This window comes from Hydractinia symbiolongicarpus, chromosome 15, assembly GCF_029227915.1.
Source record: "Hydractinia symbiolongicarpus strain clone_291-10 chromosome 15, HSymV2.1, whole genome shotgun sequence".
Lineage (NCBI taxonomy): Eukaryota > Metazoa > Cnidaria > Hydrozoa > Anthoathecata > Hydractiniidae > Hydractinia > Hydractinia symbiolongicarpus.
In genome coordinates this window covers 4,137,951-4,198,027 of record NC_079889.1, presented here as the reverse complement: position 1 = coordinate 4,198,027, position 60,077 = coordinate 4,137,951, and the positions used below count along the sequence as shown (strand labels likewise).

The 60,077-nt window shown below is 32.7% G+C and overlaps 5 protein-coding genes across 7 annotated transcripts; 1 reads left to right on the top strand and 4 right to left on the bottom strand.

Annotated features, from left to right (window-relative positions):
• Window positions 1-7,981: 7,981 nt before the first annotated feature.
• Window positions 7,982-14,584, bottom strand: LOC130628640 (uncharacterized). Its single transcript, XM_057441622.1, has 4 exons — window positions 14,550-14,584; window positions 14,326-14,428; window positions 13,536-14,170; window positions 7,982-8,676 (listed from the first exon to the last, which is right to left on the bottom strand). Exons 1-4 carry the CDS (start codon window positions 14,582-14,584, stop codon window positions 8,448-8,450), a joined length of 1,002 nt encoding a protein of 333 aa, XP_057297605.1. The 3' UTR covers window positions 7,982-8,447.
• A 5,244-nt stretch (window positions 14,585-19,828) lies between these two features.
• On the bottom strand, window positions 19,829-22,456 carry LOC130628735 (neuropeptide Y receptor type 2-like). Its single transcript, XM_057441727.1, has 2 exons — window positions 21,807-22,456; window positions 19,829-20,993 (listed from the first exon to the last, which is right to left on the bottom strand). Exon 2 carries the CDS (start codon window positions 20,778-20,780, stop codon window positions 19,890-19,892), a length of 891 nt encoding a protein of 296 aa, XP_057297710.1. The 5' UTR covers window positions 20,781-20,993; window positions 21,807-22,456; the 3' UTR covers window positions 19,829-19,889.
• A 3,961-nt stretch (window positions 22,457-26,417) lies between these two features.
• On the bottom strand, window positions 26,418-33,249 carry LOC130628737 (uncharacterized). Of its 2 annotated transcripts, none has more exons than XM_057441730.1 (7): window positions 33,139-33,249; window positions 31,746-31,794; window positions 29,999-30,022; window positions 29,593-29,833; window positions 29,014-29,098; window positions 27,141-27,297; window positions 26,418-26,569 (listed from the first exon to the last, which is right to left on the bottom strand). In XM_057441730.1, the coding sequence occupies exons 2-7, from the start codon at window positions 31,792-31,794 to the stop codon at window positions 26,442-26,444; spliced, it is 684 nt and encodes a 227-aa protein (XP_057297713.1). In that variant the 5' UTR covers window positions 33,139-33,249; the 3' UTR covers window positions 26,418-26,441. The 2 variants fall into 2 exon arrangements, with proteins under 2 accessions (XP_057297713.1, XP_057297714.1); XM_057441731.1 differs by lacking the exon at window positions 33,139-33,249 and adding an exon at window positions 31,859-31,942.
• On the top strand, window positions 28,233-48,508 carry LOC130628736 (cysteine-rich secretory protein 2-like). 2 transcript variants are annotated; one of them, XM_057441729.1, is made up of 7 exons: window positions 28,233-28,289; window positions 45,188-45,242; window positions 45,423-45,452; window positions 46,098-46,350; window positions 47,186-47,273; window positions 47,518-47,668; window positions 48,238-48,508. In XM_057441729.1, exons 2-7 carry the CDS (start codon window positions 45,188-45,190, stop codon window positions 48,375-48,377), a joined length of 717 nt encoding a protein of 238 aa, XP_057297712.1. In that variant the 5' UTR covers window positions 28,233-28,289; the 3' UTR covers window positions 48,378-48,508. The 2 variants fall into 2 exon arrangements, with proteins under 2 accessions (XP_057297712.1, XP_057297711.1); XM_057441728.1 differs by lacking the exon at window positions 28,233-28,289 and adding an exon at window positions 42,352-42,450.
• A 464-nt stretch (window positions 48,509-48,972) lies between these two features.
• Window positions 48,973-58,768, bottom strand: LOC130628639 (uncharacterized). The gene is made up of 9 exons (XM_057441621.1): window positions 58,722-58,768; window positions 58,402-58,547; window positions 58,318-58,370; window positions 57,965-58,016; window positions 57,463-57,492; window positions 52,364-52,619; window positions 51,723-51,807; window positions 51,041-51,194; window positions 48,973-49,943 (listed from the first exon to the last, which is right to left on the bottom strand). The coding sequence occupies exons 1-9, from the start codon at window positions 58,766-58,768 to the stop codon at window positions 49,834-49,836; spliced, it is 933 nt and encodes a 310-aa protein (XP_057297604.1). The 3' UTR covers window positions 48,973-49,833.
• Window positions 58,769-60,077: the final 1,309 nt, after the last annotated feature.

The following is a 60,077-nucleotide window of genomic DNA, read 5'->3' as shown; positions in this document are numbered from 1 at the left end:
TTAGAATAAAAGCATGTTTATGTAACTGTCATTGGCCTTCCCGAAAATAAATTCTCGTAAAATTGATTGACACTATCCATTCGCGAAATTAAACCTTCCCTAAATATAAAAAAAATTAGCATCTTGATTTGCGAAATAAAATTCTCGAGAAAATTTACTCCATTAAAGGCATCTCTTTTATTATATTTCTTTGATTAAGGTCCCCAGCGAACAAGAAAAAAGCGGGAAATGTGTGCATCATTCGCACATTTTTTCACAGTTTATAAAGTGCAGCTGCCTTATTATTGCCCTATGCAATAACAAAATGCATTGTGGTTTAAAAAAAGTTTTAAGTACATACTTGGATGTGTCAATATACGTCGAGTGTCAATAGAGTCATGACTTCTTCACCTCCGGGATTAATATTGTGTCTACGAAAAAAAATAAAAAAATTCACTGATAATTTTGTATTCCTATTTTCAAAAGCTTCGCGACAGCTTCATCGTCAGGACTCTTTTTCTTACAAACATCAAAAATATTGTACTTCTTTATAAAAAGCCCTAGAAATGAGATTGAAGGCTGTCTACACACTCGTCTGCGCACAATGTTTAAATGGTTCCGGTGGTAATAAAGTTTCCCACCTTAAGAACTTTCGTGTACGTCACTAAAATAATTAGCGGTTCTCATCTAATAAAAAGTTGGCTGAAATATCACTTTGGAGGATTCAGTACGAAGTATAATTTTAAGTGTGTTTACCTAAATCGAAATATTTCGTAACGCATCAAGTTCTCTTTTATCCTTATAAAGTCATAAAGTTTAAGGGTTAGAGGAGAATGACACAGCTAAATTCCCAAGCAGCAACAAAGCCAAATTTGGTTAAAATTATCATCGGAATGTATACTGAGTGGAGAAAAATTAAATACCATTTGATGAAACTTTACTCTTTCTAAAAAAACGCTTTTTTGTTTGTATTTAAATTTCGATTTGGACAAATTTAGTAAAGCAAAAACGAAGTTTAACTACGTTGATACGATTGCGTATTTCCCTTTTCCAAACAAACCTCAGTATCTTGACGGAACCTCAATGTTGAACAAAATTCAATGAAACAACCTGAAAAATATTGATATCTTGTCATTAATAGGCCAGCGATTTACAGGGTGCAAACTTTGCCAGATTTTTGTACTTAAAATGTCAGAAAATTGTGCTAGCCCAAAATACCTAAAACGAAAAATAAGGAAAGTGTCAGGAATTTTAGTCAAAAAATGTCGGGATTTTTTTAAGTCTGTGAAGTTGCCGACTAATCTGATATTTCTCTTTCTAAAAATCTTGGATAGTGAGGCCTGGTAACGAGACTTATCTTACCTCTTAAACTTAGTTACATTTCACCAAAAATACCTTTAGGGCGAAAGTCCATTTTAGTCGCAAAACAAGACTATGCGGTCATGCTCAAAAGAATTTCAAAAAGATTTTGACTTTTAAAACAATCTGCGTAGGAATAACCGAACTGAAGTGTTAATATAGAACAAGGCTTACCAACATTGTCTCTTCTTTATACTTTCTAAATTGGATGAAACACCACTGCCACAGTACTATATATTTTGGACCCCTAATAACAATACAGTGGACCCCCTTTAACTCGTACCCCTATAATGTCTCTTTAACTCAAACGATTTCGCTGGCACGGTCGAAATTTCCTAATAAACCCTTATAAAAAACTCTACTACTCAAACCCCTATAACTAGAATCGCTGCTTAACTCGAACGTTTTTTTGTTTTTGTTTTGAACATTCTGTATTTGCTGGTATTTACTTACTATCATTGACGCAAGCTAGCACTACGTTTATTGATTGTTACGCACTGCATTTGTACCTACTTTGTATCACATATTGTATGACATATGTATCTCTTCTCTCAGTAAACATTCTGACCCACCTGTTCAATAAACCCCTTACTGCTTATTGGTTCTCACAAAAATACCGACTCACCCCAGCTATAAGACCCCTCCTTGTATTAAGCACCTGAGAGTAAACGTAAATAGAGTTTTAAATGATTCGAATGTTTCATATCTACATGTGTGAGGGGTCTTAAATGATTCTTATGTCTTTCGAACAAAACGTAAACACGATTCCTTGGCATTAAAGTAAAGCAGAAAACAAGACGTATGATATACGTAAACAACCTCGCGAATAAACTTTACAAAAAGCTATCTATTAAATTGTGATTTCTGTTACAAAGTTAGACACGACATATTTTGCTATTCAGATGGGCAATAACATTTCTTGTGGACTACGCAGTTATTTTTCGAAATTGATTTGTGAGATCTTCTTGAACGGAAAATTCCTCGAAATTTCAATTTTCGTTGGGTCAGTCTGGGGTAAACTGACTGACAGAAAGAAGAAAGCGAGAACGAGAAATTATTTTCGCTACAAAAAGAATTTCGTTCTCGTAATTATTTATATATGGTGGAGCGTCTTCGTTTTTCTCTTACGTATTGTTGTGGAAATTTTATTTTTCGCACACTACTTTCCAGGCATTTGGGGGGAGACCTTAATTCTGCCTATATTCACTTTTGAAAACTTTGGTGGAAACACCTTTACTTTACCAGTTAGTTAAATAAAGCTTGTGAACACTAATCTTATCTTTTTAAAAAATAAACAATATGCAGGCGCTGCATAAACTATCTCGCTATTAAAAATGCACAACTATGAAACATCCACAATGCACCCAATTTTACAATTTCTGCTAACAAAAAATACAGCCTATCATTCATGGTTGAAAGTCGCGCGATTGAAACGTTTATGAGCTTAAACTCCATTTAGGTGACAAAAATCAACATTATGGTGTCACTATTATGTTCAGCATACTTTTTTTGTTAACTGTGCCAAGTTTTGTTGAAAACAAATACCAAATTTGGCCTGAAACATCATTTAGATGACTTCCAAGTACTTAGAGAGTTTAGGTACGAAATTTAAATCTGTGACGTTGCAATTGATTATTTCGGACATGGTTAGTTACGAGTTAGTAAAAAGAAAAAAAAAAGTAAAAATAGTTACCAAGATAAGATTCGAACACACGACTACTCCCGTGTCGGTGCTCAGAGAGGCAAAAATTTCCATTCTTGTAGGACACATTTGCGTTTTAATACAAGCTCACGAGCTTGTAATAAGTCCTTTTATTTTTTCAGTCCTTTAATATATTTCAGATATTTAACTCTCTATTACCCGAACCTCTTTATAACTCGAACGGTTTCCGTTTCCTTGTGGCTGTTCGAGTTATAGAGAGTCCACTGTAATAGAAAGCAGATCAGTAAGATGATGTGAAGCTCCTATTTTTTTACCTTTTCAGGAAAAAGAATATAACCTATAACGAAAAAAGTCAAAAGTCTCTTTCTAACGCGAACAAGTCAGCTAGGAGAGAGTCGTCAAAAACAACACAGAATGTGCAACACCGCGAAAACGTCGGTAAATATTGTGCCTCACCTTTATTGTGTTTCTCTTTGCCTTCGTATTTTCCTTTGGTGCCCAACCATTTCAAAGGGACGGTGCAGAATAAAGTTGGTTCTAGTTGAGATCGGCCCGTTTTAAAAAAGGTTATAGAATTCATTTTTTCAAATAATCTCTTGATAAAATACGAAATAATTATTAAAGAAGAAATATGTACGCTATTACGTACCGAATACAAATTTAAGTTAAAGAAGTGACTTCAGCGGAAAAGCAAACAAAAAGACATAAGTGAAAACTACTTGACGTCATAAAAAGGTGTATCAAAAATTCTTCCTGTAATGTGTTCTAAAAAATGTGTGAAGAATGCAACACAGCTTTTATTTTATTCTTGTCCTTGTTTTGTCCTTGGATCTGATCAATTAAATGGAAAGAATAAGGACGTGTTAAGATACACTAGAATTACCGAACAGGTGTCGCTTCACATAAGATAGCAACACATCATTTCATGAAGCAAAACGAATTGCTCACAGTAAAGGAATGCATAACAACAATTTCTTTGAAATGAAGGTGATAGACAACTTTAAAAGCGACCATATGTTTGTATTTTATCAGCGATTCTTCCTACTTATGGAAAATGAAATTAATCAGAGAAATCATAGATTTGCAGAAACAGTGGGTTTAAGCTACCGAAGTTTACTTCAAACAACAGTCAGTTTAAGCAGAAAACAGCAAGAAACATGACCTCTGGATAGGAAGAAAATATTTGCAGACAGAGCACTTAGCGTGTACTAAATCGAGAATGACATTCTTAGATTTCGTATTACACTTCAAGATATATATTATTAAAAATAAGAGGCATGCATGCTATTTCCTATCAGCTCCAAACCCGCTTAAACTATCCGCTCAGTTCTTGCTTCAAGGTAGAAAAAATTGTGCAGAATTTGTGTAAAAAATGGCATTATGAGACGATTAGGGTGCTGAAATGCTTAAAAAGGTATGATATTAATGGGGGATAGTTTCAATCCCAACATATTAGTTAACTGTGCGACAGTCGCCGTTGAAGTTGGTAGCATGCCATGGGAAGAACTATCAATAGTCGAACGCCAATGTTATATAACGAAGCACTAGTAACGAATCTAAACGATTTTACATGCTTGTAGCGGATCGAATGCAAAACATTTAAGACAACAATGCCATAAACCCAATGGAAGCATGTACCATCGATTCTAAATCTTGCAGAAGATGCCTCCAAGGATATAAGTATAAAAAACATTGATAAAGGTTTAGTGGACCACAATTCTTGCGGAAGAATAAAGTGATCTTAATTTCTTAACAAGATCAAACTAAGTGAAAAAAAACTTTAAGTACCATACACGCTTGTTAAAGAATGCTTGAAAAATGTATATGAGTCACAGCTCTTATCATTCGCTAAATATTTGAAACCACGGCGTCGAAATCTTGGACAAAAAAATTATCAGAAAGAGTCCGAAAACAGAGTTTTCACAGTTGGTGGTGGAAGATTTAAAACAAGCTGAAGACATAGATTAAATAAGCACGCAAAATCCGTTCTGTATAAGTAAACACTCTTCAATCAATTAATTGGGCAAAAAGTAAATGAAAGCGTACAGTACATGCCATTCTAAATGAAGAACAACTCTTCAAGAGGATAATTCATGATAACTTAGAAGTGAAATGTCAAATTCTTCGATGGAAAACACGTCAACCAGTGATAGCCAATTTTCTGTGAGAAAAATTGAAAGAAACGCTCACCATTTGCACCTGTTGGCCTTTTCTTGCCTTTAATAGTTTAACCATTCAGAAAATCAATGAAGTAAATGGTGGGCAAATACATCTGTCCATATTGAATTATCAACTCATTAGACACAGATTGGGGCTATGCAGTTTCTTAGTCATGGGAGAAAAAGTGATGACAGGACAAACTTCGTTGGCGGAAAAAGCTAATTTTCTAGTGCACCAAGAAAAGGGATGGTTAATGGAAATGTCAAATCCGATCCTTTGCGCTGTTCTTACGCTGACACTTCTGACACTTTCAGTCATCATGATCAAAGTTTGAACGATGAATCTTTTTACACTATTTTTACGGATGCTGAAAGTATCATCAGTATCACCACCTTTTGTGGAAACATCAGTGATTATTGCAAGAAGACAGTGAAACAAAGTCTGGAACAATTTGACGGTCAAAATACTTCAACACCGTACATAGTCGACAGAAGTGGAAAGTTAGTTAGACTTAAGATCAGATCAGAGATAACGTCCTTGTCAAGGGACGAAGAAAGCGACAAATGCAGGTAAACAAAGAAAATATGGAAAAGTTTAAAGTTGTTTGACGCAAATAAAAATTCGCAATAAAACAATAACTAACAACAGAACCATAACGTAACTAGTGCTGTAACTAGATAGTAAAATACCTGACAAGAAGGCTTAAACCAAAATGTTGTCAAATATTATAACTTTCATACCTTTCAAAAATTCTCGATTTATTTTAAAATTTCATATTTTTTTTTAACAATCGTACGCAATTCTATTTCACGTTTTTCTCTGCTGGGTGATGCCATGTTAAATTAAAGAATTAACACTCTTAGGAAATAGTGTAAATTTATGTCAGAATGTCCGAGTTACGTTAGGTTTTTCGGTAAAGGGACCGAGGGAAATGGTGAGTGAATGTCCAAGCTATCCGGGGTACGACTTAAGCGGGGCATTTTGGCTTCATTGAGGTCGTCAATCCAAGGAGGATAAGAAATCCGTACTACTGAGCGAATGTCCAACTTAATCAGGGTACGACTAAACAGAATTCTACTGTAGTTGTATGTAGTGCTTCTGTCCATGCAATATGGTTTTATTATCGTAGACCGTAATTTATGTCTTGTTCAGTGTTGCATGTCGCGTTTCATATCTTAAGGGGAGAAATACTGACCAGGGAACACGATTCGCGAAAATATATTCCGCGAAAATTTCTTTCCTTAAGGTATGTTAATCGTGCATAACCGTCTACGTATATATTCACTGTACTAGTGTTTTGAAAGATTTGTGTCTGTTTTTTAATATGTTGTATTACAATGAAAAACGGACAAGAATGAGTTTTAGCCACATCCATATTAATAACTGCAAGACTGCATAAACTATGCAAAACCACACTTTCGCCCAGAAATGTCAGAAATTTGTACAATCCTTTTGGACGCACTTTTAGAAACTTGTTTTATAAAAAATCTAGATACATTTTGTGAAAGAAATCGCTACTTAATTACGGCAGGACACGGTTTTCGGCGAAAAATTTCTAAACAGAAAGTAAATTCTTAAAAAAACACTCAACACACGTACCTTAACACCTGAACTAAACACCATTTTTCTTTTAAACGACTTAACCATTTCAGAACGTGGATTCCATCATTGAATCTCTCCCCCTTTGACGATAATTGGATTTTATTACAAGGCTACACGGCAAAGTTATAACAACCGACATGGAGAGTTATGAAATTAACTTCAATTTTCCACTTGGCGCGAATTTTTGTACGACTTTTTAAAAAATTGGTGATACGGGGTTTGTTTATTGCAAAGAAGAAATAACACGATACAGATGATTTTAACGTAAAAAAAGTAAGTTTTTTCTTTATAAAAGGCCTGTAGAATTTTATTTTTCTGAGAATTTTCATAAGAACGAATAACAATTAATACAGAATTTTTTTTAAACGACAATTTCTGCGACTAATATATGGGCACATTCGATTTGGAAAGTACTTGATACTGTCAGCTAGAATACCTTTTCTTGAGAAGAAAAACAAACAAACAAAAAACAAACAAAAAACAAGATGCCTTTCACATTGAGTTTTGTTAGTCCAGTCATAAAACAGTCTAGCTGTACGTTTTAATTTTAATAGAACAAATTTATAGAATCGCGAGTCAGAGTTTTTAAACAAAAAAAAAAAAAAAAAAAAAAATAAGAACAGCCTCATTTTATTAGTTTAAAAACTAAGAAGCTGCGTCTTAATTTTTTGATAAAATAAGAACAATAATTCAAGATATAAATTTTCTTATAATTCTATTCTCTCTCAAGCTACTGATAATTCTTTTGCTTTTTTCTCATCTGCAACCACTGTGTATTAGTATCACTGTTGGCGCAATTACTTGTGAACAGAATTTCGAGAGCAGCATCAGCAACAAAAACACAGAAATTTCAGAAGATTCTTAAATTGTTAATTGAAATAAATAGTATTGGCTTCAAATAAGCTCCTTGAGCGCGCCATTTATTTATCTCTTTAGTAATAGCCGCATTTTTTTTCTGTCGCTGAGTTAGAAAATCGTGCTTTTCCACGGGCAACGACTAGTCTCTATAATAATAGCCGTCGTCTGTCTGTTCGTGCGTCAAAAGTGACTTGTCTATATTATAACACCCGTATACGTCTGTCTGTCTGTCACGAAAAATGGTAGCTTATCTGCGCAAGTAGCGAGACACACGCAATGCGGTATAAAAAGGACGGGCGAACCTGTGGATTTTTCGGCGGGCTAACGACTAGTTAGAAATAAATGTTGAATGTGAAGGCGTACGTAACAACTTCTTTTTAGATCTTTGAAGAAGACGATTATATATGGACGAGCAACGAGCATTAGTAATAATGGAAAAAGAAGGTAAAGACACTACATACAGTATTATTGGTTTTGGTTTAAGTCTCTAAGTAGTTAAAGCAGGATTACACGCTGAGCAGATTATTATTGCGTACGCGCAAAAATATTTTTAGCCTGCGAAAACTCTTTTCTATTTTAAAGTTGTAGAAGATCCCGAGATTAAGGTTGAGTATTAAACTACGATACTCGATACGATATAAAATTTAATTTAGGTACCTAAGGTAACGAATAAATCTACTCCAAAAAATCTTAACTTTTTGTTGTATTTAAAAAAGAATATCAATTCAAACAAGCACATTTATAATAGATAGTGTTAATTCTTTTACATGTCTGCTTTTCTTGTGCATACCATTTGCTTAAAAAAAATAAAAAAATCCACAATTGTTTAGTTCACCCAGCGTCTAAATAAATGTGAGTTTGGAAGGACTTGACATGAACAGGATGTACGAACTCTTTGTTGAATTTTGATCCATTCGCCCAATCTTGCAAAGCCAACTTCTTTTGTATCTTTTCGAAACTCCACAAAAATATAATTTTGCAAACATCGCCCTTCGCCTCGTAGACATCTTGATTTCCGGGGGTCGCAAATAACTTCGTTAAGATATCGCGGAAATCTAAAATAAATTATTCAATAAATTAAGAAGGTAAAGATGGTAGCAGTGACAGTAAATTATTACTTCTTTCTTAGCAAATATAACGCACACTTAACAACAACAAAAAAACGTATGAGGTTCATATTTACCGCAAATTTTTTCGCGGCTCCACGAAAATAAGGTTCTTGCAGGAAAAAACTTTTGCGAATTCTCTAAAACACTTTCTATCCTCAAAGTATGTGAACAATAAATAATGCTTAAGAGAAAAGGAACTTGGTAAATTAACTAATCATCTTACGGAGCGAAATGCATTGGGCATGCATTGAATCCCAAACTTTAAAACCTCAAATTGGCGTCAAGAAAAAAATCAATGGTCGCCTGTACAGCTCACAAATAATAAAGTCATTCGTTTTATCAATCGCGAGTTGTAACTTTTCATTCGCCCTCCGCCCTCCGCCCTCCAGCATGAATTTGACGTGCAATGTATCCCTCTCTAATTTCTGAGTTAAGCCTATTTTAAATGCGTTAGCTTCTATATTGTTTAACTAGTGATGTACGTGATTAATCTATCCGTTGGTTTCTGTTCTAAGCACCCGCGTCACACATCTATTGCATTTCAGTAATGTAATTGCAAAAATTACAATTTGAAAAGAATGCCGAGATTATATTTTTAATAGTCAATTAGCATTTCAAATTCTGATTATAAAAATATACTGGCAGGTATCGATTAAATTTTGTTAATGTCGTTACAGTTTTGTTGTTGGACATTGTTTTAGTGTTTTGAAGTAGAGGTCGGTGGGGTTTCTTGCTAGTTAGCGGCGTTATTATTTTTTCGCGGGAATAAAATGCGTATAGAAAAATCTTATGAATGATTTTAAATATAAATTCATACTTGTGACAATTTTTTTTTACTAATTCTCATCCAATTTTATTAATAAAATAGAAATAAGCCAATGTTTTAGCAGTTTGTGTAAGTTTGCCTTAAGCAAACCCAAAAATCAATCCCTCAAAATATTTACTATTTCTACCACTGAAGTTTGGCAATAGTGAAGTTTTTTTTTAGTTCACTTAAGTTATGTATGCCAAAGGAAGTTTTAAACTGATTGCATAGAAGATTATTTATATTTAGCGTTTCTAAAAAAGTAAAAAAATGGTCAGCATGAAGGGGTCATTCTTGAGTTTTATGACGCACTTTTGAAAACATTGTTAGTAGCTCTCGATTGAAGAGGACAGAAAAATGGTTAATGTAAGAAAATTATGTAACATTTCTTGTGACTGACTAGGTTAAAACAAATTTAAAATAGCTTTGATTTTAACAAATCAATTTCAAAACGCAATGTAAGCCACACAGCGCGAGAGCTGATCATTTATATTTCTTAGTGGTAAATTAATTTATGACAGTACTGTGCGCATGCTCAGATTATCTTCTGAGCTCGTGGAAATTTCAGCATGAGGAGCCATAACGTAGTATTAATGAGACGTTAATTACAATGTTGGATTTCTATAAAGGAAACTAAAAGCAAAAATAATAACCATAATTAGAAGAAGTAATAAATAAAATAATTGTGAAATAATGCCAGAGCTCAAATTAATAAGAATGCAATTTATAAATGCTAATTAAGAATGATTCAGCGGTTTTTCTCAATCTTTAACAATCGATATGATTATTACAATTGAACAACGTCTTGTTGACAATTTAAACTATTATAAGCGTCAATAACAAACTAGGTTACTTTAGGCAATCTATAAAGCGGGTTGCGCCCAAAGAATCGGGTTGCGCCCAAAGACAGTAAATGATCAAATAAATAAGGCACCGACGACTGTTGGGATAAATGTTGTCTGAAAATAAACAACTTTTGAACGTATTTCTTTGTCTTTTAAAATATCTAATAAAATTCTATATAACCCCCCCCCCCCCTTACCTCTTGTAAGAAATGGGTGTTACTATACATTGCAGGTCGTGTTATACCACACATTTTCTGTGATCATGTCACCAGTCACGAGGACCCCTCTTATATAATAACCACTAAGTTTTTTTTTATATGTCGACGTTTGCGTTGGATTGACGAGATTTCAAGAAGATTTCACATGTTCAGATAAATATATCAACATTTTTTTGACGATTTATAAATCTTAATTAGAGGGAGAGAGAGCTATGTTTCGTGTAATGAATTTTAGCATAAACAAATTTATTTTTTGTGTGCTATTTTCACCAATCTAATTTTATTTATTTAACAAAGCTTCAGTTTAGGTTTTGCTAGCTAACAAAAGAGCAGCCACATTTCTTTATTTTTCAATTTATTAAGTGCTGCAAAATTTCTTATAGTATTGTTTTTTGCTTTAATGTAGCCAGGTGCCTGTAACTTTAAGCGTCAATGCAACAAGAGTATAAAGAAAACTGTTTACTATTTTAGTGTGATTAGGTAGATACAGCCAACTGTTTCTTTTTGCCCATGATCACTTTTTACGAAATTTATTCTATCAGAAATAAAATATTGGGCGGTTTTAGATACGCAGGGTATTGACAGGGTGTGGCTTGAGTTTTCATTCAAACTTGATTATTTTGTGAAAAATCCTAGCGCCTAAAATGCTGCAATGTGTTAAGCGATTTACTTCGATATGCGACATGGTTTTTCTGTGCTAGGCCCACAACCCCGCGTTACTCACGAATAATGTTTGAACATCCTGGAATGTATTTCTTAAAAAAATGCTGGCTTACTGTTTTTTGATATGATATATGTGGTATTTCGGATGTTGGGAAAAGTCTGTTACATTATTTGAAAATACATTACACTGAAATTGGTGTTTCGTTGTACTGCAATGGATTTATGACACACTGTATACATGTACTAAAATCAAGGGGGCGTCAAACACCGTGTTAACTAGCTAGTCTCTTACATTAATATCCGTTTTTTTGTCTTTGTGCAAAATGATTGCACTGCAGCTTCATTTTGATCCACTGCTAATTAATTATATTACTTTATGTTAACAGGTGAAGAAGGATATAGGAAATACTGATATGGAAAATAAGTAGGATTCCGTGGATTTTTCCACGGGCTAACGACTAGTCTCTATAATGATAACAACCGTTTTATGTCTGTCCGTTCGCAAGAAAAACAAATCGCTTTACGGACACACGAAAGCCACTGTTGAATTCCTGTTGCTTTTTTTAGTGCACGAACGAAAATATGTTGATGGATTCTTTACTATCTTATTATATAAAAAATTTGTGTCAGTCCTTTGTGTACTAGGCTTGCCATAAATCTTTTATTAAACTCCCCCTCTGTTAAACTTTCCTTAAAAATCATAGAAAGTTGATAAATCCGTCCTGGGTGGCCAGTCAAAAATTACTATACGCTTTTTCCATTAGAAACGCCCAACGACTGCGTAGGTGAAATGCTAACATAATATTACATCCACTGCTAAGACTTTCTAAGTGTTCTCGTCACTAGAATCGTTGTGAATGATGAGTAAGGAAACGATACAATTATTCATGCAAAATTAACATTTTTAATTCTTTTTTTTCTGCGTGTGTCATCCAATTTAAAAACCATAATTTTGCACATGAGTGATATTTTGCCATAGTAACAAGGTTTTTTTGTCGTAAAGACAATTTTTGTAAATAATCAAACTTTTTTAATAATAGTTGCAATATATTTAACTTGTTTGCGCTGGCTTTATGAAGAATTTACCTAACCTTTAAGATTTTTTAAAAATATAATAGAGTTTCTTTACGCGTAACTAACCGTGAATAAAGATGAAATACTTTTTCTTACTCGCTTTTTGTTAAATATTCTCACACAACTGTTACGTTAGATATAGAAAACAAATACATACATGAGGTCATATTGTCAGATATTCCTCAACTTTACACCTGTAGTAAATTTTTTTATAAAACAAATTTGTTCTCAAAATTTCATCTTTTAACCTGATTTCGTAATGAAACGTCTATGAATTGGTTGTTTTTAAGATCATAAAGAGTCATCAAATAGGTCACATACATGCATTTAGTACATAAGACATGCTTATGTTTTAGGAGCAGTTTTACCAGGTTTTAGGACGTTGGTTAGTAGTATAATACTTTTGATAATAACAATAAAACCCGTAAGTGGTTTGACTTGTCACATATTTATTAGACTAGTCATTTGTCGACTGTTTTGTTCATCAAAAAATTATATACTCTGAGGAAGATCCGTAACAAAACTGTGTGTAGCCATTAAACACACAAAATACAGTTATTGTTATAGAGAAGTAACTAAGTACCAGCATAGCTTTTCCTTATACATATACTTTATACACTTTCATATTTCATCAATCTATGGCAATATATTACATAATCAACACATCTAATGATGTTTGATAACACTAATAAACGCATGTGGTTGTACTGGTAAACAGCCATTATGGACGATTACCTAGACAAGCTATTGTTTGAAGTTATTTTAGATACGCGTGTTTAAAATCTGCTGTATGATTATTTTTATTTTTATTTATTTTTTTTTATGACAGATTATGTTTTGCAGTGCCGTATTGCCACTCCTCCGTGTGTAACGTTTTGTTTTAAGAGATATTTTTTACGTACGATAATAGCGGCTTAAAATTGGTTTGAGAATTTAAACCAAGTAATGTGACAACTTTTCCGCAATCCATATACATGTCCCAAGTGATGTCTGTATGTATAATTTTTTGTCAAAACCCTTATTTTTTCCTGTTTTTTGACCTACTCCTTTGAGTATATTCTGCACTAGGCTAAAACGACATTACATCTGCCCATACGGACAATTTTACTAAAAAAATAAATGCAACATTTGCTGTAAATAAATGTAAACAGTATATCCCCTATATCCCCATAAAAATGTGTAAAACAATAAACGACTTACATGTTTTGTGCCAACACAGTTGTAGCAGCACATTTCTCACACAAGCGTAAGTTATTGTTCAAACTTGTGCTGCCACGTGCTAAACATGGTCTTCTGATTGTTGTTACTGATCCATCATCATCGTCTCTCATAATGTCATCATCATCATGATCAACTTCATTCTGCATTTCGTCAATCTCATCGTTTTTTGTTACGTTAGTTGTTTTGCATGGTGATGTGCTGTATATATGCTGCAATTCTTCAATTTTGCATGAAGTGAATTTCGGTAGCTTGCGCTCACATTGACTTGATGGTTGACGTATTTCTTGATTAGCTAAATTTGTCAAATTCATTGCGTCTTTTTTTGAGACAGCAAACAAACCACCACTGAGTTTTGCTGCCATTTTGTACATATCTCGAATAGCCTTTGCATCTTTTGCTTGTTGACATTTTAAATCACAGTACGGCTTGTATGGCTTATATGGTCTATATGGCTTGTATGGTCTATATGGCTTATACGACGGCTTATGAGAGTGGTAACGATGTTTATCAAAACGAAATTGATATTTTTTGTGATGTGCACCGTCACTGTCAGTAATCGCATGAAGCAACACAATGGAAAGTGTTAGTAATTTTAGCGCTAGTCGTAAATCAACCTACAAAATAAAATGCAGTATTGCAACTCGTCTGTCTTCAGCTTATACAGAGAGCTTGAAAAGGAAGTACACATAGAATATTTTAAATGCGACTAGAAAACTATCAAAACGTGGCATTTACATGGTTAGAAGAATTTAAACAACAAAAATCTTACCATTGTTAGATGTGAACCCAAACAAAATGATTTATCTTTCAGGAAATCTAAGATCAAATAATTAACACTAACTTTTCTTATGCGACGTCGACTTGACTTCTTACTTCCGACAATTTTATGCCATAAAGTGCAAGTTTGTTATTTTATATATAGATGTAAGCAGTAATTTATTTCTTTTAATTTCCTAACTCGCCTTATAACGAGCTCGTTTTGTTACAAATTACCTTTCTAATAAATTGCATAGAAACAAAAAGTCCATAGCGTTAAATATGACACAAAAGTAGAATTAAAACCGCAATTTAACAACCGCGTGGATGCTTATGAAAATTGAGAAAATTTATTTACGGAGCTATTGCAGTTATATGTTCAGAACTAACCGTGTTTGTAACTCAAACCAAAGAAGCTGGAGTTGGAAATTTGAACACATTAAAGTTACCAGTAAAGATGTAGGAAATTCCAAACGCATGCTTTTTGGTTTGGTTTTAACTTGCAAAGTATTCTTTTAGAATTACCTAAATTTCATGGGTCAAAAAATTACATTGCATAGGTATTAAATTGCGCGTGAGGTATAAATGTTAACAAGTATTTTTTAAAGAAAATACCTGTCTTAATGAAGACTTTACACAAATAATTTTAATGATCCTTTGTTATAATCAGTGTTCTAAATTATTTTCTTTTTCACTCGAGGTATAAAATCCTCCAGATATTAACATTCTTTGATTTTATTTGCAAAAATTTATTTTATTAAATGATAAAATGTCGTGGGTACATAATTTAGCGAATTAAATTTAATTTACACAAATCTGGTTTATATTGTATAGTAGCAACCCTCCTTGACAACTAATAACTTCCGCGGTGATAGGTAGCGCTGCATTTTAGTCAAAAGTATAGATAAATAACCAACAAAAAATTAAAACTTAATTTAAGGACAAACTTTAGTGTAAGAATTTAGAATTTAAGAATTTTCTTCGCCATAAAGATTTAGGTGCCTATGATGAGAAAATTTATTATGAAAAAATGTATTAGGTGGCATTAGGTCGCAAATGGAAGCCTTCACAAAAATTATTTAAGACCGGAAGGTTATTGTAAAATTTATCAATCATTGCATTAAGCAACATTTCAGCAATCAAAATGCTTTAAATCAAAGTTGACGTGAAGCAAATGATACATATCTTTTTTAATGTCTTTGTCAGCAAGCTCGACCATAGCAGCGCCGTAGAGAAGCAAATAGTCTTGGGGACGAAGTTGCTTTGTCAGCTGTAGGATAATTTTAAGAAAAATTTCTACAACAAAAACGACATTATTTTATTTGAATATCGCATTGCAAGGTGAGGTTTGTTAAAGGGTGAATTATTTCCTAGAGCTCTAAATTTTGTAGGGCGCTATTTTTTGTAGGGCGCTGTTCAACAAAGAGCACTGAAATTGAAGCTGCGATTGGTGACTGAGAACAAGACCTGGTTGACTTTCTGAATCACGGGGAGCACCTTTCATGACAACATTTTCCTCGACGGTTATTGTAGTTTAACTGTGGGACTGCTTTTGCCCGATTTTGCTCAGATATTTGTGAGACTCGCCCTTTAAGGGTTAGTAGCTACACACGAAAGTTAGTACAAATAATGTATTATACGTAGTGTAATGTAAATCTTGATAAATAGAAATATGTACCATTTAAATGTGGGTTACACACTAACAATTGAACTGGTCTTCTCATGTTAAAATTCGACCGTGCAGACAATCGCTCTGCAAGCGTATGGTTCCGCATAAGTAGATCTAAGGGTCAGTTTTAAGAAAAAGCTTTCTGTTTGGAGGCAAAACATTTGCACGAGGTACTAAGACCATAATAAGAATTGCGTGAAAACTTTTCAAAGTGGCCTCCGGTAAACTCGTTTGTTGCGTATTTAGATTTTAAGTCCTATTCGTATTCTTTACCGACACTCAATATACAGAGGTTACAAATTGGGGAGGCTGCGTTGTTCACATTGCATGTTAAAACTGATCTTAATATTTTATCTATTTCCCATTACCAGTAAATAGATAAAATGTGAATCACTTCCGATATTAAGACATGCATTGTAATACTTAGGTAGCTACTATCCTTAGTTATGATTTCATGTAGAAAAAACGTGCGCATTTTAAGACAATTAAAAATTTTAAAGTAATGTTCTCCCACTCATAATCAATGTGTCATAGAAATATCTGCCAACAATTTATTTTATGAGGAAATAAAAATGAAACAAGAAAAAAATTATTAAGCATGAAATTTAGGTTTAATGTGTACAATCATGGAATATTATTGTTACCTCAACACGACCAGTTTTTACGGATTTTCAGGACTTTCGAGAGTTCCAACGTGGTTATGGCGTTGTGCAGGGTGTTAGAGGGAGCCACTTCAGGGTAACGACCATTTCACGCTATTGTCCACATTTAAAAAATGATAAAAAAATCTACCTTTGTTTCAATGATTTTGTTTACGATTGTAGGTAGTTAAGATTTCCTTTTCAAACACTGGTCAAGTCATAGCAATGACAAAAGCAAAAGTTAGCAATGGTAAAAGCAAAAATTTATTCCTGCTTAACCCTAATTTACTTAATTTTTTTATTTTTTTATTTCTTCAGTTTTTTATTTGGTGGTCTTGAAAATAAGTTTGCCTTTAAATTTCAACTGCAATGACAAATAGCAATAAACCAATCGTTTTTTTATTTATTCGCTATAACGATTTTCACTTAAAACAAGAAGCCCTGGGGGCTCTAAGAATTTCCGCGCGCTACCAAAATATTTGATGAAAACCTGCTAATTCGTTGTGTTATTGTGCCAAACATTCGAAGGGGTTTGGTGCATGAACCTCTGAAGATAAAGCACACCAGTGACATTATATCTTACAACAAACGCAAACAAACCGAAACGTGTCCTTAAACTCACATTTTAAAAGAAATTGCTAACAAAAAATACAGCCTATCATTCATGGTTGAAAGTCTTGCGATTGAAATGTTTATGGTCTTAAACGGCATTAGTTGACAAAAAATCAAAATTTTGATGTGACCATCATTTTCAGCATACTTTTTTTATTAACTGTGTCAATTTTTGTCAAAAATAAAGCAGTTTTAATTTTTGGATAAATTTTGGCCTGAAATGACATTTAGGTGACAAAAAATCAAACTTTTGTACCATAATCATTTTCAGCATACTTTATTTGTTAACTGTGCCAGATTTAGCCGAAAATGAAGTGGTTTTAATTTTTGGACCAATTTTGGCCTAAAATGGCATTTAGGTGACAAAAATCAAAATTTTGATGTCACCATGATGTTCAGCATACTTTTTTTGTTAATTGTGCCAAATTTTGTCGAAAACAAATACCAATTTTAGCCTGAAACGTCAATACGAGACTTCCCAGTAGTTAAGGAGCTTGGGTACGAAGTTTACATGTGTGACGGAGCAACATGAAATTCCAGGGTCGATTTTTTCTCAAAAAATGCTCCAAAAGAAAAAAACGACGGTTTTAAAGAATTTCCTATGCCTTCGGGCGCGGAAATTCAATGAGGATAAACCAAAATTTTAAGACTGGGTGTCAAGTTGAGTGTGTTTTGTGCTTCATTGCTTCTGTCTGTCAACTTGGACTCTTGAATACACTTCGACCATATTTACAGATCCTAATAGTAACTGAAGAACTTGTTACTGAAGAACTGAAGAAATTGATAGTATTAAAAACAATAATAATACGATAATGACATATTATAAAAAAGAAAAGTATCTACTTACTTTTAACAAAACAATTGAAATAAAGTTGTCATAATAAACTTTTAATGCGGAGATAACAATATTGGTTTAACATGATTTGCTAACTTTTCTCCCAACGTGTGTTTACAAACTAACTAACTTGTTTTATAACTTGTCTTCTCAAATTAACTTTCTCACTAACACGCTTTTCCCAATACTTTGTGTGCTGATTTTTCAGTGTGGCAAATCAAGCACTCAAAGAACTATGCTAACCTTCATATGGGAGTAAGTAAGGCTTAATTATCAGGAAGTTTTATTGTGATGGGTATAGTGGAAAGATTATTTGGTTGAAAGTAAATTGAACAAAAAGCGATCCTAAACTTATTGCTTCGTATTATCTCAAATCTATTTCACAGGTGAAAGCAGTACACAGATGTGTAAGAGGTGGCAGAGGAACTGAAAATGTGATTGTATGTAGCATGCAAAGATCTTTGCGCAAGTTTTTGCCCATGCTGATTCTGTTTCAGTTCTGTTTTTGTGTAGTACATAAACAGGAAATTAACCCAAAGAGTCATACTACTTAATCCTTAAAAAAAGGCGAGAAATATGGTGGATAAAATTTTCTTAAGGATTTGCTTGGTAAAGGTGTTTTTGATCCGCGCCTGGAGTGCCATGTTAATTGTTGGAGGTCTTCAGAAGTACGTGGTGAAATACCTGATGTGTTATTTTTATAGACCTCACTGCGTTCGGATCGAATCCCGCTCACTGCTTGGCAGTATGTTGTGATGAACAAAGTAGTTCTTCTTCAATACAGACAAGTAGTGATAGTAACATTAATTAAAGGGGTAGCTTACGGCTTAATATTGCCTTTTAAGGAACACTTTCCGTTTATAAACACAGCATCTATCAGTATCACATATGTAGTCCTTCTTCTTAAAATAGCCGTTTCTTATATTAGTTAAGGTTTTCACTGAAAATGCAAAGGTAAAATATTTTGTTTCGCCGTAATTAAACGGGTTTTTTTTTTAATCAAATTTATGTTTAAGATGTTTAACCTCAGTGGTCGTCATTTTGCAGTATGTTGAGAAAATAATTTGAAATCCTTGGCACTTAATGCTCACAAAGTATTAGGAAAACTTTAAGAAATCTACCTCTTAGGAAACCTTTTTTTTTGAAGCAAAACTTTATTTCGTAAGAATTAATTTCTTACAGGTATGCTAGGTTGTCGAAATCTTGAATATTTTTTTTGATAATGGGTTTAAAACGTAATAAAATAATCCTTAAACACGGAGAAACATAAAAATCTATTCTGACTAATAAAAAAAAGATTGTTAAATAGCATCTTTTTACTAAGAATATTTGACTAACAGAAGACGCAAACAACAAGACAGCTTGTATAGTACATCGTTTGGTTACAAGATTGGAAGAAAAAGATTTTTGTTGTTAGACAATAATTATTTTCGGAAAATTTTTCAGAGTGATTCACCAACGGTTATTATCTCAGGGAGCTATTCTAGGTTGGGTATGTCAGGGGCAATTTATCTGGGCAAAAATTGACGAGATAAATCAGTTTGGGCCACTTAATAAAGGAGAAGCGTCCTGTTACCATTTTGATTATCAGTGCTTTTTTCGAAATTTATATCCCTCGAAGAATTTGGACCTGTATTGCATTGAAAAGAAATTTATTATGCTTTATAATTTTCTAGCAAAACATGTGTTTGTTTATATGTCAGAACGTTAAGATAATTAGAAAGTGTCAAAGTTGGTAGTCAATGTACAATGACAAGTATCAACAGATAATAAATTTAATTCTTTCGTTTTTCAAATCAGCTTCATAACCTTTTTTCCACCTAATTTACGCTAGGGTAGGTTTTAATTTTTCGTTTTCGTCTGATCATCTTTTTAAATCTATTTCGGAATCCAGCGTGTTTCCAAAAGTACAAAATCGGATTGATGCATGAATTGAGTATGAAGAAAGTATGTGACACTGCAAAGATCAAAGGTTGCCATTTTTCATATACAGTCCAACCTTTCTTTGACGTCAAATAAATCAATAAACATACTCGATTTAGAAACACTGGTACTGTACATATGATTGCTACCAATACAATCCAACCAATACAATTGGTTATATTTCGATTTCGTACCTGTACAGAGTCTATAGGTATATCTCCTCGGCGTATTCGATTCTTTACTAACATCATCAATTTGGAGTAGCTGTATAGCAAGACAGTATAAACGCTAGTCATTAATACTAATACTGTCACTGTGTTTACGGTAGCATCAAACACTTTTGTTATCAACAATATTAATGGTGTAAACCATGGCAATATAATCATAAGATTGAGTTTACGTCTAGTCATTTTTTGACGATACCTTTCTGTTGACTTTAGATGCAAATATCGGTCGTAAGCAATACATCCCAGTGTAACACCTGATATAGCCATTAAAGTTGTTAAGAAATTTCCTAATATATTCACAGCGCAATTTTGGCGGTGGGGTGGTATCAATAGTTGTGCAATACTAACTGGAGCCAGCACGACACCTAATAACAAATCACCAATTGCTAAAGAAACCAGAAATCTATTTGTTGACGTTCGTAATCTCTTGTATCGAATGAATAAATATAACACGATAGTGTTACCTAACGAAGCTAGAAGAGAAAGTATACAGAATGTGATTACAAAGTAAAGTCGCTGGTCAACATCAATCCGCGATAGTATAGACGTACAATTTGCCATAATAACGATTGATATCTATAATCCTCTGTGTGGAATACTCCAATCGCATTTGATTGTAAAATTACATCAACTCTTGTGTTATGTATAAAACAACAAACTAGACCAAATAATTAATGTATCCAACTATATAAATACAAGATATTATCTTCTTTGTATATTTCCATAACTACAGATGCTTGTCCAGACACGTATAGCAACAAACATTTCTTTTACCTAGAATAACACAGACATTCTACTATTTACATAAATTACTGTTTTTGTTCATATCAACTGCACTGTTATCATTAACTACATTTTTATCGACACATGTCACCAGTAATGACACCATTCATCACTGTCATATAACTTTTTTATGCAATTAAGCATTAATACACATCTTCGTCTCCAGGGCTTCCTCTCCCCCCCCCCCCCCCCGAGCCTTTATTACGCAGTATCTAAGGCTGCCACCAATTTTTTACCGAAAGGCAAAATATCCTTGGAACGAGATTGCCCAACAGATATTTATCAGTCTTGTTAATTTTCAAAAAGTTAAGTTTGGACTAAGGAAAAGTGTGTCATAAATAAGCACACATATAAGTGGACACCTTTCACCCCTAGTGATTTAAAAACGCAAGTAGGTTCTGAAGTAAACCAAAATCTTCCCCTCTTTGGAGAAAAAGTATGCAAAAATAAACAAACTTAAGAACACAGAGAGTTACAACACATAATACAACCCTCACTCACAAAGGTTTATTGGAATTATCTAGAGTTATTCTATACTGCTTATGGCTAAAGAAGCAAAAAAAAAGAGAAATATTCCTGTTTGTGTCATTTTAAAGAAGTAAAGACCAATGCAAATTTTGTTCCTCATGCTTAATTTCACACTAAATATTTCCCACAATTTGCTACCTTAACACAAGTAGAAGGAATATTTACCGATATTGAATTTAATAGTTGTATGACGTCTGATACTATTACACTATATTAATGTTGTTGTTGTTCTATAGTAAGAGAACTTTATAAATTTTAATGATATAAGCAACTTACTTTGTATCTTTAACCTAATTGATTTAAAATGTAAAGATCGGTTTCATTAAAGTCAGTATTTGTCGTGTTGCAACTGATGTAGATATCGAAAAAAATTTTACTTCTTCAATTTGCTCTGTAAAATCTGTTGTGTAGATCTGTTGTACAACATGTGTTTCTGAAAATTCGTAACGGCGACTGTTGTGCAACTACTGTGCGACTGTCGTGCACAACTGTTGCTCCAAACGTGTTCATAGAAGCCCACCTTAACATGCAGACAAAAAATAAAATAAAAATAAGAACGGCAAAACAACAACGACAGCAATTTAACGACGACAACGACAACGACAAAAGAACTAAAGCGTCGACGGCAGGAAGGTAACGACGACGATGGCATCAACAACGACAAAATAATTTAAGCGCCGACGACAGCAACGACGACGATAGAAAAGCAGGAACTACAAGTTTACCAATAATATTCAATAACAAAAATATAAACAAGATTACACACGATCGCACGTTCCAAAATTCTAAATCTCTAACGGATTGTTAACTTCAACTCGCCTCTTTGTTTTATTCTAAAATAATTTGTTCTAATTTTGACCTATTATGTATAATTATGCTACAAATTATTGAAATCATTCTTTGGTAAAGCATGTGAGAAAAAAAGCGTTTCGTTATTTCCTCGAATTAACGTAACTTCTGTAAAAAGGTTTAATTTACTTTATTATAAAAAACTTTCTCTTGTTTGCAATGTTTAAGCACAGATATTATCAATCTAACTACAAATTTCTTTACCCCAAACGAGGCTGAATGGCTTATCAACATGTATCTACTTTCCAATGTATTGATCAGTTGTTTATATCAGGTTAACAATTACGCAAACCACACGATAAAAGATTCTAAAACAATACAGACGCCAAAGGCTACAAATGTTTTACTCAGTAATTAATTTTTAGTTTTAAATGTTTTACCACACTATTTTATCAACGCACAATATTCCTAGATGATAATTGTAGTTCCTTCGTTAAGTTTTTTCTATGGAGCGCCATATCTTCAATAAGTTTGTAAATCCTATCGCGACAAGCCATCATTCTGTCCCAAAAATTCATCTTTCGTTGTGCTGATTCACCATTCGGTCTCTATAAGCTATCATTTGGTTGTAATAATTTATCATTTATTTGTGTTAATTTATCATTTGGTCGCGATTATTCACTATTCGATAGAGGTAATTCAACATTTGCACATTTCAAATTTGTTCATTCCAAATTGGTAAAATCGTCATTGGCGCATTCCAAGTAGCGTCCTATGCATTATTCTAATATAGGACGCTACTTGTTTTACTGGTCTAATTGTGGAGAAGGAGACTTTATATTCTCTTTCACGTGTGTTGTTTTTCTCATTTTTCGACTATTTAAACAATAGCGTTTTTGATGATGTAAACAATGCAATCTTTACGTCATTTGTGTAGGTTAAGTCTTAAATAGAATTAAATAAAGCAATTTCAAGGAAGGGCAGAAAAACAAACAAACAAATCAAAATCACAGCTCATAATAAGCTTTAACATCTCCTCTCTTTAAAATTCAACTCTTCTTTTTCTTCTTTTTCGCTAATCTTGTCATATATAATTTTTGCGAGAATTCATGTTTTCGATTCGCGATGTTGTGTGCATTTTTTTCCCATGCGCGTAACGACAAGTTGTTTTATGTAGCAAAATCGTTAACCAAGAAACTATCGAAAAAAATATTCAGAAAAGCAACCTTTTTATTTTCTCTTTTTTTAAGTCAAATAAAAAAAAATAGGAAATGGGAGTGAATGCTGATTTATCATTCTCGTTTCCTCATTGAGATTCAGCATTCTCTTTCCCAGAGCTCATTGAGATAAATCTTGAACTCTGGGGACGAGAATGTGATTTATGATTTTTATTTTGGGCGATAGAATCTGCTCATGCTTGAGAAGTATGTTTATCTGAAATTTTGTTATGTTAAAATCTTTATAAGAACGACTGAAATAAACAAGGAAATTATTTTTTTGGTTCGCTCATCTTTAAACATTTGAAAAGAATTTACAAAGAGGTTTTAATGATTACAAATTATTGACAAGCTGTGTGACAAGATGTTGCAGTTAAAGATGTAATGCTAAACCCCTTTCATATTTGTGCTATATAATACATTTATACTAGTCATTATCCCGTGGAAAAATCCACGGGGTCGTCCGTCCTTTATATATTGCATTTTGTGTTTTCTTTCCAGGACGCGTCTTTATAGAGATAAGTATTAATGAATTGCAGAAAAGTGCTAAAGGATCGCCCCTGTTTTACTCGCCGGGATAAATTTTACACAGTTTTTTATGTAAAAAAAATATTGTCAAAATATAAGAAAACTACTAACGCTTCTTTAGAGTACTATGACTTCATCGGTGCTTGTAGAAGGTCTGTTAAGACTTTCTCATACGTACTAGACCACTTATTGACCTAAAAAATCCGGTCTCTTGTCTTTAAATCGTAAGTTAATGGGCAAATTCGTACACGCTATATCACCTTTCTTAGACCAGCGTTTTTCTGTTGCCAGGTATGGTTTGGATTTACATAATTAACAGTGAAAACGATAAAGGATGTTGGTATGGATTATAAAGGAATTGGCCTAGCAATGGTTGTAATTTTTGAAGATTTTATTATGATAGAACTTTTTTGTTTAAAAAAAGTAATTTTAGTATAGCAAGTAATAATATAGCAAAAAAACATTGCTTTAACAGTAGTAGCCATTAAGTACTTCCACAGACTCGAGTATGTGGAATCTGTGGTTTTCATGACACGAGTCTGTGGGATCATTGGTTTTCATGACACGAGTTTGTGAGACTCAAAGAAGCAATAACTGGACGTACAATACCAGCAAATATATTGACTTAAAACTTGTTAGATCATACTATTAGATCAGTCTAATTGAGAAAAGCATAAAAAATAATTCTGGGTTAATTCTACTGAATTTCTGGCATTTTAAAGGACAATGATGTTTTTTTGAAATTCTTACACAATTTTAGATTTCACGAAATATGGTCGCTTCAAAGCATCTAAGAGAAAACAATATCCATCTATTCAGAAAGTTCGCGGACACAATGCAGAGTTATTATAGGAAGAGACTGTAAATTTGATAAAGGGAGCCTTAGATTTTAAAGATTCCTGTTTCTGCTCTAGTGCTTGTTTTTGAGAGACCAGGTTTCCAACTGCTTGTTATCAAACGAATGATGGACATTTGTTCAGGGTTTTTTAAACAATTACGTCTGAAATTGGCTGAAAAAATATGATTTTTCTTGATTGTTGGATAAAATCCAAGAAAATCGGTAAACCTAGTTAACCAGGTGTCACAACATTCTAAGGTGAGTACTCTTAACTACACAAATTTATGTCGCAAGTTGAAAGTTCTAAGCATAGTCCTAAGTCCTATATTGCTGATGGTTTTGAAAGGTATGAGACCTAGGTAATGATAAGTAACTGTAGTACTAAAACTATGGAGTCAAGAAGATCTTTTAAGGACACACTGGCAGGGAGGGAGAAATCCCCCTACCACCCCGAATAGAGTTAATTAATCAATAAAACATCAAAAGTTTTGTCTATCTTAGTTTGTGCATAACTTTTGTCTACATTTTTTTATTAAACCGTAACCTAATCTATATAATAATAGCCGTCGTCTGTCTGTCTCTGCGCGGACCCCCCGCTGAGTTAGAAAATGATGCTACGGAAACACGAATATCAAATGCGATATTTTTATATCCACTTTGTTGCGACGGGTAAATATAAAGGACGGGCGAACCCGTGGATTATTCCACGGGCAACGACTAGTCTATATTATAATGCCCGTATACGTCTGTCTGTCACGCAAAATGGTAGCTTAGCTGCGCAATAGCGAGAAGCACGCAATGCGGTACAAAAAGGACGGGCGAACCCGTAGATTTTCCACGGGCTAACGACTAGTTTTTCTTAATTTCCTTAGAAAGCTTTTTAAAATAATAAAATGAAAAATCACATGATGTATTGTTATATTTTATTGATCAATGTTGTATCTAGAGTTCGAAGTTTCCATCTCGATATCAAAGAACACCTTTTGATCTCTCCATTTCAAGATGGCAGCCTCCTTTGATCTCGAGATCAAAGTTTCCATCTTAAGATCGAAGCTCCAATCTTGAGGTCGAAGCTTCCGTCTTAAGATCGAAGCTTCCTTCAATCTCAAGATGGAAGCTTACATCTCAAGGTGGAAGCTTTGATCTCGGGATCAAAGGAAACTTTGATCTTAAAATTGAAGGTTTGATATACGAGATCGAAAGGTGTTTTCGATCTCGCGATGGAAGCTGCGATCTCGAGATACAACATTGATCAGTAAAATGTGGACATGGCCCTAATAAGCTTCTGTATTATTGAGATCAATTTAAAGCCTAGAAATTTTTTCCTTAAATGTTTTTGGACGGATGCAAGCCTTAAGTTCCCATATCACTCGTTCTCATGGAAAGAACAAGTACCGGCCTTAAAATATCGCCTTACGAGTATTATTTCTCGTTAGAAAAAGGAAAACGGGTAGCTTTATCAAGTTATATTGACGAGTCTAAAATTACTAAGGAAGGTATAGGTACAAGAATGAGTTTCTTTGCATTTGTTTATTAACATTAACATAACCCACACAATTTTGGACACATGGATTTAACTAGATCTTTAAACGAGCCGATTGTACAATGTGAAACCGCATACGAGACACAAAAAGCCTGGTTCGCACAGTTTGTAACAGTTGCTGTAGCTAAAACAAAAATTAAAAGCGATTATTAATAACAAACTGAACGTAATCTACACCCCCCACAAAAACAAAACAAAAAAAAACAAAACAACAAAACAAAATATTGCAAAAAAGTTGGCAAATTTCGAAGTTACAAATAGTTTCTTATTATTATTTCTATTTATTTATTTCTATATTAAATTCAAGCAATCTTATTTTTCAAAGTTCACTTGTCAATGTTAACAGCGAACTTATTTCTTTCAAAATGTGATAACTATTGCTGATGTCAGCATTACGTGTATTATTCTATAGAGCAGACCTGTCAAAAAATGCGACCCTTGCAATTTAAACGATTTTTCCAACTTTTAAAAAAATCCAGGGCAAATTTACAAATTTTTTCCTATTTTGTATAGGGTAGACTAAAATTTAATTCGCAAAATTCAAACGGCCAAAAATTTTGACATGTTACCCTAAAAACTCAGAAACTTCTGAAGGGGAAGCGTTTTTAAAAATTTCAATACTGTGATAAGTAAATACACCTAATTTTTAATATTTTTAATATTTTTTAATATTTTTTAATATTTAAAGATGTTACCTTTTGGAGGTTTGACATTATTCCGTAAAAAATCTCCTTGATAGCGGTTTCCCATTGGGGAATATCTGCAGATTATAACAATTGTGTGTTTTCCATAACCGTTGATTGGTTTCTTAGCCCCACCACAACCCACCGCACTGGAAGCAACCCACAACATCTAAAGAAACAAACATTTGAGGTATTATAGTTGGAAATATTATATGGACGAAAGTGTAGAAAAAATAAAATAATAATGATAAGAATAATCATAATAAGAAAATAATATGCGCTACTAAAAGAATTTTTGCGTTTGTTGCATTTAGAGATTTTCTTCTGCTGGTCTTATTTTGAATAGGTAAAATATTGTTGACAAAAATAAAACTTTGAAATTACACTCGACAACACGCTTTGCCCAAACAACCAAACGTAAATGTTTGTTTTCTTAAAGTTTCAAATCAAAAGTTTCGATCTTGAAAGGGTGGCAACAACTTTTCTAAATCTGATCGATTTTTTTTGAACGGAAAGCATTTTGAAAAGGCCTAATTGTGAACAATGGTTCTTTGGTGTTTTTTACATTTAGCATCTAAACGTTTTTGTGTTTATTAAATTAAATCGTGCTTGAAAGGAAAGTGATAGGTGCAGTCTCTTCCACTCACGATAAGACAGTTTTGTTGCTTTTACTTTTAAGCATATGTCATTTTTCTATGTTGTAATTGTGAAGTATTTGTGTTTTGCTACTATTTTTGGCAGGAATTAAGATTAATCTCTATAAATGAGAAGTCACCTGATCTGTTCATTGAAGTTACATAAAAATTTATAAAAGTTATTCCTTTGAAAAGTATTAACTTTCGCGTGCATAAAGGTCATAATTTAAGCGGAAACCTGTCGGAAATCGGTGCATGCTTTTGATTTTTAATACAAATGGAGAAAATCTATGAAAGAACAAAAGGCAGGAAAAGAACTCCAAATTTAATCCCCAGGTTATTTATAGAACAATTAATTTTTACTTGTTCTCTCAGCCATTGGCAAGTTTCCAAAAAAAACAAAAAAACTACAAGATGACGCAAATAAAAATGAATCATAAAAATCTTCTAGTTTTGTAGGAGAAATATAAAAGTGACTGTAGCATACAGTAGTAGGTGTATTGTAGAAGATTGATTTTTATTTGCGGTATGCTTAATTTTCACTCTAAATATTTCATTTTTTAAGTGATGTAATTTTACTTTAGTATTAATTGATTGGCTGAAAGAATTGGCAAGGTCAATTGTTATATTTTTCACCATGTTATGTTTTGTAAAGCACCAAAACTGAACCATTCACGCTTTAGATTTATAGAGGTGTATGTTTTGAGCTTATGTGTGCTACTTTAAAAGGTTGTCTATACTGATTTATTAAGGTATATAGTGGACTTTGTTTATCTGGAATTCGGGACATTTGTTAAGTTCGGGTACATAAAGAAAAACTTGGTATAGTAAAGGGACTAAGTTCGAGATGTGAAATCGAAGAATTCCACTGTAGATATTAAGCTACCTTATCAGAATTTATTTTTACGTGTAATAATATTGGCGATTTTTGACGAAATTCGCAAAAATAAGTCCACACAAAACGTCAAGAATTTGAAATTAAAAATTATTTTTTAATTTATTCTATTATAATTATTTATTTCCGCATTAAACGCATTTTCTATTTTAGTATCATTTAGTTTTATGAATCGAATTATAAAATTTTAATCTTTTTTGATTAAAATTCGCGAAAATAAATTAAACAAAACGCTCGCAAAAATGGACTAGCAAAAACGAAATACCGTAAGGTAACGCCATTTTTTGCAAAAAATATAGATTAGAGTACCCACATAATGATTTTTAACAAAAGAGCATGTAATAATGTCATTTACCTGTGTGACATGACCAACTTTTGTGTTATCAGCAGTGAAAACCCATACATCATTGGAAAAATCAATATCTTTTACCTCCGCATACCTGATTAAAAAAAAAACAAGTCGCTACAAATAATGTGAAAGAAGCGCTGTTCTTACCTTACATTTAAACAATTTAATCCAAACTCAAGATATAATACAATTTTTTTATAAGAGCTAGGCAAGTTGTCTTCAGCTCAAGATTTTCTAATTTTTTCACATGTCTAGACTAAAATTGTTCTTATATTTTAAGCATACAATGCATTACAAATTTTTGCTATCCAACATCTATCTATTACAAATTTTTGTTATCCAACATCTATCTATTACAAATTTTTGCTATCCAACATCTATCTATAAGAGTGGCAAAAACACAAAAATTGAATTCCACAAAAATTTCAGTGTCAAAGAAAAGTAGTCTGTTGCGCCTATTGGAGAAATTGAAATATCAGTAAAATTTCTTCTTTGAAATTTTGCTGATTTGCAGACATTCTCAAACTCATCCATTCGTTTAAAAAAATATTCATATAAAAACTTTAGTACGTGTTTTGCACATACCACGGCTTAATAGCATTTTCTAGCAGAGGTTCGCCGTATGCACTTGCAACATATATGTTTTCTCCAACGTTGAGAGCTTCAGGGTTACAAGGATGTGTGCTTGCGTCCAAGTTTTCTTCGAGAATTCTTTTGGCACAATCTCTAGCTTGAATTGCAAGACCATAATCTCCGCTCAAAGGTGGAGTGTTTATATGAAGGTTTCGCTTCTCGTTATGCAAATTAGCGGATTGACTTCCAGAAACTACATCATAGTGGCATGAATATAATATAAACAAATAAACTAATAAATTGCCTAATACAATTGCTTGCATTAAAGATTTCCGCCCCTACGAAGTAGGAACTCTTTCTACTATTGTGCAAAGCTAGTTAGTGATATTCACTGGGTATAAAAAACTAAGATACTTACATGTAAATGTAGTCACTGCACATTCTAAAATATGAAAAAAGGAATTGGATTAATATTAAAAAAAACAGGTGGTAGAAGAAATTTCGCATGAATACCTCCGTTGCAACAAGTGGTTGAAAATATATCCCATTTGCTGTTTCGTGCGAATATAAAAAATTCGTATGCGCGATAAAAATATAGAGATAATAAACAAGGACCAAGCATGAATATGTGGGGAGATTCATGTGTTAGTTTCCATCTTTATCTGTTTTTTTTTTAGGTTTGTTTAGGACATGTTACGCAAAAAGTTAATAAGATTTATTCATTTTCTTTCTGCAAAGCTATTTAAATAGTTTTATGTCATAGAATAAAATCTGTTCATAAATAATACCCCCACTTTTAATCTTGTAATGCCAACTCAAACTGACATGCATTGAAAAATTTCTAACATCTGAGGTCATAGATTTGTCTACAGTTACTATTATACAGACGATATCAAATTTGACCTTTCATACCAGTCTTTTGAAAAATAGTGATTCCCTCACTTATCGTCAAAGGTAATTTTCTGGTAACTACAAAGGTCTAATTGGCGAGTATTTTTTTTCTTTTTCTCTTAAAAATTGGAGGCCAAAACAAACCCTTAACCTTCAAGAAATTTTATTAAAAACATACAGATGTGATGATATGGTGAGCAAAAACATATTAACGGGTTTTTATCATGGCACGTCCGACTGTCAATTCTCTGCTGAGAATGCTCTACCTCTATCAGACCTCTGATAATGACGGGTGATGTGTATAATCAGTTGTAGTTTAATTGCAGTAGAGCTACTTTGCGTATCACAACATACTGTCTGGCATCTAGCGAGATTTGATGCGCAGTTCCTGATATAAGAGCAGCAGATGAACCCACTACATTGCAAGTAGCAGAATATGCTAAATTTATCGAAGAAACGCAAGTTTCCGCATTTTTCTGAACTCAACAGTATTTTAAGGATCTTTGTACTTTAAGAATATTTTCGATACGAGCACTTAAATAGGGATGTTTATAGTTATAGAAGGTAATATAATAAAAAGTAAAGTAAAAGTGTTAATAATCCAACAACTCATTTGCTAAGTTACCAGCAACTAGTTTCGTGATAATGTCTTTAATTTTATTATACGCTATACAAACACTACACTCTAAGATGTCTTGCTTGTTCGCATTTCAAAGCCCAAGCTTATTGTTAAGACGTTATTGAAAAAAGTTAGGTTTAAAAGCATGTGGAGCAAAAGAAAGAAGGGTGCCTGTGTAGTAAAACTTTCCAATGAAAATGGTGTGCATTGATATTAGGGAAATATGCAATTTCGGTAATTCGAATGTCGCATTTGCTTTTTTAAAATCTTATGTTTCTACTGACGAAATTAATCGTTTGTTAAAAAAAAAACAAACAAATATGGCAAATATAAATGAAACAATTTTTCACTACCTAATTCAAAAAGCTTTTCAAACGCGTATTGTATCTAAGAAATATATTGGAGATTATAAAGTATGATATATAAGGATTACAAATTGTGACAGGTCATGGGAGTACAAATTTTGATCGGTCGAGGGATTGCAATGTGTGATGATATTAAACAAACTTTACCAAAATAGCAACATAAATTGTGACAGGATTGTAAGGTAAGTTGAAAATATTTACAGCTGTGTATTCTACACATATTTTTGCAAATTTTCAGCGTCCTGTTTTTCTTAAAATAATAAAAAACAATGTAGGATTTTAAGAGATACCTGTTCCAATTACCATGGCGACTAGGCATCCAATCAAAAAATATGCCATCTAAAATAAATATAGTTAAAATTAAAAATACAGACACACATGTCAAAGTAGAGTGAATTCTTACTTTCTTTTTCTCTCTAGCGTGGAAAAAAACACCTTGAGGTTTAAAGTTGTCTAGCTATGTCAAAGTTCGATTGATTAAATTTTTCATTTCTTTTCTATTTATAGTCCAGAGTTGATTAGTTAAAGTTTAAGATTTTGTTTTGAGAAATGCCGCACTTTGCAATAAACAGATTTTATGCGCAATATCCATTTACCATTTTTAGCAAGGTAATACCAATCCTTCTTAGCACTATTTTTCAAATTTCTTTATAAAATAAAGTTAATTATTCAAAGCTGTACTCATCAACAAATATGATTTTGAATGATTTTTATCATCTACCGTTTCATATATTAAGGATAGATTAACTTCGTATATATTAAACCTTGGCAATTATCCATCTCCGTGCATTATTAAAAGGCAATTATTTCACTCTTTTGAAGCTAAATAAGAATACCCTTTGTGAGACAAACGGAAAAAGAGAACATCTTTTTTATCAGTAGCCGTTGGAGATGTCAAAACTAGAGCACAAAGGGTACCTTTTTATCCATCTTTTATCTAATAAAAACATCAACAATTAATTCGATTCGGAAAGATCTTTTTTAAGGGTGACTCACAAATAAGGGAATGTAGCAATGCTAAGCGGAAAATTCATTTGGGAAACAAGCAGATGTTGGTATTCAAGAAATGACATTATTTTTAAACATTTTTTCAAGCAGTGAAATATATTAAATTTGTTTTTATCATTCGTGCGTTTCAAAACTACTTATGAAAATGTTTTTTAATCACAATCAATTTAGTAACATTAATTTAATCAATTTAATATATAAACGTCAATGCAGCATTTAGGATTCGTAGCAACCGCATCGAGTACCACAGTAAGCAATCCCCCCCTTCATAATTTGGAAAAAATATATATAAATTGCATTGGTGATCTGAACATTTTGCTAAATTTTCCACTCTTTAGGGCCAATCAACGTATCCCCCTTTGCGTCCCCTCCCCCGCTAAAAAAACAAACAAAAAACAAACAGCCTGTAGTTATTTTTTAATCTTGAACAAGTTGTTAAATTTCAGTTGTAATGTAGCTACAGTCTTAATTAAGTTAAAAAAAAAGAAACCAAGAAAAAAAGCCAATCTCTATAGTAATAGCCGTTGTCTGTCTGTCACACGGGCTGATTTCGTGTTGAAAATGCACAAAATAGTTTTGACCGAACTAGTAAATGCGATATGCTTTTGATGATGCCTATTGGTTTGCCACACGCTTACGACTAGTCTCAAATAATAATTATTACGTCTGTCTTACCTTTATGATGTAAACACTCTTTAATTCAACGTCGAGTTCAAGTGTCTAAGGTAATTACACTTTCATCCCAAAATAATTCCTTTATATACTACGTATGAAATACATCAAAAAGGTGCCGAAAGAGCGAGTTATTCAGATTGCAAACATAATATTGATTACGATGTTGATACGAAAAAAACACATCATGTTCGTCTTCCTTTGCTAGGGTATGTTGTTTACCAAGTAAGAAGAAAGTTCTACCAAAATTTGTTACTTGGCACCGGTTTGATTTTTTCATAAGAATGTAATTTCACAAGCAAGAAATATAACATGCAAATAAAAATTAGAATAAAAATAATAAACTGAGTGTCATCATAATAAAAAGTTGCATTCATAAACTAATATACATAAATTAGATCAAATAATTAACACTAACAAACTCATGTAGGGGTTAAAATTTTCAGAATAGAGTTTTTAAACATTATGAAAATGAAATATACATGCTAACTAAATTCTTATGGCAATAGGAAAATAAGTAAAAAACACAGGAAAAAAACAGCAGTGTCCTAGCTGTAATATAATTTTGTGTATTTTTAATACTACGAAAGGTAAATGCCTTCAGAGAATTGGACAAATATAAATATATAAACTGTTTTTTGAATTAATTTTTTAGTGAGCTTTATTCAAAAACTTAATAGCCGTTGCATGCGTCATATATTTATATGACATAAATTCGGGTGTTGAGAAGTTCGAATGAGAAAGAAGGGTCTAAAGACTAAATAGAGGGAGTGAGAAAAATAAAAATGAAATTATAGTCCTCACGCAGTCCCCTTCAAATAAAAAAAAAATTAAAACTAACAAGGATAAATCAGGGCAGGGGATAAAATATTATTAAATCTTAAAAAGGGAAAGAGAGGGGCGCTTATTCGGTAACCTTTAGTTGGCTTCTGTAGAGCAATTTAATATTTTCTACAATCTGCTCAGGCGAAGTAGATTTTCTCATCCTGTGAACACAGGCTGATATTATATATGTTTGATCTCAGGAACAGCGTGAAGAAGAAGCCACTGTTCCAGTTACTTTCTCCACCCAGAAATGGAAAGTGCAGACTGCGATTTTAGAACTGTTCCTACATGTCACGTATTTAACTTCTATTTATGGACTCAAGCTTTTGATATTGTAAATCATAATATTCTTTTATCCAAACTAAAATGTTATGGTGTGCAAAACAACAATTTGAAATGGTTTACAAATTACTTGACTAACCGAAAACAATGATTAGCATACGACGATAAATTGACGCTCTTTCAACTAATAAAGTGCGGTGTTCCACAAGGATCCATTCTTGGACCCTTACAGTTTTTAATCTACATTAACGACTCACACAATTCCTCTAAAATATTGAGGTTTTCCTATTTGCTGACGATACTAATCTTTTTTACTCCCATACTAACATTGTCGATTTACTTAAAACAGCTAACCAAGAACTTGCGCATATAAACGAATGGTTAAAAGCAGATAAACTCTCACTTAATATAAGTAAAACTAAATATGTGTTATTCTATAACCACTACAAAACTGATAATATTCCACTCAAACTACCATCTCTTAAAATTAATAAAGTAAACATAAGGTGAGAAGAAACGTATACAAACCCTTGAAAATAAAATCTCTTAGGGATATTTTATAAGGCCAAACGATACTTAAATTTCCATTGCTTAAAGAACCTATATTTTTCTTTTATACACAGCTATTTAACGTATTGTAATATCTCCTGGGCAAGTAACAATGTAAATAAATTAAAAAAATTGTATAATAAACAAAAACATGCTTTTTGCATAATTTTTGGTTTAGACAGATATGCACCAACACAACACTTATTTCTTCAAATTGGGACTTTGAACATTTATCAATTAAATATGCATGAAGTTTTACTTTTCATGTACAAGATGAAACAAAACATAACACCAAAATTGTTTACTAACCAATTTAGTTTAATACAACATAAATATGATACTAGATGTTCAAAAAATAATTATGAAGTGCCAAAGATTTTATTAAAATCTTGGACGTTTTTAATTAGACATAGGGGACCATACGTATAGAATAAATTTTTATCTGATGATATTAAAACAAACTCAACTCTTAATATTTTCAAGAAAAATGTAAATCAAAATTATTAACGACTGATCTTATAGACATTTGTAAATATTTTTAGATGCAAACTCTCACATAGACCTTTGTAAACTCAACTAGTCTTTTTATGGAATACATATAGTTATAACATTGATTTATTATTAAGTATTATTTTAACTCTCTCTTTCTTTTTGCTTAACAACGGGGCTTAGTGATAAGGCAATTTGCGCCTTCTTTTTGCTCCGGCCATTTTTGTATATATTACAAGATATTTTAACCTGTAACATTTATATAACGGCGAAATATACTTATAACCTAACAAAAACCCTAAAAACTTACGCTGAGAAATTAAAATTATTTCAAAAAGTGATCAACTAATTAAGATTTTTCATTTTTCTTGCACACACCTTCTTCAATATATAGTACCAACAACGTTTTCTGAAAACCACAAAAAGTAAAATGTTTTTAGCATCCTAAATGGACATGATATTAATTTAATATTTACCTTAACATGTTATTGTATTCTTTAAGAAAAGCAGGGGGAAATATGATATTAGGCAGATATACACTTATGACTTATCAGTAGATATTTGTGCAACTGTTTTAAGTAATTAGCTCTAAACAACTCTGATTACACTGAGCACCCAGCGGGAGTAATTAATTCCCACTGCCATTAGTATGTGTTGTTGTTGGTATAATTGATGAAAATTGTCAGAAAAGGATTTGATATGTTTATATCATATGTCAGCTCTCAGCGATCATAAGAATAATCAAGGTGCGATTTAAAGAAACAGTTATAAAGTAAGTTGTAATATGGAAATTTCCAACATAATAGTATTATAAATATAGAAATTAAAATCTACAAATGTCAAGCATCAGGTGTGTATAGATGAGAAAAGAAATTTGTAATTGTCACCACACAGACAAAATCGACACACAGAATCGAAGAAATCTTTGTATACCGACCTGGTCAGCAGTTTATTTGAATCATAATAGCTGTCCAGCAGTAGATGATGAATGAAAAATGGTCCTTTCCTCCTTGTTTTATCATTTTAGCAAAGAGTATAGAATTCCTAGAAATAAAGTCTTTGACTATTAAGCAACATCAGTCAATTCGTAAAAGACCAGAAAATATATATAAAATAGAAACTTATCCCTTTTGTCAAAATATTTACATATAAAAGCACCGTCAACTATTTCAATGTGAAAATGTAAAAATACAGCCTTAGTTCCATAATGTTCTACCTTCAGTTGCAGTTCCAGAATGTAAGTATATTATGACATGTTAGGAAATCTTTTCCATTTTTATTGCACCCAAATCATCAATGAATCGTCCTGCGTTGTTACATTTATACATTCTTGGAGAAGTGTCAGAGATTAATTTTTCAACAATTGTTTTTCAAAAACTCCCCACATTAAACACTGGAGCGAACGCTCTACTAGAAGAGTGTGATATCTCTAGAACCATTGTTCACTTTAATCCCTAATTTTTTCTCTTTCTTTTTTTTACTTTAATTACTAATTTAGACTGGGTTGTTTCTCTAAAGTAGCTTCGTTTTTTTTAAAAGTATTGAGACTCGTGTTTCTAATAAAATGTTCCTTATAAATGTTCCTTATAAAAGCGTGTAATATGCTGAAATGATTTAATTCAATTGACAATAAACATGTATTAGCTATCATGAGGTACACAGTACCCTACGGTTTCTTTACTTTTCTGTGGGATAATATTTACTTAAAACAATTTACTTATTTACTAAGGTTTACTAACAAAAGAAAACAGGAATATTGAATGACAAAACTGTTTTTCAGACGTCAACAGGATACAAAGTGACATGGAACATATTTCTAACTATTGTTTAAAATTTCTAGTCATTCTAGTTCAGAGGCGCTTTCCTTTTGTAAATATTTTTATTTTGAATTGATTTCCAATAGATCTGTTTCCATATCCATTTGGTTCCGCTAAATATGCATGCGAAAATGCAGAATAACATAAGAAACAAGATTAGTTATGAGCAAATTTTAGGATGCTAGTTGCTTACATGCAAGTTTGAAGAATGTAAGAACAAAATGTTGACTTTTACAGCTTTTAATTGGTTCACAAAATCGTAGTTAACACATTTATACAGATCGTTTTCGTAGTGATAGTGTCACAAAAAACTTAAGGTATTGCCGATTTTAAGTGTGTATCTTTTGATTTAAGTATAAGTCCCAAAAATCTATATTAATATCGAATATGCTTGGCTGGTGAGTTACCCCAGGAGCCTTAGCTAGAGAAAAAGTAACATTGATTCGGCAAGGGGAGAGGACAGTAAAGAGAATATAACATCAAGAATAATAAGGCTTGATTTTTTTATCACATTTTACTTAAACATTTTTTCCAGGGTTGCGGATGTAGCTTAACTGCATACAACAAAGCATTTTCAACATTTTTTGGTATGCAATAAAAAGTAATAATTTTAGATTGTCATTATAAATCTGTCACGCTCTCTCTTTCACTATCATCTCTCTCATGCCGACTGTCAATACTTATATATTTGTATCAAGCATTGTAATGGTTAACCTCTTGTAATTTGTAAGTAATATCAATTGATAGAGGATCATAAATCGCCATATATAGAAAAAGAAAAAGTTTTTACCGAGTAAAAGGAAAATAAAACAAATTATAACTTTTTTTATAAGAAGGTATGAATTTAAGCTGTAAACGTAGTTAATTTTTGCCAAATTCTCATTCCCAATGTTCCTTATAACCAGGTCCTTACATTTTTTTTGTTTTTTCGCTGATATATACATAAAAGCATTAAAACTAATTTAGCGGAATTGTTTAAATTATGGAATTCTTTCTTAGTGTCGATTTGTAAAAATATAAAACCAAAAATTCTGTTTTTGACCTCACAAAAAAACTTTTTACATTGTTTTTACAGATTATGGTTAAAAATTGACATGACAACAACTGTGCACAAAATTTTACAGTTGCGAATTCTTTTCTCTCTAGGTAGTACGTCAGAACCGTTCGAGTAACCATTTTTTTTTTAAAGAACAATTTTTTAAACTGCTTTGTGAAGTGATCCTTCGAAGGAAAAAAATGTTGTGACCGAGCAAGATCACTGATTTGCCTGAAGAAATACTTAGATTATAATTCTCAAAAAACAAAATTTCACCAAGTACCACATACAACCCTGGACATAATAAAATGGGTGGAAAAATAGGTGGAACTACAAAGTTCACACGTTAATATTTACAGCGGACTTAGAACTAGGATCTTAAGTTATTTGGTTAGATCCCAAATCTTAAAGTTTGGTAATTTTTGCTGACGTCAGCAAACTCCAATTGCACCATATTTCGGACTTTTCCGCGTGCTTGGGTGGATTGTTACACAATGCGGAGATTGTGGAAAGTGCAGCTAGCGCATTTTCGACGTACGTAACTCGGCCTACACTTCTGCCAAAGTAGAACTTTTGCAGCCTCCTGGCTGCAGAGCACTGGCTAACTGATGCTGTATGAAAAACAGACAATATTATTCCCAGGATTGTAGGATAGGAACTTAAATCGTGGCAAAAATATGCAACAACATTCTAAGAAAAGATTAAGTCCAACTTGCACCACAACGAAAAGAAAGTCAAAGTAGTATCCTAATTCTGAAATTTAAAATGTGTGAAATGTGAATTTTAATTACTTCTAAAACTACTCTTGTTGTCTGGCTTGGAAAGAAACAGGGTAAGACACTCCCACAATAGGTCAACTACAGTTTTGAAAGCACTGTCAGTAAGCCTGGATAATATTATTTTTACAGATGTTTAAAAAAGGCAATAACTGGAGACACAGGATAGCAGCTTGAAATTTTATGTTTGTTTGAAACAAGTCAACCAGCCAGTTATTATCATACACAAAGCTAGCTATTACGTAGCTCATTTTACACTCAGAATAATAAACAACCCATTAACCCTATTCGGTCCGGGGGGGGCGGATTCCGCCCCCCCTGACAGTTTTTTTTTAATAACTCCTGATTGCTTTGTTATATGGCTATGATACTTACTGAGTTTCAACATTTATCTATTAGACACCTTCATGCTAATTTTTTAGGTCCCATACCTTTCAGAGGCTTTGATATTGGCCATTACTCGAAACTACCCCTAAAAATCTCTATGAAATCCTTATAATGGGGAAAATATAATAACTCCTGTTAGAATTATCCTTAGAACTTGAAATTTGCAACACAACTTTATTTCATCAAGAAGAATCATTTTGAATAATTTGAACACGTGACTAATCCGATTTCCCGATTTTGTCGGATTTCACCCGAAAGTTGGAAAAAAAACGGATTTTCGGGCAATTTTTGGCAATTTTTTATCCGATCCATGTAAAAATCGGAAGATATGTTAAATAACTTTTATTTAGCTTTCAGAAACTTTAAACAGAATGTAAAAATTCGCTCTAGAACGAAAGTAATTATATTTTAAGCAGATAGTGGCATTTTTGACAATTTTCAAGCTTCTGATGACGTCACAGAAAATGTGCTGACGCAAGCAAAAGTTTATTGGCGCCATTTTGTTCCTTTTATGACGTACTATAAGTGTGCCAAGTTTGATTCAATTTGAACAATCCTATGAAAAGTTATTGAGGGGGGGCGGAATCCGTCCCCCCCCCGGTCATAGTATGTTCGAAAAACCCCGGACCGAATAGGGTTAAAACGACCCAGTGTTTGGCAGATACATGCTATTATCCCATATTATTACCAAATGATAATAATTAGATTGTATGACAAATTAAATTTGAAAATTGCAAGTAAACAAACCATTATATGAACTACTCGCTACAAACTAAAAAATTGCTTTTAAATATTCTCGTTGTTTGTTCCTGTTATTTAGTATTATGGTATGTATATTCCACGAACAAAAAAAAGATATAGAAATAATGCTATTAGCACACACGAATTTACCTAGTTATTGTATCGACAATTTCATCAAATCACTGATTCCTTATTGACATAATAGGGAATTTACGAAACAATACTGGTTGCAATATACTTGGAATACAGGATTTGTTTTATCACAAACCACTTTATAATTTTAGATTACTTCCGCTAATGTTTTTAAAAACGCCACCTGATCAAATCGATAACAAATCGAATGTTGTGTGATGTCAGTTCGAATGTTTTCCTTCTTATCACTTTTTCAGCGTGCTTTTATCAGTAATTCTTCATGGCTATGACATTTTTCCTTCATCAAAAGATTTGACGTTTTTTGACTTTTTTTGGAAGGAATAAAATTTTCTGAAAAACGTATAATCCTGACATCATTAAATTTTTAAAAAACAACTATTTCTTCCAGTGTTTTCTTCTTAAGTGGATTATTTAACGGCGCGTGACAACTAGTTAAATATATTTTAGCAGTGATCCTTGTTTGCTCTTTACAGTATAAGAATTTCACCTCGCAAAAAAAATTTTGCGTCGAGGTCACAGCATAAAATAAATTGGTTTGTTATTAAGTCTGGAATAACAAGTTTGACCGAGCACGTGACAAGCGTATCAGATGTCGTATATAGAAATGTCAATGTATTTTACGCAAGTTCAAATTTCTTTACAAATAACATAGCAGGAAAAAATAGCAAAGTTCGAAACTTTTACAATAGTTGCGGGGTAGAAACTTTCGCGGTCAAAAGTTTTACAAATTGTACGAGCTTCGCAAAAATTAAAAATCACCCTATTTCTAAGAGAAAATATTTCGCAAATAACAACAATTCTCTTTTTTTATCTTCTTTCTTCTTATTTTTATTAATCAAAGTCTGCATTCATTACTGTTTCAAGGAATCGAGATATCTAAGAAATGTTCGTTGCATTAAAGAAGATTAAAAACGCTAAATGTTATCGTAGATGGTGATTAAAGAAGAAATAAATTCCCAATTTTGAGACTTCCCCTCGTTTTTTTCATTTCGTTGTGGTGAAAAAGCTTTTGTGCAAATATAATTAAGCACGAAAAATAGAACAAACAGAATACCTCAAATTACATTCTTTTAATTTTAATGACAAAGTGGAGATAGCAGTAAAACGTATGGGCCTTTTTGGGAGCAGTGACTTTTGTCATCACACCACACCTTCATGTTATAAAAACATTCGTTGTGAAATAACTATATCCATATACTCTCAAAGCATGTTATAAGAAAATGTTTTGGAAATTAAAAAAATTATATTTAGTAAAGTTACAATTTGACTATTTTTTTGAGGCGTTATGTGATTATCTGTATATCAATGTATTTGATTTTTTTATAATGCATCGTTATGAAATATCATATCTCAAGACACCTTTTTCATCCTAGGAAATAATTTTGTGAAATATACTGTCCTCCTGACAGCATGAATGGAGTTTTTAAAACTTGTTTTGTCCTGGTATGTCATGAGTTAAAATTAAAATGATCAATTTTAACATTAATTAATTTTTGAGCCAATATACTATAAGAAACGGAAGCAAAAAGAGAAATATTTGGAAGATTTTTCCAGTTCAGACATGCATAGGAAAGATTAATATTTTTTCTTTGGTTTTGGAAACAAGGATTTTATTACAAACTGACTCGTGTTATTAGCAAGACATCCAATAAAAACATTTTTTGCACCCAATAAAAAGTTAATTTGAACAGGAAATTTTTTTATGAATAATTCATTATTTAACATGTGGCACAATTAAATATATTCCCTATCTTTTTCAGGATATATATATAAAGTATATATAACTATATAATTGCACCTTGCAATATATTTTTTACATATTATTATTCCTCTCCAGCATACACGTCATAATACATGGAGTTATCTCTCTGGGTTGTTATGAGTCACAACGTTCTATCTCATGATTGCTAGATAACAAACCATGGATTTCTTTTATTAAAACAAAACAAAGACCAACAGTATACCAGCGAGAGTTTTGTATATCCTGAAATTTCCTTGGCAACCAATTGTCATGTCGTTTAAAAAACAATTTAGGCTACACCTTTTTCAACAAAATATTTGATAAAACCACACATTTTTTCCTTCACCTGCAGAGAGCTTCCAATCCAAAGTAAAAGTCTTTTGTCCGACTGTTTGCAATACAACTAAAATATAAACCCTCAGAAACACGACTCTTAAAACATTGTTCGTCGATGGTCTGTGTCTGTCGGTGTTGGTCGAAACATTTTGATCCTGTAAGAAAGAGTTCCCAAACTTGAAGGTCAGAGCTTTTATTAGTAATATTATTATAAAGTTTTCGTTTGGGTATGGATTTACCTTTCTTTTGGATAAAGCCCTAAATAAACAAATCATCTTGGGTATGTATTTTTCTTAAAATAAAAGCCAATTTTAGTGAGGTCTTGGTGTAACTTCAGAGGTGGGAAAAAAGGAGTTTTGCGCATAATTGTCACTTAAAAAAGCCGCTTACCGTTTTTCTAGAGATATTTTTTTTAGGAATCCGGACAGGAAAAAAACGCAGTTTTACCTTATGATTAAAATTATGATTCACACAAACAGAATATATTGTTTCAATAAAGTCAGGACCAACTATAACATTATCTCTCAATGCATCACGTTTTATTTCTTAAAAAAACGTACCCTTGCACTAAAAACAAAAACAACTAAGCAAAAACACTCGATTAAATAAAGGGTATTACCTCACTTATATTGTGATAACAGGAAGAAACCACTAATAGTGTTTATAGAAACATGTTGCAATCATATATAGATCTCAGTACAGTTGGTTTTACATTTAGATGTTTCTTTTAATATTACAGTCATTTATATGTTGTTCCTCCTCCAAATGGGAATATTATTAAGTAAAACAATAAATATATTAGTGTATATATTATTTTGCTTTTATACCAATAAATAATTGAACGAACATGTTTCCTGTTTTGTATTTAAAATGGAATGGAATTTCAAAGACTAACTATTTGGAAAAAATGCATTGAAGTATAAGAGATTAAAAAGCAACACGGGGTTTTATCAGAAAGTAACTTTACTCTAAAGAATATCTAATTACTAATAATAATTAATTCGACCACCAACGAAATCAGTAAATAGTTTTCAAATTACACCGTTTTTAAAGTATCAACAACATTCTATTATCCATTGCAATCAATGCAACGCGTTATTGAAACAATATCTTTCAAAAAATACGTATAAAAAAAACAGTGCTAATAACACTTGTGTTAAAACTTTTTTCTTGATGATGATGATATAACTTCCAGTTATCTCACTGCTAGTTATATCTATATGAAAATATGGAATGTAGGGCTAGCAGTTCTACTTTTTTGCTTTAATCTGATAGTTGAATTCGTTAAACAATATAGTCTCTACGTGACCAGGGGAATGAGCAATAAGTGTTTTGAAATAGGAAGCAAGGGGTGCGTAGGCGGCACGTGAGAACAGTGTATTTTGCTCCCTCACAGTTCGTAAACACTCTGTAGTTTTTTAGGCCGCATCCACATGCACGTATAATTTTACGCAAGGGCTAATGGAAAATTTTACGTAAGAAGTCTCTCCTTACGTGAGGTTTTGTTCACCTGTAACGTAGAATTTTGTTTACATATACGTAAATCTCTTTGAAAATTTTGTTTTGGTTTATTCAGCATGGCAGCGATCAACAAATATCACTTTTTTCAACTGCTTCGTCGTCAAAAAAAAAAAAAAAGAAAGGAAATGAAACACGTAGCAACGGAATGACTTATACCATCTTTTAAATCAAGTAACTTATTACCTAAACAACGACATAGGCTACCCTTTTTTATTGCGCTAGACTAGGGTGTTATCATAAGAAATTGCAGTCGACTCACAATTTTTTGGCGCGTAACGAATATGTTCTACACCAAGTGCAGACGAAGAATTCCAGGATGAAGACCGGTAATCAAGCATTTCGAAGCGGATGCTTGACTGCAACACTTTTAGATTTAAAATGAATACAAGACTAAATGGCACGTGAGAACAGTGTATTTTGCTCCCTCACAGTTCGTAAACACTCTGTAGTTTTTTAGGCCGCATCCACATGCACGTATAATTTTACGCAAGGGCTAATGGAAAATTTTACGTAAGAAGTCTCTCCTTACGTGAGGTTTTGTTCACCTGTTACGTAGAATTTTGTTTACATATACGTAAATCTCTTTTGTCACTCACGAAAATTTTGTTTTGTTTACATATACCTAAATCTCTTTGAAAATTTTGTTTTTTCAACAAATATCAATTTTATCAACTGCGCCGTCATCTTTTAAATCAAGTTCATTCGCAACTGCTTTCCAGCCATTCTTCTTTATGTTCTTTCTGTGAAAATCTGCGTGGCTCTTACCAAAAAGAACAACGTATGTATAAACGACAATCGAGAGCTCTTTTCCTCCTTATACAAGGACATTTTGATTATACTTTTGATTAAGCTTTGTTTGAAGATTTTAAATTGTAGACGTTCGATTATAGAATCGAATGCTATTGCGCAATATTTTCTTATTTTTTTCTTCCTTTTGCTTACGTACAGTTTCTTACATCCAAAAAGTTTTTCACGCAAGGAAATCCACGTAATCACTTACGGAATTCCGGAAGGGTTTACGTAATTTTCGTAAGACATGCCACATGTACGTAAATATTTTACGTAATGTAAGAAAATGAATGAACACCAGCCAGTCCGTAAGCCCTTATATAAAAATTTACGTACATATGAATGCGGTTTACAAGATTGGCGTCATTTCTATAGCATATATTTTATAAGAATTTACTTGTAAAAACGTCTTTTACAACAAATTGTCATCATTTTTTAATGTTGCTAGAAAAGACAACAACAACAATGTTCCACGACCAGAGACTTCATTTGAAATGTTGCTTTCTCCTCCCCTTTTACAAGGACGAATAGTTTGCCCCTAATAACCCCAATTGCATCTTACGGCATTGTCTGTAATAGAAAAAGTCTTGTATGCAGCAATTTTCTTTAGATGGGACTTTATACCACTTTACTTTTAAATGCATTCATTTGCATTGCTGCTATTGGTAAGTACTATGTTTTAATTTTTTCGTCCTAATCAGTGGAATAAGGTTATTAATCTGTAGGCTCGTATGATTAAATGAGGTTAGGCTAAAAGTGGTAAATATTTGATTTGCAGTTGTGGATAAATAACGAAGTGCTGTTTTTGAAAAATAATATTCTAACTTTGTTTTACTTATCTTTAGAATGCGTTATGGAAAAAGAGTCGTGGATAAGTAAATATATTTTTACCTTTTTTTAATTTCCATCTCTTTATTGCAGAACACATATGTCGCTTAAACACTAGAGTTCATACCTGGACGAAAAAATGAACATTTGGATTTTCCTAAATCTTCAATCTCCTTCTGTCCCATTTTTATTTTAGTTGTATCAGATCATGAATAGTTAGGTCAAGAAAATGCTGCCAATTCTTAGCATTTCTTGTTTAATTACATTATATTTAGACAAACCTTCTTTTACGAATTTTGAGCCCTTTCCGGAAGCTGTCCTGTCATGTTTTTTTCATTTCCAAAAAAGTGCATGTTGTTTATAAGTAAAACGTAAAAGAAATATATGTATCTAAAAACATTGATCGAAAATTAAAAAAATGAGATTTATATTTACTCAAGAATTCGAAAACGTAAAGATTACTCCGTATTTTTTTTACAAGGAGCTTTGAATCTTTCAAGTCTTTACATATTCAATACCGAATATCTTGACCTTAAAAAAGACTTTTAGACGTTATGTAATTTAACCAGTAACGTATGAAGGCTTCAAAAATAAATATTTTTTTGCTAATGTTATGGTTTGGTCTCCCTGATTATAGCTAATTACAGTATCTACTCATTTAACTCACAATGTAAATGTTTTTTCAATTTTAGTTGAGGCAGCTAAAACATTGAATGCTCATAATGAAAAACGCAGACTTCATATCGATACTCCAGACCTTAAACAAGGCTTTAGACAAGCCGTAAATGCGAAAAATTGTGCTATTAGAATGTTCCGGGAGAATCTTGATCCAAGTCAACACCCTTGTAATCCTGGAAGTGTAGAAGAGGGTGAAAATATATATGTTGGTAGTTCCGACATATCATCTGGCATTGCACGTGATCTTGGACCAGCAATGCAACAATGGTAAGCTTTATTATTTTTCTAAACGAAGAATTTAATTTAAAAAACTTATGTGAAATTATTCTTCGTAATAATTCTGGCTTTAATACTTCTCAGTCTGGGCAATAGCGAGGGTGGGAACAAATCTTTCTTTTTAAGGACTCTTTAAACCATAGTGCGTCCTTGGATTCACTGATGTTTGTCGCAGGATTTTCTGAGGCTAAGTACTCCCCCCTCTTTCACAGAGTAATTCAGTGACATCATGCTAACTGGGGAACAAGGTTACCCGTAATAGTGATTCAGGAAATCTCTACAGGCTACGACTACTCGATGTCACAGTACCGTTTTCTGTCTGTATGCGTGCTGAAATCACGCAAGTTTCTTTGAAAACGAAAGATTTACTTAATTAAAACAGCATTATATTCGTATCTTACTTGACGTATTAACTCCCGTCCAGCTTTTCCAAAACCATAGCAAGGTATAATGACAAAGAATAGCTACATTTTTTATGTCTTTTAAAACTTTTGTATTACTTTCTTTCTAACTTGTTTTTAACTATCCACAGTTAAGATAAGGTATTCCGAGTTGCTTTCGTTTTACAGCTAAAGTCATAAACGAATTAAATGCATTCATGAGATTGAAAATCTAGTTGACTTAATTTATGCGGTTTGTCCTTGGTCTCTATAACGTTAGCTACCTGAGATCATTATTATAATTGAAAGCTAAAACGTGAGCTAGCTAAATAGCCTCCCCTATCCTAGAAAACTTTGTTTAACTTTGGTTTAAAATTACTACAAAACAACCCACTAAATTGAGACAATGACCTTCCCGTTTGTACAATTTTTTTTGTTAAATTTAGGTATGCTGAATGGGCTTTACTTGGTAATTTGGAAAACCGTGATTGGATGTTTTCAGCTGACAATAGATTGGTCGGTCACGTGACACAGGTAATGCTAATTAGGTAACTTATTACCTAAACAACGACATAGGCTACCCTTTTTTATTGCGCTAGACTAGGGTGTTATCATAAGAATATGCAGTCGACTCACAATTTTTTGGCGCGTAACAAATATGTTCTACACTAAATGCAGACAAAGAATTCCAGGATGAAATCAAGCATTTCGAAGCGAATGCTTGACTGCAACACTTTTAGATTTAAAATGAATACAAGAAACACATCATTGTTTTTAGGTATTATGGAAATCTACAACACTTGTAGGGTGTGGAGGTGCGTATGCAGAAATCGGCAGCATCCGAAGAACATACATCGTATGTCGCTACTCTCCACAAGGAAATGATTACAATGGGGCTTCCCTCCTTGCAAATGTGCTTCCCTTGAAAAGTAAGTAAAATAAGACAAAAAGTAGAAAAAAAAATTATAGTCAATGAGATTTATTAGCTGAATTTTTTACTCAAGAGCAACACGGAACAGAATAACAAAAATACTAAAATTTGATCGGCTACCTTGGAATTCTTCCCTTACACTTAAAAATTTTTCCGTTTCTGTCCGCCACAATTTTGTGACTTTTTCTAACTTTTATTGAGGTTTGTGATGAGAAAAACTAAGAACAAATGAAAAACGTGTTCAGCTTGAATTTCCTGACTGATTATAAAACAAAATAATGTCACTCTAGAATTACTAAGAAACTTTTATTCCCGAGCACTTTCTTTTTTAGTAATATAAATGTGTACATATATAAATACATTAAAATAATCTGTTCCTCCCAATCCTTTAACTAATTTTGTCATTCGTAAGTTTGGTCAAACGTTTCCTATATATACCTATTATTAGCAAAACACAAACTAGAACATTTCAGGCTGAAAAAGTGTGAAAAATGCACATCCAGCTTTACCTGAAAATTAAGACGTTCTTATAAAAGAAAAGCCTGTATTTTGTTTTTTTCCTTGCAGATTCTCCTTCGTCGTGCGTTGATCGAGCTGAATCGATCGGGCAATGTAGTTACCTTGCCACGAATCCTGCACAGTACTGCGGAGGACCGTTCCGATCGTTGAATGAAGCCAATTGTCCTGCAACATGTAATGCATGTTAAACTTGTTATTTTTCTTACAATGTTAGACAATTGTCGATGCAAGAGAATCAATTTGAAATACCAGAAATCACTTTATCTGGCATTGTAGGATTAGCCTTGTATTACTAATAAAGCATTGAGATAAAATACAAGTTTGTCTTCAATCTCTATAAATGAATATTGTGGAAGAAACGTTTTTAATACCTCCCTAAAATGCAGTTGGAAGTGATATGTTACAGGAAATACTACTCTATTATTTACGCCGCAAAATTAGTCTCGCTATTTTAAAAATAAAGGCGGATTTAACGGAAAAGAGGGAAATATTCAAGCAGCAAAAATTTTTTTTTTTCAAAACAAGGAATTTGAATGAGTATTATTCCAACAAAAAAATTTCAGTAAATTCCCTAATTAAGTGCTAGAATTATGATGCGTAAAAAGCATAAATAACCAAAATACATTTTAACAAAGCTGTTACAGTTACGAACATTAACTAAAATTCTAACATTCATGAAATTGTTGTAAAGATTGACGAAAAATGCGAAAGATTTGATTGCCTCCCCCCTTTGTTATTTCTAAAGGTGTCTTTCGTTAAACATGAAACCTACCACAGCTGTTGTCTAGCCCTTAAATAATAATTAGGTCAATAAATTGCTAATGTCAGCATTTTTGCTAATGACATTATATTGAACGAACAGTCTTAAGCAACCAGCTTGCCGTTTAAGACCTTGTACCCTTATATCAACTTCAGACCTGACCCCAAACTGCACGTTATTTTTATATAAATCAAGAACATGTACATAATACAGAACGTGGAGGGAGCACTGCCAACATGTATTTCGAATCAAAAGAATATATTATAAACTAACTTGACGCACACATAAAAATATACACGAGTAAATACAAAAAAAGAAAGAATTAGTTTATCAAACAATATTTTATAATTTTTTTTAATAGAAATCTCTTATAGACGACAAGTTCTATTCCAAGAAAATCCAGAAAGAATAAGGTTCACGCAAATTATAAAATCACTGTTTTTGAAAAAGTTTCTTTAAAACTTGTAAACTGCTATTTTGAAAGAAACGCTTCTTTTTGAAATAACAATTTTAGAACAGAAAGCAGCCCGTTAATGATCAAACTGTAACTACATTTTTTTACCCATTAAAAAGCTGATTTTAGAAACTTCAGATATGTTTCTTTGGTCAGCAGAAAATGCCCGGCAAGTTGAAATTAGTGAATATTTTAACTTGCCCATAGACTTTTAATCGTTCCCCAAGTGTAAGGTTGGAGAGCTACTTGTACTCTAATATGTTTTACCGTCAAAAGTCAATTAGCTAGATGCTTGAAATAAATGCTTTGATAAGCTCAAGAAATAGAGGGTGGGGGCGGGGATGAGGGAAAGTGGGCTGGATGTAATGAAGAGGAAGACTTTGAAAGGTTATTTGACACTCTAGAATATGCATAAATTTACCAATACGGTTTAACATGTTTGACATGTCATACGACAGTCTCGTAGATACATTTCTTTATATGCGCCTGTACAATCAGCCAATGCACATAACTCCTCTGGTAATTCGTTAAAGCATGGAGCTAAAATAACGAAGAAAATAAAAATAAGAAGACAAATAATATAAATAATAAGTCCTTTAAAATGAAATACATAAACAGAAAAATAGAGCTAAAGAATGAATAATGTATTTGAATGAGTTTTCTTCAACATATTCTAATATATGAAGAATCGATTTAAAGAGGCAATGAGAGATTCGATTTCCTGTTTGCCTGTTTTTAGTTTCAAAATTTTTTATAAACACATGTTAACTTTTTTGGAACACGAGTACACTTGTGTTTTATTACCTGTAGTCTTGCATAATAATTTCGTTGCACATTCCTATAGTGGACATCTTGTCAATTCAATATCCACCCTACACACCTCTCCGCTTTAACAATCCCTTAACTGACCTATTTATATACCTAATATGCCCTTAACCGGTAAATTTATATTTCCCTGTATCTCCCTAGTTTTTTCTTACTTATGCACAACATGGATGTCCACTCGCAAATTGACATGTTGATACAAAAACATTCATATGCTAATACAAAAATCAACTTGATGTTGTGCTTAAAGAAGCTATAAATGTGAAACACTTTAATAGTGCACCAAAAATGTTTACCACGTTATCAAATTCATGGTGAGGAAAATTTGCGAAAAATTATTTTTTTACAATCCGGGAAAAACGCGAAATTTTGTGCAATTTTAGGCAGTTTCGCGCAACTTTATTTTCGCAGATGACAAAAAAGGTTTTGAAATATCTATCATGAAACAACCGATATTGAAATTAAGTAAAAGTGTATTTAAATATAAACTTTTAAAAAATTCGCGGTTCACAACCCCCACCCCCCCTTAAATCACGCCTTTTTTGCAAAAAACAAAATTTTCTTTTCGCCAAACAATGAAGTAACCCCTATGTATTAGAAAAAATATTTTATTTCACTTCATTGGTTGTAAGAAACAATAAGTTTCGGATTTTCATAAACTGGTCTAGAATTCATATGTAAGTCGAAGACTAACAATTTATTAATTGAATAATATATTTCGAAACCTGAAGTATCATCATCCGAATCCAAAGTTTTATATGCCGAAATGTTATCCAAAATTGACAAAAACAACGCCTGTAAAAAATACTAACTTTCTTTTAAAGCATGAACATTTTCCAGAAGGGCACTTCCGGAGTATTCATTTCCTTGTGGACTGTAGCGACATACAATGTAAATAGTACGAGTCCCTGCTTCATCCCCATATGCACCCCCACATCCAACGCGAGTTGTGGAGCTCCATAGCAACTAAAATCAACAAATTATTTATGTAACTCAAAAAGATAAGACAAAAAGAAAGAAGAACGTCGATTAGAATGAAATGCATTCTATTAAAAACAAACAAAAAACTCTAGCTAGCTAGGTGGGTTGGAAGCCAAAATCTTAAAATTAGTTTGTTAAAAATTATACATTGGCTAAAATTTTATGAAGTATTTTCTAAATGGTAGAAATGTATATAAAACAAATATTTCTTATATACGCAGCATTTAAGAGATATATAGGTCAAAAAGGATATTCATAACGCCAACCGCTACACAGATTGGCCAGATAGAAGACTACATCAAAAATGCGACTCTGTGCTTTTAATTTTAGAAAATAAGTTTATATAATTTAAGGGATTTTGAAAAGCTGAACGGTATCTATATTATAATTTCTTTTCCTACATATCGCTACAATATCGTATACTACTGCAAAGCGACATGGATTATGGACGGTTAATGCATTTTTAATGCACATATAACAGACAATAATTCTACAACAGAAATCTGAAGCTACCTGTGTGACGTGACCAACTATTCTACTGTCAGCTGAATATATCCACATATTATCATCAATATTGAGAAGATCGTATTCAGAGTACCTGGATATTTAAAAAAATAGTAAATAAATTATTAAGAAAATCCTGGGTTCTCAATATTATTATATTGTGCTTTATTTAAGTTTCCGTTAAAACGTCTTCCGTCTGCAGTGATCAACCAACAGGAAAGGTTGACGCGATAGAAACAAATAATTAATATCCAAAAAGGACACTAAAAATTTGTTAAGAATTTCTTCAAATAAAATTTCTATATTGTCTGACGCTATTACACCAACTGAACATAAACAGGTCGTAGTTTCTTTAACTGTATTTGCCTTGTGCTTAAAGTTAATTTACCAAGGCGTTTTGCTATACATTCCGAGGGAACTTCGAAACATTCTATATGGTGTATCCAGAAATTGAATGCATTAGGTCATGAGAAAAATACAAATGACTTTGCATCATTTTTACTTTCACCTTGAATAACTTTGCAAAAAAGTAGAGAGGCTATGCACCCCCTTTCTTTTACAATTTTTTGTGTCAAAGCAAACTGACAACTTAAGCGTGTCCAATATTGAGAAAAGCAGAAGTCGCACTTTACAATTACATATTTAATTACCATTGTCTGACAGCTGGAGCAAGATCATATACAACAGCAGATGATAAGTCGTTTGTCTTTAAAACATAAATATTTTCTCCCTCACCAATGCTGCCAGGATTGCAAGGATGCTTACTCGCGTCCAGATTCTCCTCAAGCATTTTTACAGCACAATCCATTGCATTTTTGGCCAACCAAAAGTCGGAAGAAAGGGGAGGGGTGTCCAGATGTAATGCACGCTTCTCATTATGGAGATTTGATGCTTGGCTTCCTGAAACTAATTTTAGAAATTTGCTGCATACGATTGAAAAGCAATGAAATCTCACTGTTGCATAAGAAGGTTTGTGTTGGTCTATGTTGTTCTCCGTTGTTTAAAAATTTTTTATGGATTATTTTTGAAGGAGTTATGGTATAGCTAGGTAGCTAATAACCCTAGACATATGTTCTTTGACTGTTTTTGGACATGATTTTATGCACAAGGTTTCAGATTAAAAAAGTTAAAAAATTTTCTCACGGAAAGTTTTTTTAAAAGCAATTATATTGCTTATATCGAATGAATTATGTATACAGGAAATATTTCTGCCTTTTTAGCTATTTTGAGATATTCAATATGATATTTAAGATGATTTAAAATGTTGTTTCTCCTCAATGCTCATAAACTTTTGACCACCTTTGAGCAAAAGGGGGGGGGGGCGCAATTCCGCCCCTCTCCTGACGGTTTATTTTTAATAACTCCTTTTTTTTTTTTTTTTTATTATTATTATTATTCATATTTACACAGGTTGACTACGTCAGAATATATACATATCTGGTATCAATGCAGGACCTGTACAAAAATAAATGAAAGTAAAAGCTAAAAATACTATAAAAATTTTGTTTCGAAGAGGCATAGTTAGTAAGTGTAGCACTCTTGGATAAAGACGAGTGATGAGTAAGCAAGTAGGCACGTATCAGGATAAGTCACTGTGAAGGAGAATGGCATAGTTGATCGTAAGTGTGAATGTGTGACTATATATATATTAAAATGTGTCAAAATAATCAAGTAAATAAATAAAATTTTCAGACACTGAGTCAGAAAGAGGCATCAGAATTGTTAAAACACCAACTGAGGTGAAATGCTATGACAGACTACTAAGAAAGCACAAGTTCAGACATCATCATACACAATGATACTGTTTCAAAAGAGGCGTGAGAAGTGATAGAAACACCGATTGAAGTTATGAAAGAAAGACTACCAGGAAAATCATGATTGGCTAGGCACAATACATAAGTCACATATGAATATATATTACCATTCGTGCTTAGAAATATATCGTTTAAAATTGACAAAATATTTTTCATTTCGTACATCCAAGTTCAGTGTATTGAACAATTGTGCACCATAGTAGCTCGTAGTCTTTCGGCCAGCTTCTGTTCTAACTTTTGGTAATCTTATCTGCGACTTGTTACCTCTCGTGTTGATATTATGATTCACCAGCTCGTATTGAATATTGCTAACGTTATCAATTTTATGGAGAATCTTGAAAACATCTGTGACAGCTTTTCTTTTACGTTCGTTTTCAATAGAAATCGAATGTTCTCCAGTATTATGAATGATAGTGTTAGCACGTTTATGAAGTCCTTCAAATTTCATTTTCCAAGAATTACTTTGGTTACAATATACAGGATAACAGTAGTGAAATATTGGTTTGATCAACGCGTTATATATGGAATTAGCTACCACAGGAGAAATCTGATGTCGTAATTTCTTCAATAAGTATATACGAGAGCAAATCTTCTTATACACCTTGCTGTAGTGTTCGTTCAGGTTCAGATGAGAATCTAACGTTATACCAAGATATTCGTAAGTATCAGACTGGCTGATGGTAGTAGATAAAATTTCAACATTACAATCATCCACATTTGACAATCTATTTCCATACATAACAAATTCGGTTTTTCCTTTTTTCATGTTGAGAATAAGACAATTATCTCTAATCCAGGATTGTACAACATCAGCTTCTTTGTTAATAACGGATACAATGTGACGTTCGTTTTTATGAGAGTAGTACAACACTGTGTCATCAGCGTATTTCAAAATAGAGCAGTTCTTTAATCGAAAATGCAAATCATTCAGAAGAATGATGAACAAAAGAGGGCCAAGAATGGATCCCTGTGGAACACCATGAGTGATACTCTCCGTTCTAGAACTGGTACCTTCAAAATTTACTAATTGGGATCTATTGAATAAATAGTCACTTATCCACGATAGCTCATTCTCTGTTATACCGTAGTATGGTAATTTGTGAAGTAAACATGAATGGTGTACGGTGTCAAATGCTTTAGAAAAGTCCATATAAAGTACTCCAGTCTTGTTTCCTTTGTCCATGTTATTACGTATATGGTTGACTAGGTTGGTAACAGCATGCTGTGTGGATCTTTTCTTACGGAAGCCATATTGATAAGGACTGAAGAGGCCGTTCGATTCAAAGTACTGTGATAGTTGATCAGAGGCAATTTTTTCAACTACTTTCGATATCACGTTGAGGACGGATATTGGACGATAATTTGAGAACAAATGTTTTGCTTCTGACTTGTATATAGGTGTTACTTTGGCAGTCTTTTCGATCGTTGGAAAAATGCCAGATTTGAAACTGTGATTAATCAAAAATGATAGCGGTGCTGCTAGTTCCTCAGCTGCATCCTTTATAAGTAAAGCTGGGAGATCGTCAATACCGGAAGCTTTTGATGAATTAATTTCTTTCAACACTTTGATCGTCTCTGAAATTTCAACATGTTGGAATTTGAATGATAAATGTTGCGGATTGACGTTAGTTAGATAAAAGGATCCATTAAATGGCAACCATGTTAAATTCGTGATAGATGGGATGGAATTTACAAGTGTAGATCCTACTGTTGCAAAAAAGTGGCAGAATCCATCAGCTATTAGCTTCTTATCTGTGATAGTTTCATTTCCAATTTTAAATGATCTAGATGCACTTTCATTGTTTTTTACAGGATACGACTTTTTGATTTGCTTCCAGAAGTCTTTCGGGCTGGTACCGTTCTCCCGAAAAAGTGAGCGGATGTGATTTGCTTTTGCTTGTCGAATGAGATACGACACGAGATTTCGCACTCTTCTGTAACTTGACCAGTCATTTTCACTATTTGTACGTTTTGCACAACGGAGATAATAATCACGAGTGTTCATATTCGTTTTAATATCTCTCGACATCCAAGGATTTTGCATACCTCGAATTTTCCTTTCAACTAATGGTGCATGTTTGTTGATAACAATTGTCAAATAATGTTTGAACAAGTTCCATGATGAATTCATATTATCTTCAACAAAGCAATTTTTCCACGGCACATTTCTAAGTTCATCCTTAAAAAGATCCTTGTTAAATTTTGAATAATCACGAGTAAACAATTTACGAGAAGCGTATTTCTTTACATGCATTTTACGTACAATTCCCACAAGGTCGTGGTCACTGATGGAGTTGGCATCAACAAAAGATTTTGATATTTTTGTTGAATCTGTTGTCAAAAAGATATCGATTAACGTTTTACTAATACTTCTCGTTGCTTCTTTTATCATTTGTTTAAAACCATTAGTAGCAAAAATATCTTTTATATCGACATGGTCGTTTGGTTTCAAATAGTTACAATTTAGATCACCGGTAATTAAGCATTCTTTACCTTCATCCGTAACGGTTGTTATCATGTCATTAAGTTTTGCGTCGAAGTTTATGTCGATGTACTTTGAGTTATCAGGGGGTTTATATATTGAACACAATAAAATTGATTTTGTGTTAGGAATAAGAATTTCTATCCAGATACCTTCAATTCCTTCAGTTTCTAGATCATACCGTCGTTGGTAACTTATATCCTCACGAATATACATCAAAACACCGCCATGCGGTCCATTTTTACGGTCTCTACGTTCAACAATATATCCTGGAATGTGAAGTATGGAAGTACTTAATGAAGAGTTCAAGTGTGTCTCTGTAATACAAAAAATCGATACCTGATTTTTCGAGTCTGATAATAATAACTTGATTCTATCCAATTTTTCGAATAAACCATTAACATTTTGATGTATGATTTTCATTCCTCGTTGACTGAGAAACGATATAAATCCAGGATTAAGCGAATGATCGGATTCTAAATCGTTCGCGTCGTGTGTACCACATAAGTTACAAAACAAGCGTTCTTCTCCTTGTTCGTAAACATCTTTAAAAAATTTTAGGTGACAACGATTTGCACAGTTGTGGCATTTGTCAAACTTTTGATTCTTTCGGATAACTTTTGTACAATTTGGGCATGTATATCTCGGTCCGGGACAACTTTCTACGTCTCCAGAAATAATCAGCAACAACGCGATTAAACTCTTTGGTGAATAAGGTCTTGTATCCACATATCTTAACGCTATGCTGCATGGCTATGATACTTACTTAGTTTTAATATTGATCTATTAGACACCTTCATGCCAAATGTTTAGGTCCCATGCCTTTCAGCGGCTTTGTTATTGGCTATTACTCGAAACTACTTCTAAAAATCTTTGTGAAACCCTTATAATGGGGAAAATATAATAACTCTTGTTATTATTATCCTTAGAACTTGAAACTTACAACACAACTTTTTCATCAAGAGGAAACATTTTCCATGTCTTAAACACGTGATTAATTCGATTTCCCGCTTTTTTTGGATTTTACCCAAAAATCGGAAAAACCGGATTTTCGGGCAATTTTTGACAACTTTTCATTTCAGAAACTTCAAACAGAATGTAAAAATTCGCTCTAGAACTAAAATCATTGAGATTTAAGCAGATAGTGCAATTTTGAACAAATTTCAAGCTTTTGAAGACGTCACAGAAAATGTGCTGACGCAAGCAAAAATTTATTGCCACTATTTTGTTTCTTTTGTGACATACTATAAGTATGCCAAGTTTGATTCAATTTGAACAAGCCTATGGAAATTTATTGATGGAGGGGGGGGGGGGGGGGATCCGCCCCCAGGTCATAATATGTTCAAAAAACCCCGGACCGAATAGGGCTAATAGTCACGCCTGTTTATAAGTATGTAGATTTCCTACCGTATTTCAGTAGCGAATAAATGTTTTTCATGAATATAACACTCACCTGTCCATGATTCTGTCACGATTATACAATCTAAACAAAATAAATGGCAAAAAATATATTAAAAAGAGTTAGTTAATATAGCAGACTGAAACAGACTAGAATTCGCCTATCGCTGCTCATGTATATCACATCCTTGGCTAAAAGACAGACAAGTATTGTAAATAGACTAGACTGTAGCCCGTTGATAAATCTAGGGGTTTGCCCGTTCTTTGTATATTACAAGTTGTGTTTCCGTAACAAGAATTTTTTTCTTGCACGCAGACGGAATATGGGTATTATTAATATCGAGATAAACAGATCACTGTCGCTAATTCATTAACACGGAAACTGTAAAAAACTACGAGAAGCTTTATTTTTGATTGTTGTTGGACGCTGGTTAACTGGTTAATAGAATATATCAATGACCACAATAGCAGCTAATTAATTTGCACTTCAATCCACAGGAACATCAATGTCGAAAATCACAAAAAGTGAGAAAACGATTTAATGGCACGTAACTTACCTACAGGGCAGACGAAGAATGTTGATAACAGCGAAACGATAAATGACCTCATCTAAACGTAATAAAAATTATTCTTAAACTACATATATTTTGAAGCAATTACATATTGCTTCATATGAAACATTAAAAAGCATATCACACAAATGTTTTTCTTACATTACCAAGCTGTATTATTGATTCAACTTTTAAAAAAATCTGATTCAAATTCAAATTTACAGTGTTTTACTTTGAACTGTGTAACCGATAAGAACCAATATTATAAAACAAATTTCATGCATATTCAATAGCAAAGCATGTGAAGGGAAAATGCAACTTGTCAAATTTTATTGTAATTGAAGAGGGATTCAGCTAACCTTAGAAGTGAACGCTTTAATAAGCCTCCCGAGGTCATGAAACAGTAATGCCACTTAAGAAAAGACTAAAACATTTTATAACACTTTTTAAAATAGCTGCTCCCAGGACATCTGGGAGTTGATCAAATGAAGTAGTAAAGAAATTCAACAATAAACAAAAGAACTTCATTCCTGTCGATTCAGCTGCTATTAATGATATGCAGCTATCTTGTGGTTTTAAATAAAAAAATCTATAAATAAAAGCAAATGGACCTCTAAAAGGCCGCTTAAATAGGATTAAAATGATTATATCATATGTATTGTGGTAACGTTACACAATGATACAGGCTTTTATTTCCATTATCTTTTTCATGGAGAAAATAAGTACTAGTAAAATACCGAAAAATCCGATGTGGGATTAAAACCGAAAAATCGGGGAAACAGATTCAACAGGTATGTAACTTATAGACATGCTCTCTGAAAACAAAAGGTATTGAAATGTAGCTTATTACAAATATTTCTATTTTAAAACTCCAAAGATTATTATTTGGTTCCCATAGTTATTGTTCATCTTTCTGATCTTACTTAACAAATTTAATCATTCGATTTACATGTGCAACTAAAGTCAACTTTGCTAATCAAGCCGAATCTTTTGATTGAACGCTTTTGCGACACGTTTGAATAACCATTTCTACTAATTTAATAGAACATATTAACCATGCTTTTACCGATGGATTAATTTTTTGTCTGTTATTTAAACGCTTGCCGTCATTTTGCTGTCATCTTGAAACGTCTTTTTTTAAACTAACTTAATTTATTATCTAATTTTCAGCGGGACCTTCTTTTCACTGATTTTTGTTTTTCCTCTAATTTAGTGCGACGAAGGTCGAATTTTCCCCTAATATAGCGCGAGGCGGTAAGATCAGAGAAGTATATTTTGCTATTTTTGTTTGGTATTTACTTTTATTATCTTTATCAATATTTACATTTTTATTTTGGAGAAAGCAGTATAAAAGCAGGGAGCAGGGAGACTTTCTGCCAAATGTTATTACATTTCGACAAACTAAGCGTTGAAGAAAGACAATGGTAAAGCAGTTCAACAAAAAACGAACACTGATGAAAAAAAGGAGCAATAAAAAAAAAGAAGAAGAAAATATATATATATAATATAGTGTATATTCAAAAAAAAAATGTTGTTATTTCTTCTTCTTTAATTTAGTGCGACAAAGGTCGAATTTTTCTTTAATTTTTAGCGCGACAAAAAATTTTGAAAAGAGAATAATTTTTTTCCTCTAATTATTAGCGCCATCCTGAAAATGATTCATTTTTTCGGTCAAGAAATAACGGGACATTCATTTTTTCTGATTGAGAGCTCATCATAATGATGTTCTAGCAAAAATAGTCGCCTGAGATTTTCTATTTTGCTAAATACAGTGAAACTTCCTTATAGCGGACATCCTTTATAGAAGACACCTCTTTACAACGGACACTTTTCTTGGGAACAGATGAAACGACGGTTACACTCTCACAACAAAACTTCCATGTAGCGGACATCATTTCAAGGTATATCATCATTTCAAGGACATTACCCCCTTGAACCTCTTTACAGCAGAAAGGCTTAAAAATGGGTCATACAAAACAAACTTTTGTAAAGAATTTGTTTATATTTACTTAAGACTATATTTTACATTATTATTTAACTAGTCGTTAGCCCGTAGAAAAATCCACGGGTTCGCCCGTCTTTTTTATACCGCATCGCGTGCGTCTCGCTCGTGACAGAC

Coding starts and splice junctions, on each gene's coding strand:
- LOC130628737 (XM_057441730.1), bottom strand. CDS start 31,794: ATGGCATATTTTTTGATTGGATGCCTAGTCGCCATGGTAATTGGAACA. Junction 29,834..29,998: donor TGCAGTGACTACATTTACAT/GTAAGTATCTTA, acceptor ACTATGATGTAG/TTTCTGGAAGTCAATCCGCT. Junction 26,570..27,140: donor TAATGTCAAACCTCCAAAAG/GTAACATCTTTA, acceptor TTTTTGTTTTAG/CTACAGCAACTGTTACAAAC.
- LOC130628735 (XM_057441727.1), bottom strand. CDS start 20,780: ATGGCAAATTGTACGTCTATACTATCGCGGATTGATGTTGACCAGCGA.
- LOC130628736 (XM_057441729.1), top strand. CDS start 45,188: ATGGGACTTTATACCACTTTACTTTTAAATGCATTCATTTGCATTGCT. Junction 46,351..47,185: donor GGACCAGCAATGCAACAATG/GTAAGCTTTATT, acceptor TGTTAAATTTAG/GTATGCTGAATGGGCTTTAC. Junction 47,669..48,237: donor AAATGTGCTTCCCTTGAAAA/GTAAGTAAAATA, acceptor TTTTCCTTGCAG/ATTCTCCTTCGTCGTGCGTT.
- LOC130628640 (XM_057441622.1), bottom strand. CDS start 14,584: ATGGACTTTTTGTTTCTATGCAATTTATTAGAAAG. Junction 14,171..14,325: donor TGGGTTCACATCTAACAATG/GTAAGATTTTTG, acceptor TTTATTTTGTAG/GTTGATTTACGACTAGCGCT. Junction 8,677..13,535: donor ACTGTGTTGGCACAAAACAT/GTAAGTCGTTTA, acceptor AATTTATTTTAG/ATTTCCGCGATATCTTAACG.
- LOC130628639 (XM_057441621.1), bottom strand. CDS start 58,768: ATGTCTATAAGTTACATACCTGTTGAATCTGTTTCCCCGATTTTTCG. Junction 51,195..51,722: donor TAGTTGGTCACGTCACACAG/GTAGCTTCAGAT, acceptor TGTTGATTTTAG/TTGCTATGGAGCTCCACAAC. Junction 49,944..51,040: donor TGTTCATGCTTTAAAAGAAA/GTTAGTATTTTT, acceptor TCGTTATTTTAG/CTCCATGCTTTAACGAATTA.